This window comes from Nicotiana tomentosiformis, chromosome 5, assembly GCF_000390325.3.
Source record: "Nicotiana tomentosiformis chromosome 5, ASM39032v3, whole genome shotgun sequence".
NCBI lineage: Eukaryota > Viridiplantae > Streptophyta > Magnoliopsida > Solanales > Solanaceae > Nicotiana > Nicotiana tomentosiformis.
The window spans coordinates 134,175,597-134,247,685 of record NC_090816.1 but is presented as its reverse complement, the minus strand read 5'-3'; the positions used below and the strand labels follow the sequence as shown (position 1 = coordinate 134,247,685).

Below are 72,089 nucleotides of genomic sequence, written 5' to 3'. Positions count from 1 at the left end.
TTGTACTGTCCAGGGATTTTTGCATCTGCGGCAACTTGGCCGCTTCTGCGCCAACCGCTTGTGCGGAAAAAGTCCCGCATATGCGCCTTTGCCCGCATTTGCGCGCCTGTTTGTGCTCCTGCGAGCGTCCCTCCGCATCTGCACTCACGCAGGTGCGGAATTTCCCTCACACCTGCGACCACTGCCCCATAGTCCATTTGCGCATCTGCGCTTGCCAAGATCGCTTATGCTAGCTCGCACCTGCGATTGAATTTCTGCAGGTGCGATTGCAGCAGAGGACAGAAATCTTCAGCTATTTCTTCTAAGTCCGAATTTGATCCTTTAACCATCCGAAACTCACCCGAGGTCCCCGGGACCTCAACCAAATTTACCAACAAGTCCTAAAATATCATACGAACTTAGGCGAGCCTTCAAATCACATCCAACAACACTAAAGCACGAATTACACCCCAATTCAAGCCTAATGAACTTTGAAATTTTTAATTTCTACAAACGACTCTGGAACCTATCAAATCACGTCTGATTGACCTCAAATTATGTACACAAGTCATAAATGACATAACGGACCTATTCCAATTTCTGGAATCGGATTCCGACCCAGATATAAAAAAGTCAATCACCCGGTCAAACTTTCCAAAAAATCATCTTTCGCCATTTCAAGTCTAATTCTACTACGGATCTCCAAATAATTTTTCGGACACGCTCCTAAATCCAAAATAACCGTACGGAGCTATTGGAATCATCAGAATTCAATTCCAAGGTCATTTACACATAAGTGAATATACGGTCAAATTTTCCAACTTAAGTTTCCAATTATGAGACTAAGTGTCTCATTTCACTCCGAAATCCTTCCGGACCCAAATCAACTAGCCCGATAAGTCGTAAATCAACTGTAAGGAATAAATTGAGTGGTAAATGGGGGAATAGGGTTATGATACTCAAACCGACCGGTCGGGTTGTTATATTTATGTTGCCCTTATTGTTATTTGTTTCCTATTGTTTTGTATATCATATTGCATAGGTTATTAGACTAGTGAGTGTCTTGACTGTACCTTGTCTCTACTTCACTGAGATTAGTTTTGATACTTACTGGGTACCGGCAGTGGTGTACTCATACTACATTTCTGCACATTGTTTTGCAGAGCCAGGTATTAGAGGTTGCGGCATGCAACCCGATCCATATACATACATCCCTCAGGCTCGTTGAGGCGTGCATCCCGATCCATATACATATAACCCTCAGGCTCGTTGCGGCGTGCAAACTGGTGCATATAAAATATAATCAATATAATATGTTGCGGTGTGCAGCCCGATCCTAAAATGTCACTCTCACTCGGGCCCTCGGCCTCACTCAGTCATCAATCTCTCCAGTCTCACTCACAGGCTCACAATGTCATACAACTAGCCCGACAACAATGATATGATGTATCAATAAATAATAACTGAGACTAAGATATGGTATGAATGCATGGATATGACTGAGTATCAAATATCAATGAAATCAGTGAGATGACAGTAAGAAACGACCACTATGGCTCCAAACAGTATCGACATAATGCCTAAACATGATATTTTGCATGATTGACAGATTAACTACTTTATTTCATGGTGAAACCACGGATATCACAAAGTAGGACAACAATACAGTGCCATGGGAACAACATAGTCTCAATTGATATGGTGCACGCCCACACGCCCGTCACCTAACATGTGTGTCACCTCAACACTAATCACATAATACGTATTACGAGGTTTCATAACCTCAGCTCCAAGATTAGAAGAGTTACTTACCTCGAACAAACCAATTCCAATACCGAGCAAGCCAAGCGATGCTCCAAAATGCCATCCCGCGCGTCCAACCTCAGAACGGCTCGAAACTAACCAAAAACAACTCAAATACATCAAACAATCCCGATAGAAAAAGATCAATTCTTGAATCAAAATCCCAAAATCGGCCAAACGTCCAACCCGGGCCCGCACCTCAGAACCCGACAAAATTTACAAAATTCAACAACCCACTCAACTACGAGTCTAATCATACTATTTTCACTCAAATCCGACCCCAATTCGATGTCCAACACTCAAAAATTCATATTATGAAACTTTAGGCCAAAACCCCCAATTTCCTCTTTAAAGTTCATCAACAAAAAGCTGAAATTGAAGATAGATTCATGGAATATAACCAAAACCGAGTAGAGAACACTTACCCCAATTCATATGGTGAAACTTGCCTCAAGAATCGCCTCAATCCGAGCTCCATAGCTCCCAAAATGAAGAAAGAACCAAAACCCTTGATAATATAGCTTCTGCCCAGCGATTCCGCATTTAGGGAAAATTTGTCGCATTTGCGACCACCGCTTTTGCGGTAAAACTTCGCTTCTGCGAAAATAGCCTTGCCCAGTAAACCCCGCACCTGCGGATATCTATTTCCGCTTCTACGAAGATTTTCGCACCTGCGCTTCCAATCTCGCATTTGCGTGCACGCAGGTGCGCTACAAAAATCCGCTTATGCGGTCTTCCTCACCCAACCTCTTCTCGCTTCTGCGACTCCACTAACACTTCTGCGACCATTGCACCTGTGTAATACCAGTCGCAGGTGCGGAACACCAAAACCAACAGCTTAGCAAAAATCCAAAATGCAATAAAATGACCTGAACCTCGTCCGAAACTCACCCGAGCCATTCGAGACCCCGTCCGAATATATCAACAAGTCCAATAACATAACATGGACCTACCCGAGGCCTCAAATCACACATAAAACACCAAAACGACGAATCACACCTCAACTCGAAATTAATGAACTTTGAAACTTCAAACTTCCACAACCGATGTTGAAACCTATCAAATCACGTCCGATTGACCTCAAATTTTGCACACAAGTCACATTCGACATTACGGACCTGCTACTTCAAGAATCGGAATCTGACCCTGATAACAAAAAGTCACTCCTGGTCAAACTTTCCAAAAATCCAACTTTCGCCATTTCGAGCCAAATTCCACTACGGACCTCCAAATCACAATCTGGACGCGTTCCGAAGTCCAAAATAACCCAACGAACTTACCAGAACCATCAAAATTCCAATCCGAGGTCAAATACTAAAAAGTCAAACTTGGTCAACTCTTTCAAATTTAAAGCTCCCTAGTTGAGAATCATTCTTCCAAATCAGTCCTGAATAACCTGAAAGCCAACATTTATGATTCACACAAGTCAAAATACATCATACGGAGCTACTCACGCTCGTAAACTACCAAGAAGAAGTGCAAATGCTCAAAACGACCGGTCGGGTCATTACAAGTATAAGTAGCTGGAGTTTTTATTTTTGTTTGCTTCCTGTGTACTATGCTGAAAATGCTACTTATGAAGCGATATATGCCAGTATATTATAATGGAGCAATATAAAATAATGAAGAAGTTGTATCCATAACAATTTGCTCGAATTAAATACGTCTTGTATATTATACTGGAAATCTATCATGTGAAAGCATATTATCCCGTATTTTATCCTGGCTGTCGACAATCCAGTTTTTCTTTATGGAATTCAAGCGATTTATTGATTGAAATAAAGATTAATGGATTGGAGTTTATATTTTTCATGGTGTGTTTTTATGTATAATAAGTTAGATTTCATAATTTTTGTTGATGCTATTCTAGTATATAAAGATTAATGGGTCATGTATATTATGATGGAAATACTACTTATGAAGCGATATAAGCTAGTATATTATAAAAAAATGGAGCAGTTTAAAACAATGGAGAAGTTGTATCCATAACAATTTGCTGGAATTAAAGACTTCAAAATTTTTGCTTCCTTTATATTTTGCTGGAGATATATCATGTGAAAGCATATTATCCAGTATTTTATACTGAACAATTATTTGATGCACAATTATTTTTACAAGTTGTATAATCTGCTGCATTTCATGATTTTTTATCGTTCTATCCTGGAGTTGTTATTTTCATATAATTTTCAAAACTAGAGAAAAATGCTACATAAAATATTGCAAAACAACAACAAAACACCAGTATAATATTCTGGAGATTTCTGAATTGATATGTAAAACTCATAAACTTCCATGCATAATATACTCGATCTGTATAATATACTGGATTAGTATAATATACTATATGAGTATAATATACTAGATCAATATATTATATTGATCTAATATATTTTGTATAATATGCTGCTATGTTCTATGTAATGAGTTCGAATATATTTAACTGAGTATTAGATAGAAAATTCTATAGATATATGGATTTCGGATGTGTAACTTTTTGCACATTCCAAGAAAAGTAGGTGGTAAAAGACAAGCAGGTGATAAATGCAAAATAGAAATATAACTTCAGATTAATAAGTCAACAATTTTTATATAGTAAAAAAATAACTTCACTCTAAAAAGAGTATGGTGTATCTCTTTTCCAAATGACGCGACATTCCCTAAAGAGTACGTTTATACCACGTGTGCCCCACATATTTACGTCCAATTTCAAAATACACAACCTTTAGGGTTTAATCGGATATTCTCGAACTTTAATATTTTAACTGTCAAGTTTAATTTCTAGTAAAAAGTGTTGAAGTTTTATGGGTAGAAAGCACTCTCTCAAGCGTGGAAAATCTATTCATTCAATCTCAACATCATCACAATTTTTTGATTTTGTTATGGATGTTGAAAATCATTCTCTTACAATGGAAAAGTCTTATATAAAATATGCTCCAAGTGCGCGTGCAATTGAAAAATCATCTTCAGCAAGTGGAACAAAAGTTGTTAGTTTGGGACGAACGCGTTTACAGAGGGCTAAGGCACGAAATACCTCTGGATCAGCTTTGAATGCCTCTGGATTAGTGATTATATCCAAATCCACTACTAAAAAGTAAATGGACACGATCGCATGCAATATAATTTACCCAACTATGAGTCGGGGTCGAATCCCACAGAGAACAATATATAGGCGATTAGGAATGTAAGAGAATTATCACTTATTATACAATGCCAAACACTTAGAATGATTGTTGAGAAAATATTATAGCTAAATGCGAAAATGTAAACTAACCTAGAAAGCAAGTAAAATAATCAATGGCTACAAGTATAGATGGATCGGGAATTACACTCAAGTAACGATCCAATGTATTTTATGATTTTACAAATATGAGCGAGCTTATGTTAATTAGCCTCGGGTAATAATTATATATTAGCTTCTTCAAAAGACTAACAAGACTTCCTAATTGAATTATCCCTAAAATAATTAAGAGATTAAGCACACCCGAATATGGCTACAAGTAGTCTAATCCTATCCCTAGGTAGAATCTATAAAGTGAGGGTTAAAGCCTCAAGTTCTTGTTAATTAATCTTTTCCAACCCCAAATTATCATTCCCAAAATTAATTCAAAGTTAATAGGCGATTCCTAGGGTTAGCTAAACCCTTTGAAAACATTAAAGAACAAGAATAATTAAAGGAACAATAACTCACTTCAATATAACTAAAAATCGTTTAATACATAAGCACAACAAGATATTTAATCCCCACTTTAAACATGAATATTTCCATAAACAAGATTCAACTATTGGAAAAAATACTACACACTTAGATATACAATACAAAGCAAGAAAATGAAGAAATGAGCATAAATGAGTAAGAAATTCTCAACCAAAAGCTTCAGCTCTTCAAGCCCCAAGTGTGTGTGCAAGAACCCTAGCTCAAAAACTTATCTTCTCTAGTCTAAAAGACTGAAAAATAAGCCAAAGATGTTTCACAAATGAGCTAGGTCGTGTATTAAAGCGTTTGGGGTCAAAATCGTAAAATTCCAGAACTTCCCAGATTTGTGAATCACGATCGCGAAAAGAGGCTTGCGATTGCAAAGAGTAATGTTGTAAAGCATTGCGATCGTAGGTTACATCGCGCGTTCGCGTAGAGCATTTCAAAGCAGTTGACTAGCTTCTTCATCGCGTTCGTAGAACTAGCCCTACGTTCGCGATGTATTGTTTCCTCTAGCATCGCGTTTGCGATTATACTTTCGCTTTTGCGAAGGTTGCATTCCTCCTTCTTTGCGTACAGCACTTCGCATTCGCGAAGGTTTGTTGTCCTGATGCTCAGTGTTCGCGTCTAACCCTTCCCGTTCGCGAAGGGTAATTCACTAGGTAGTATTTTGTTTGCATTTTAGCTTCTTTTTGACTCGTTTTCACATGGTTCCTTCACCACCACTCCTAAATCTCTTGATACCTGAAATATGCCAATAAGCCTCAATAAATGCCTTAATTTCTCAACAAAATGATACAAAATCCTATGTATCAAGAGGAGATAAGTGGGTAAAATACCAATTTATCAATTAGCTAGCCTTAGAATAGCGCATTCTCAAAGTGGTAAGGAGTGCAAAATTAGTGGTTCTCAAAGTGCAAAGGAACCAGAAGTTGATGTTTCTCAAAATAATATAAAGCCTACAAAAAAAAAGAAGGTTTCTGAATCAACTATTCATCATAGAAGACATTTCAAATCCTATTCAAAGGTAAATGTATCGACCCGGCCGGTCGTTTTGAGTATTATAATCCCGTTTCCCTATTTACTACTCAAGTTATGCTTTACAATTTTTTTATGACTTACCGTCTTAGTTGGTTTGTGTCCAGAAGGATTTCAGAGTGAAATGAGACCCTTAGTCTCATAATTGAAAACTTAAGTTGGAAAGGTTGACCAGATATTGACTTATGTGTAAACGACCTCGGAATTTAATTTTGATGATTCCAATAGCTCCGTGTGGTGATTTTAGACTAAGGAGCGTGTCTAACAAATTATTTGGAGGTCCGTAGTGGAATTATGCTTGAATTGGCGTATGATTCATGGTTTTAGCTTGTTTGAGGTAATTTGAAGGTTCGACTAAGTTCGTATGGTATTTTAGGACTTGATGGTATATTTAGTTGAGGTCTCGGGGGCCTCGGGTGAGTTTCGGAGGGTTAACAGATCGAATTTGGACTTAGAAGAAAATCTGAAGGTTTCTGCCATCTGTTGTAATCGCACCTGCGGAATTTCCATCGCATGTGCGAGCTCGCAGAAGCGAGCCTTCCATCGCAGATGCGTCAAGGCATGGCTGAGGCTTTGATCGCAGAAGCGTCCCCATACATGTGGGCGTTTGATCGCAGAAGCGCAAGGGCGCTTGGTGAGGCAGCTTCGCAAAAGCGGACAGATCCTCGCAGAAGCGTGTCCGCAGATGCGCACAAAATCCCGCAGAAGTGGAAACCCCTGGGCAGTACAAAAATAGAGGGGTTTCAAGCTCGGGCTGGGCAATTTTGAGCGAGGTTTTCACGGGAAATCTTGAGGTAAGTCACAGGTGATCATTTCTACGTCATAATATTGAATTATCATCGAATAATCCGACTAGATTACAAGTTTTTGTGGTGTAAATCGGGGATTTAAACTTAGGAATTTGAAAATAAGATTTGAAGATTTGGTGGTCGAGTTGAGGTCGAATTTTGGTAAAATTTGTATGGTTAGACTCGTGGTTGATTGGACTTCCGAATTTTGTAACTTTGGTCGGGTTCCGAGACATGGGCACCACATGCGATTTTTGAGCTAAATTTCGGATTTTGATGGAAAATTAATATTTCCTTATGGAATTAATTCCAATAAATTTTATTGACTGAATCGAATTATTTGTGGCTAGATTCGAGACGTTTGGAGGCCAATTCACGAGGCAAAGACCTAGCGGAGTAAAGAATTTCACGGTTTGAGGTAAATAAAATATTATAAACTACAAGCATTTATTTTATTTAACTATGCAATTATTATAGATAATTATAAACTATAAGCATAATCTTTATAAATAATTATATTAACTATTTAATTTTAATAAATTATAATAGCATCTATCTAAGTAAATTTTCTAAGTTATAATTAAGTATGTGAGTAATTTCTCACACACACACATACACTATATTGTAATTGATTCTAATAACTTCTTTTTTCATTCGTTCATCACTAATAATACATGACATAGATTAATCGATATATAGGTCGAGACATTTTGATGAATCATCGATTAATATTTATCTATGCATCTAAGTAAGTTATAAGTCGATGAATCAGTTTACAAATAGATATATTTGATGATAAAGTATATATACTAATTAGTATCTTCCCAAGTCTATCCCTAAAAGAACCCGACCATGTGGTCCTAGCGCTTTGTGTTCTTATATATATACGGCTATACCTACACACACACACACACACACACACACACACACACACACACACACACACACACACACACACACAAAAAAACACACTTCACTGTAATACTTTAACTATATATATAGCTTGTTATAGTAAATGTTAGTGTGTATATATATAGCTTGTTAAAGTTTGACCATGTTTGACCTATTAATTTAACTCGTTTACTTAATACTAATAGCTTCTTTCGTTTATTTAATTTGTGATCCATATATATATATATATATATATATATATATATATATATATATATATATATATATATATATATATATATATATATGTTAAAGATATTTAGTATTAATTCTTTTATTTTTCATTCATTCATCACTAATAATGCATGGCATAGCTAGATTAATCGATATAGGTCGAGACGTTTTGTTTTTACTATTAGTCGATATAGGTCAAACGTTTTGTTTTTAATATTCATCGATGCATCTAAGTAAGTTATAAGTCGATGAATCAATTTACAAATAGCATGTTATATATAGTATATGTTAGTGTATTCATTATTTCTATTACAAAAGTGTTAACGAATTACATTTATATTATTTAGATAGTAAATATAAAAGTAATTCGAAAGTTTGACCAATGTTGACGTAATAACCGACCAATTTTGGTCGATTATTTTGCAGAAAATAACAATTACCGACGAAAGTTGGTCGGTAAATGCTTTCCATATATTAACCGACCAACGTTGGTCGGTAATTTTAAATATAAATTCTTAAACTATATTAGGCAAAAAAAACAACCATATACTACTGCATCGTGTCTCTATAAAATTCATACTCATCAAGTACGACTACTTCAGTTGTATGTGATGTCAGTTAAATTTTTGTTAACTATGCCAGTACCTTGTCTCTTCTTTCATCATAGTCATCAGATGTTGACTGATCAATTAGCATCCTCACCAGCATCGAGGATTTGGTCAGTAGAAGCTTGATAAGCTTGAGTATGTGCGTGAGTTCACTATCTTAATGCTACAAATTCCGTCGTTGTTCGAGAAAGATTTCGTCTTTTATTTCATGGATGGATTGCAAAATTGGGTAAAGCAGGAGTTAAGAATACATCAAGTAGCCAACATGGACGAGGTCATAACGGTAGCCAAGTCGTTCATTGACTTCAAGATGGATCCTGCCAAGTGCAAAGAAGGCAACGCCAAGAGAGGTGGGGGGGATCATGACAAAGACAACTAGAAATGCATAGCTGGGGTATTCAAGGGCAGTGGTAAGGGGCCACCCCATGACGGATAGAGGTCCAAGAAAAATGGAAAGGGGCTGGAAAACAGTACCGAGTAAGTGCCTAAGGGAGGGTGCTACTTTTGTAAAGGATTACATCGGGCAAGTGAATGCCCAGAGTTGGGGAAGCTTGCAACAATGATCGGGAGCTTTGCTCAGGCACACAAGGGTGACAGAGAAGGGACCGCCTGCATTGGGGTATGCGCTTGAAATCTAAGCTGAAAGTAGGGGATTTGATAAGTGGGGCTTTTGACGGCTTATTAGCGCCTTTTAGCTTTTGTTTTAGTCTAAAAGCATTAAATTGTGTTCCCGAAACTAATAAAATTGTGCAAAATTACAGGAATGCTGGAAGTTAGTCTCTCGAGATGAAATCTTATTCAAAAAGGAGTAATCCGAAGCACAAAGTAATAAAAGGCGTAGAAGCACAAATATACGGACCGCAGAAGAGTTGCCTTGCGGCCGCAGTCCAGAAATGTGCGGTCACAGGTCATGGTCAAACAGACCTAGGCTTTTTATCGATTTGTAAAAATCTTAAAAACAACTATCTCTAGTCCTCTTTCTTTATTTTGCAATCATTAGAGTAACATTAGAAATAGAAAATAAATCGTTGTTGTGGAAGTGCAATCTAGATAATCCATTTGCTCAAATTGAAATATACACCCCTAACTCCTATCTTAGCTCTCAATGGATTCGACGTCGACTCTTAGTTGGATTTCTATTATTGCATACGACCGTTTCATATCTCTTTAGAGGTATGCTTTGGATGTGATAAGGATTCCAAAGCATATCTTTGCACTATGCAAATAGAGCATGGTGGCAGCAAGAAAGGTTGTGCGGACATAGTTGAAGAGGATGGCGAGTTATAAAGTGATGGCACGCTATCAGACTTAGACGATGCACCAAGCAGAGGGGTCAAGTTTGCTAGCAAGGCTGGGACCATGGAGGGTAGCCAAATAGGGAGTGGAATCATGGACCCGATGCTTGAGAAGATGTTAGACTTGATTGAGTCATGGGGAGATTCAAACCAAGAGCAAGGAGAGGCATCTGATGGGCGGCAGATCCAGGCCATCATTGCTAACCGTCCAAAGTACAAATGGGGAAAGAATAAAGGTGACCAGTACCTTGTGACATGGGAAGGTGAACCGTCCCATAAAACATCATGGCTAATAGACAAAGATCTCCAACGACGCCAAGGTGAGGTGCGCGTGTACGTGTCGATGCTTTGTGTCGAGGGCACCACAAAATTGGGTGGGGGAGAGTGCCACGGCCCGCCACATCATTATTCCACGTAAGTTCCACTTGGCATATATTGTTGCCATATGGAAGGGTTACATAAGTTAAGGACTAGCTCTTGGTGAAAAATTCTAAAACTATGGAGAGTTTCTTTGGGAAATTTCTAGATATTTATGGATTTGATAGGAAGACTCTTTTGGAAAACCTTGGAATGTTCTAGTAATCTAAAAAATTTTAGAAGGTGTACTTATTTGTAAATATGAAAGGACTTATAAAACAATTATTATTTACACACTAGCCCCTAGGTGACTAGTATAAATATGGGTCATTCATTTGTAACTCATAAAGTAAAACAATCAAATTCTCTCTAAGGCTAACTTGACATAGTAAGAACATGAGCAAGTTGTGCAAGATCGCGAGCGAGTTGTCAAGTGCTGCACGTGTACTTAGTTTAAGTCTAAGGACATGACAATTGGCACTTTATTTCTAAAAACTGTGAGCCTTTTTCAGCAAATTGGAGAAGATCAATTACACCTCTTAAGTTTTGTTTAAAAAATCAAACTCCCCCTCCAAGTTTAATATCATTTCTGTGTAATACTTTTTTATATTATCTAATAATATTTTTCTTATTCTAGTTATATTAGCTATGTTAGTATTATTAATCTTGTTAATGCAAAACCAAAGATTTCTTTGTGGTCCCTTTTTTCTTTACTTCTTTGTCTTTTGTGAAAGACAAAGTATCCCTCATTGGTGATGGAAAGTCTTTCCTTCTCTTTATATTGAATTGCTCTTTGTTGGGCTTGTAAAGAGCTAGTAAAAGGGAGTGTTCTCGCGCACATGAGAATTTGGTTCTGAAGGCAAAACAGGTTGATTTTCCCCCCTCCCCCCTGCACGCGAGATATACGAGAGGCCTATTCCAAATCTGGTTTTGCTAAAATTATTTCTTCATTTTTTAGCTTAACAGAATATGTCCAAATTCATTCTCTCTTGAATTGAATTTTGTAACGTTCCATTTATTTCTTTGTAACTCTCATGCTTTAGTTTCTGCAACAGTTGTGTTAATTCTTGTAACATCTGTGGTTAATTTTGGCAGTCTTCTTTGTGAATTATTAAACAAAAAAAACACCTTCAACTCTCTTCTTCTTCAACCTATATCTAGGCAATTGTCACGTGTTTGGAGGTATTGTGGAACCTTGGGGAGCGATCGATCTTAATGATTTGTACCCAGTCGGACCAAAATCGCTTTCAAGGCAGTGGCTTGCCACGACACAGTTTGTTTATAAGTTGTTCTTGTTTACTTCTTGTTCTTAGTCAATATTATCTACTCATTTTTCTTACAATTTAAAAGCGAATTTCGCCATATAATATTGACTAATGGCTACCACTATGAACAAAACACTTCCTGATCTGTCAAAACTTGAACCTTTAGATGGAAATAATTATAAGCATTGGTCCCAGAAACTTTTAATTTTCTTTGAACAGTTAGAAGTTGATTATATTTTGTTTAATGAACCACCTGATGATGTGCTTGCTGATAGTTCTAATGTTGCTACTACTGTTGTTGCTGGTGATGTTGCTAAGAAGAAAGTTGAAAAGGATAACAAAACTGTTCGAGGGCATTTGCTTAACCATATGACTAACCATCTCTTTGATTTGCTTATAACTTATAAATCTGTTAAAGTCATATGTGACAGCTTGGAGAAGAAATATGGTGCAGATGACGCGAGGAAAAAGAAGTATGTGGTTGGAAAGTGGATCAAGTTTCAGATAGTTGATGATAAGACAATCATGGGGCAGGTTCACGAGTATGAGAACTTGACTGCTGATGTTTTGAACGAAGGAATGGAGATGTGTGAGATTCTTCAAGCTAATGTTCTGCTTGAAAATTTTCCACCTTCCTGGACTGATCACAGGAATCAACTGAAACACAAGAAAAAAAAACTTTAACTCTTCAATAAATAATCAGTCACATGAGGACTGAGAAAACAAACCATCTCAAAGATGTGGAGTATGAACGGTTAAGGATAAGATGAAATCTCTCTCTCTTAATTCTTCTAAAGCTAACCTTGTGGAATCTTCTAATACTTTTGTGAAAGGCAGGTTTAAAGGAAAACAGGAGAAAGGACATGTGAAGAAGCAGAATTACTTCAATAAGCCGGAGGGCCAAGGACAAAGCTCAAAGAAGGGAGGAAAAGCTCCAGTCCAAGCTAACCTTACTGAGGGTGATGATGTCATTGCTTATGTGGTCGTTGAGGCGAACATGGTGGCTAAAAAGACTGACTGGATAATGGACATAGGCGTTTTAAGGCATCTTTGCGCCAACAAGGAGTTGTTCATAACTTTGAGGAATCTGCTGATGGGGAGTGTGTCTACATGGGTAACTCCACTACAATTGGAGGTATGGGTAAAGGAAAAATTCTCCTTAAGTTAACTTCTGAAAAAACCTTAGCTTTGAACAATGTTCTGTATGTACCCTCCCTTCGTAGAAACTTAGTTTCTGGTGCGCTTCTCAACAAAGCAGGTCTTAAACTTATTTTTGAATATGATAAAGTTGTTATTTCTCGTGGGAGACTTTGTTGGGAAGGGTTACCTTAGTGGGGGTTTATTTGTACTGAACATTGCTCAAGAGATCACTAATAATGCTAGTACTTTCAATTCTGCTTATATTGCTGAGTCTATTGATTTGTGACATGGTAGACTAGGTCACATTAATATTGCTTCTATTAAAAGACTTAGAAAAATGAAATTAATTCCTATAGTCAATGTTGATAATTTTTCTAAGTGTCATGCTTGTGTAAAAATAAAACATACCAAAAAGCCTTTTAAGAATGTAACTAGTAGAAAGACAGAATTGCTTGAAGTAGTGCATTCAGACTTAGCAGATTTCAAGAACACTGTTAGTAAGGATCGAAGGAAATATTACATCACATTTGTAGATGGCTTTTCTAGATACACTAAGGTATATCTTCTTAAGTCAAAAGATGAGGCTGAAAGCATATTTTTGAAATACAAGGCAGAAGTAGAGAATCAATTAGTTTACAGCAAAATCAAGAGACTTAGGTCTGACATGGGTAGTGAATATAGTACTAATACTCTAGAAGTATTTTGTGAGGAAAATGGTATTATACATGAGGTTAGTGCTCCATATACTCCCCAAAACAATGGTGTAGCCGAACGGAAAAATAGAACCCTTAAGGAAATGATGAATTCTATGCTTTTGAGTTCGGGTTTATCTGATAATATGTGAGGGGGGCTATTTAATCTGCATGCTATATTCTTAATAAAGTCCCTAATAAGAAGTTAGATAAAACTTCGTATGAGTTATGGAAAGGGTTTGTCCCTAACTAGAAAATTCTGAAAGTGTGGGGGTGTTTGGCTAAAGTTGTCTACCTGATGTTAAACAAGTAACTGTCGGACCCAAGACTTTTGATGCTATTTTCATTGGTTATGCTCAAAATAGTATTGCATATAGATTTATGTCTTTGAATGATAGTTCTATTTGTGAATCTAGAGATGCAAAATTATTTGAGCTTGACTAATAATGCTTCTACATCTATAACTATTAATTCTCATTTTGTGCCTTCTTCTAGTGTTACTGCTAATGAGCATGAAAATGAACATAGAAGGAGTAAGAGGTGTAGAATTGAAGCTAGCTTTGATCTTGACTGAAAATATTGATCTTGATGTTTTGAATGATGAATTAGTGTCTATCTATTTAATATAAGAAGACCCTAAGACTTATAATGAAGCAATGAGGTCAATAGATGCTAGTTTTTGGAAAGAGGCCATTAAAAGTGAATTAGACTTTATAGTTTCTAGTCACACTTGTGTTACACCTTATGTTTCTGTACGTGAAGTTTCGTCGTAAGTTAATCGACGTAAGTTCGGGAATGAGATTATTTTGAGATTATAAGCATTATGTTGTTTCAAACAAGTGATAAGTAAATTCGTGAAGGTGAGAGGGTAAGCGAATCGAAGAAAATGAGTTTCGTCGAAATTTGAGAATTTGGGATAAAATATGGTCCGAGCTATAATACCCGATATTTATAGACTAGTACCATACAAGGTACCACATGACCATGATAGTAAGGTGTATAAAATGTGTTAAAAGTGAGTAGTATTTTAAGTAATTTGAGATAATTCTTAATTATGTAGATAATTGAATAATTATAAATTTTTCAGTGGGAGATTAATTTGTAAATTGGATTTTTCGGATAATTATTTGGGTGAAGATATTGGATAATTCTAAGTGGACAACCTTCACGTGGGTTTATGAAGACTTGGCAGCAAGTTAAAGTCAATTTAATGACTCTTAAATTTATGTGAAAGGTGATATTTTAAGAGATTTTTAAGTGACAAAAGTAAGCCTTATAAGTGGGGCCCATACCACTATAAAAAGGGACCTTTCTAATTCATTTCATTCATTATAAGAAAGAATATCATACGGATTTACTTTGGCAAAGTAAACTGCTTCAAACAAAATTCAAGCAAAGATTTCTTAGCATCTTAGCAACGTGGGATTTTGCAATTTTAAGAAAGTACGGTGCAATCTTTATCAAGAACATCAAACAGATTTTTCCCTACTTCGATCTGTCGTTACGTGTTTTATCACAAAAAGACATGTGTTAGAGGGATTGTCAAGAGAATCGGCTCAGGTATGTTAAGGCTATCCCTTCTTTCTTTTGGCATGATCAATACGATGCAAACGAAATGAGCAAATGCACAACTTTCATAAATGACTCTATTCATAGAAATACTAGGGGTGTCTAAGAGAGTAAAGAAGATTTTGAGACGATGTAATGTCTCGCTTGATTTTTCAGAATAACATAAGGAAATCTATGGTGAAAGCAAGTTAAAGGAAGGTTGCGAGTAGTATAACTAATATGTGTAGGTCGCAAGCTAAAGTATGGTAGAGCGATAAAGTTTTAGGAAGATATGAGTAGGGATGAGAAAAGGTGAGTGAGAAGGTGACCATAATGGATAAATCCTCGGGATTAAGCTAATGAAAATAAGAGAGTTGATGGTTTCTCTAAGTTATAAAAATCTTAGTATAGCCTGAATGAACTCAAAGGAGTCTTAAGACTAATAGCATTGAGAAAAGATAAAATGATACCCTGGTAGTAGAATGAGGTGTAACTGTGATAGATAAAGGATGACATTTGGACCTTCGATTGAGTAATGATTTGAAGAAGAAAAAAAAAGAGAAAAGAAAGGGATTTCATGAATTGTACAGGATTAAAATACCCATATAAGGTGAATCACATTGGGATGCTATGAAATACGGTTATGAAACCATGGTATCGCCCCAGGTGGATCAGTCTAATCATTTCAGATATCTCCCGATGAGACGTGAGCGGCGGTATTACATAGAAGGTCAAGTTATCAGTGGTAGAATATAGATCAATATTGAGGTGAACCAACAATGGATGGATAAAAGTTATAAAGTATGAGATGAGATTAGGTCGTCATTCTTAAGATGAACAGTAATTAAGAAGTATTAAAGGACTTAGATTTATGCATATAGGATAAGCAACGAGAGTAACCTGGAGTTTGGTAGAAAACCTCAGTAACGAGATCAAAGTAAGAGTTATGGCAATAAGGTCATACAGATGGATAAACAGATCTATGAAATAAGATATAGCAATATTCGTAAGTTTGACAAAGTACCGAGCGAAGAACTTCGGTGTACCTATAGATGCCCATAGGGGCATCTTATCAAACTCTGTATATGTTTACAAAGTAAGGCCTAAAGATTGGCTAAAAACTGGAGGAAAAAGGAGAGAGGAATAACATGCTGCATGGTAGAAGATAGCAACAATTACGAGATTAGAAGGATTCCGACCACAAGTCATGGTGTGAGAAAGAGGCCTAAAGGGGGGAATGCCCTGACCTTCGGAATTATTCACAGTACAATTGCCTAGATGTCAAGGAGAGTACTAAAGTATTTGCAAGAGCTATAGGTAATGATAATAATAAGTGCATTGGTCAATATTCGAGGACGAATGTTCCAAAGGGGGGGGGAATGATGTTACACCCCATGTTTCTGTACGTGATATTTCGTCTTAAGTTAATCGACGTAAGTTTAGGAATGAGTTTATTTTGAGATTATAAGCATTATGTTGTTTCAAATAAGTGATAAGTAAATTCGTGAAGGTGAGAGGGTAAGCGAATCAAAGAAAATGAGTTCCGTCAAAATTTGATAATTTGGGATAAAATATGGTCCGAGTTATAATGCCCGATATTTATAGACTATTACCATATAAAGTACCACATAACCACAATAGTAAGGTGTATAAAATGTGTTAAAAGTGAGTAGTATTTTAAGTAATTTGAGATAATTCTTAATTATGTGGATAATTGGGTAATTATGAATTTTCAAGTGGGAGATTTATTTGTAAATTGGATTTTTCGGATAATTATTTAGGTGAAGATTTTGGATAATTCTAAGGGGACAACCTTCACGTGAGTTTATGAAGACTTGGCAGCAAGTTAAAGCCAATTTAATGACTCTTAAATTTATGTGAAAGATGGCATTTTAAGAGAATTTTAAGTGGCAAAAGTAAGCCTTATAAGTGGGCCCCATACCACTATAAAAAGGGACCTTTCTAATTCATTTCATTCAGTTTAAGAAAGAATGTCATACGGATTTACTTTGGCAAAGTAAACTGCTCCAAACAAAATTCAAGCAAAGATTTCTTAGCATCTTAGCAAAGTGGGATTTTGCAATTTGAAGGAAATACAGTGCAATCTTTCTCAAGAACATCAAATGGATTTTTTCCTACTTCAATCCGTCGTTACGTATTTTATCATAAAAGACGTGTGTTAGAGGGATTGCCAAGAGAATCGGCCCAGGTATGTTAAGGCTATCCCTTCTTACTTTTGGCATGATCAATACGATGAAAACGAAACGAGCAAATGCACAACTTCCATAAATGACTCTATTCATAGAAATACTAGGGGTGTCTATATTCTTGATTCCCCATGTGTCTTATTATTCTATCATCTATTCATGGGTCTCAGAAAATACGTAAATTGATAAAGTTTATTTCATGACATTAATCAAAGGCATAATGGTCTTATGATGTTCCGAGAGATTTTATTGACGTATTTCATATGCATTTAATTAATTTATACATGTACATTGACCCATGACTAGATGGAGTTTATACGCATATATTATATGTATATGGGATATGGAAAAAGGTTACGGCGTTATATACGCACCACCACCTGATCAACTGGTATACGTTGATGATTTGCCCACAGTGGCCGAGATGATATTATGGGATGCCCTCATAGGCTTGATGATGTTATGAATGCATATACCTAAGCATGGTATGACATTTATATGCATATGCATGACATTGTAAATGCTAATGATTCACAGAGCTATTCAGACTTACATGTTAAGTCTTTTACTCTATGTTTCTATATGTCTTTTATTTACTGATTTTTATTCCTTACATACTCGATACATTATTTGTACCGACGTCTCTTTTGCCTGGAGACACTGTGTTTCATGCCCGTAGGTCCCGATAGACAGGTCGAGGGTCCTCCAAGTAAGCTATCAGCTCAGCGAAAGATGTTGGTGCGTTTCATTTGCTCCGGAGTTGCTTATTTGGTCAATATGATTAAGACATATATTGATTGGTATGGAGGGGATTTGTCCTGACCTTTATGACAATTATGTATTCTTAGAGGCTTGTAGATAGATGTCATATACGTAAAAGATTGTATGGCTTTGTCGGCCTATGTTCAGTGTACGAGTGGTTATTTTGGTCTTATAGGCCCGTATGTCTTATGTATAAGTTGGTATTACATATTTTATTCTACATATCTCATGGCAGTCTCTCTGGCTCAGTTATCTATGATAGTATGGTACGAAAGATACATTATATCGGTACTCGGTTGAGTAAGGTATCGGGTGCCCGTTGCGGCCCATCGGTTTGGGTCGTGACAACTTGGGACTTGTCTGATTTGCCTAAAGGTTGTAAACCCATAAGTAGCAAGTGGATATTTAAGAAAACATTGAGACCTAATGGTACAATTGAGAAATATAAGGCTATACTTGTTATTAGGGGTTTTAACCAAAATAAAGGCATTGATTACTTTGACACTTATTCTCATGTGACTAAGATAGCGACTATTAGAACTCTTGTTGCTTTAGCCGCTATTCATAATTTAGTGATACATCAAATGGATGGTAAAATGGCTTTCCTAAATGGTGATGTAGAGTAAGAGATCTATATGTCTCAAACTGAGGGATTTGTGATACAAGGAAAGAAGAATAAAGTATGCAAATTGAGAAAGTCTCTGTATGGTCTAAAGCAGGCACATAAGCAATGGTATGAAAAGTTTAATAGCACATTAGTGGGTAATCTGATACTTGTATTTATTCCAAGATGATGGGATCAGATTGTATTATTATATGTTTGTATGTTGTATGGCATGTTAATCTTTGGCCCTAATGTGAATGTTGTTAATGAGACTAAGAATTTTGTCTTCTAAATTTGAAATAAAAGATCTTGGAGAAGTGGATGTGATTTTAGGGATTAAAATCAAAAGAACTTCTAATGATTTTTCATTATCTCAATCTCATTATATTGAGAAAAGGTTGAAAAGGTTTAATTGTTTTGATGTAGCACCTGTGAGAACTCGTTATGATCCTAGCATACACTTGAGAAAGAATAAGGAATCTAGTCTAGTGTTTCTCAAATTGAATATGCTAAGATAATTGGTAGTGTAATGCTTCTCATGAATTATACACGATCTGATATTGCTTATGTTGTTAGTAGATTGAGTAGATATACTCACAACCTAAGTAGTGAACATCTGAATGCTCTTCATCGTTTGCTAAGGTATTTGAGAGGTACTATGGATTGGTGTTTGCATTTTAATAAATTTTCTGCTGTTTTAGAAGGATTTTGTGATGCAAACTGGGTTACTGACAATGATGAAGTTAGCTCCACTAATGGCTATGTGTTTACTTTGGGTGCAGGTGCTATTTCATGGAAGTCTTCAAAACAGACTTGTATAGCACGATCTACTATGGAGTCTAAATTTGTTGCTCTTGAGTTGGCAGGGCAAGAATCCGAGTGGTTGAGAAACTTATTGGCATACGTGTCTTTATGGGGAGACAAGCTTCACCAGTTTCTCTACATGGTGACTCACAGGCGGCAATTGGAATTGCCAAAAATAGTGTGTACAATGGAAAAAGAAGGCATATCTACATTAGACATAGTGCGGTAAAACAATTGTTGAAACATGGTGTTATTTCCTTGGAATATGTAAGATCCGAAAGAAATTTGGCATATCCTTTAACCAAGGGTTTGGCAAGGAGAGTTATCCTTGAAACGTCGAGGGGGATGGGGCTAAAGCCCATGGATTGAGGAAGTATGGTAGATACCCGTTTGTGGTAAAATGAAGCCATATGAGACCTCAATATGCACTATATTTCCTATCACTATGGCGTGTGGTAGTTCTTTATAAGGTTGAGCTTATTTTGCTCTGTAACGACCCGAAATTTCCCACCGACGAGACCATGATAGCGCCTAACATTTCACTTGCCAGGCAAGCCAACGTTAGAGAATCATTAAACCAATTCCTTTTTTCCATTCATTAAGTAATAATAATTAACTAAAATGAAATATAATAAGTGTGGAATATCGTAAAACTGTATTAATTACTACCACCCGGATCTGGAGTCACAATTCACGAGCATTCTAGAATTTACTATAAGTAATAGTCTGAAAGAAATACAACTGTCTGAATGAAAGAAAACGGTAGGACATAAAAGATAGACGGGGACTTCAAGGTCTGTGAACGCCGACAGATCTACCTTGAGTCTCTGGACAACGGACCAGTAGCTAATCTCGATCAACCTGAGCCGGTATCAAAATTTGCACAGAAAGTGCAGAGTGCAGTATCAGTACAACCGACCCCATATACTGGTAAGTGTCGAGCCTAACCTCGATGAAGTAGTGACGGGGCTAAGGCAAGGCACCTACAAATCAACCTGTACATTTTTAACAGTGTATATACAAATAACATAAATGAAGAACTAAACAGGAAATGTCGGGAGGGGAATATACTGAGGGGAATACAAGATAAAGAACTACAATAGAATGATCACTGGAGCAGTCAATATACAATGAATCAACAGAAATAGTGAATACAGTAAGGAAAAATGCACGGCATCACCCTTCATGCTTTTACTCTCAATCTCACCATAAGATTAATAGAAACAGCACGGCATCACCCTTCGTGCTTTTACTCTCATATCATGGCACGACATCACCCTTTGTGCATTAACACTCACAATATGGCACGACATCACCCTTTGTGCATTAACACTCACAATATGGCACGACATCACCCTTCGTGCATTAACACTCATATCATGGCACGACATCACCCTTTGTGCATTAACACTCACAATATGACACGACATTACCCTTCGTGCATTAACACTCATAATATGGCACGGCATCACCCTTCGTGCATTAACACTCTCCCTTACCATAATGCAATGCATAAATAACAACAGGGAGATAGAATAACAAGTACAAACCTTACTTCAACATTTGGTTCCATAATATCAATCTCAACTTTGAAATAAAAACTCAATTATTACCAAAAAATTCGTAAAAGCATGATAAGAACGATAATGTCACGACCCAAAACTAACCCTGTCGTGATGGCGCCTATCATGGAACTAGGCAAGCCGACTCATTTCCAAAACAACCCGATATATTCATTTCAAAGATAATTTCAAGGTAAAAACCTCCATTTAAAGAGTTCAAATCAAAGAAAAACAGAAGTGCGGAAAAGAAAAGTCTGACATCGGGGTGTCACTAGTCATGAGCATCTACTACAATCTGTTTAACAATGTCAAGGCTAACTCATGTTTAACATGAGCATCTACTACTAATGCAGGCGGGCAGCCCAGATCCACACTCATCCTCACAAATCAGGCCCTCAGCCACACTCAGTCACAAGTATGCTGCAGGCGGGTAGCCCCGATCCACACTCATCCTCACAAATCAGGCCCTCGGCCTCACTCAGTCACAAGTATGCTGCAGGCGGGCAGCCCCGATCCACACTCATCCTCACAAATTAGGCCCTCGGCCACACTCAGTCATAAATATTTCAAGCCACTCAGGCATTTCAGTAAAACAGGGCATTCGGCCCAAAATATTTATATGCATCAAAATAGAGTCATAAAAATTGAGTTATGCGGTAAACAAGCATAAACATGACTGAGCATAGATTTTCAATCGAAAACAATGAGAGGATGGTAAGAAATAGCCCCTAAGGGTCCATACAGCATTGGCGCAAGGCCCAAACATGGCATTCAGCCCAATTTACAGAAATTCTTTCTAAAACATATAAGTATCAAATGGTTTCAACAAAGTATGCAACTTTACAGTTGCCACGGGACGGACCAAGTCACAAATCCCCAACAGTGCACGCCCACACGCCCGTCACCTAGCATGTGCGTCACTTCAAAATAATAGAATGATACAAAATCTGGGTTTTCATACCCTCAGGACTAGATTTACAATCGTTACTTACCTCAACAAGATGAACCCAACATCGAGCAAGCTAATCAATACTCAGGAAATTTCCACTCCGTGCGTATCCACCTCTGAATGCTTTCTTGTCTCCTCAATTCAATGCCAATGATCCGAAACTGAAATTCACCCCTTAATGATAATACAACGATCTACTTTACTAAGCAACTTCAATCTACAATATCAACATCCATTGGGACCAACATTAGTAACCCATTCCATAGTTTCATTGTATTCATAAATTTCATCGCCAAGATTACCATTCACCTTCTCTCTTATTTTCTCAAAAGTACTATTCATGCCATGAACTAGAGTTTTATAATCCAATCTTTCAACCATTAAAACTTGTAACAAATACTTCAAATATTTCTAACTACTCATAATAAACGAGTTTGAAGCATTGGAATTACCTCTAGTAGATCAATCTTGAAAACTCACAACTTTGGTGATTTTTGTGTTCTTGAGGATTTGATGACGAAATCTTGTATTTAGATGTAAGAATGATGTAAGAAATCATGTATATTGAGTAATAATCAACCCAAAACATCATTAATAGCTTACCTTGGTTGATTGGACTTGATTTGAGCTCAAAATCATCCCTTCACCTCAAGAACCCTAACCCCCAAATACTCAAAATATCCCCCTTCCCCGACCTTGTATTTATAGGCCCAGATTTCTGGGTTTCGGATGCGGCCCTGGATGCTTCGCATCCCCACTTCACTCCTCTTTGAAGGTCGGATGCGGACCTGGACGCTATGGCAACACTTCACTGCCAGCCTCTCTTTCGGACGCGACCTCGGATGCTTCGCATCCGCAGGCTCCTCCGCCAGCCTTTGGTAATTTGGTCATAACTTCTTATAGGAATGTCCAAATGACGAACGGTTTGAAGCGTTAGAAACTAGACTCAAAGATCTTTCATTTGATAGGTAATAAACCATATAACACTTCGTATAATGAGAGTTATGCTCAATGGAATTTAGGTCTTATGCGAACTCACTTGAAACTTTAATCTTATGATATTTCCAACTTCCAAACTTCTCATTAACCATCCGCAATCATCCCGAGCCCCTCAGGACCTTAACCAAATATACCAAAAAGTCCTAAAATATCATACGAACTTAGTCGCATTCTCAAATCACCTCAAACAATGCTAAAACCATGAATTACACCCCAATTCAAGCCTAATTCCTCTACGGACTCCCAAATAATATTCCGGACACGCTCCTAAGCCCAAAATCACCATACGGAGCTATTGAAATCATAAAAATTCAAATCCGAGGTGATTTACATATAGGTCCATATCCGGTCCACTTTTCTAACCTAAAATTTTTAATTATGAGACTAAGTGTCTCATTTCACTCCGAGTTCCTTCCGGACTCGAACCAACTAACCCGATATAACCTAATATTGTTGAATAACACCAAAAGAAGTAGGAATGGGGAAAACAGGGTTACAACTCTCGAAACAACCGGCTGGGTCGTTACATCCTCTCCCTCTTAAACATCCGTTCGTCCTCGAACAGGTCTAGAAACATACCTGGAGTCTCGAATAGGCGTGGATATCTGCTCCGCATCTCCCGCTCGGTCTCCCAAGTGGACTCCTCCACAGGCTGACCTCTCCATTGCACCTTCACTGAAGCTATATCCTTTGACCTCAACCTTCGAACCTGCCGATCCAAAATAGCCACCGGCTCCACCTCATAAGTCATATCACCCTCTAACTGAACCGTGCTGAAATCCAAAACATGGGACGGATCTCCAATATACTTTCGGAGCATGGAAACATGAAACACTGGATGCACACTCGACAAGCTGGGTGGCAAGGCAAGCTTATAAGCCACCTCTCCTATCCTCTGAAGCACCTCAAAAGGCCCAATGAACCGGGGGCTCAACTTGCCTCTCTTCCCAAACCTCATAACACCCTTCATGGGTGATACCTTCAGCAAAACCTTCTCCCCAACCATAAAAGACACATCACGGACCTTCCTATCCGTGTAGCTCTTCTGCCTAGACTGCGCCGTGCGAAGCCGCTCCTGAATTAATTTCACCTTATCTAATGCGTCCTGGACCAAGTCTGTACCTAGGATCCTAGCCTCACCCGGCTCAAACCATCCAACCGGAGATCTACACCTCCTCCCATATAAATCCTCGTACAGAGCCATCTGAATACTCGACTGATAACTGTTGTTATATGCAAACTCCGCGAGTGGCAAAAACCGGTCCCATGAACCCCCAGAATCAATGACACAAGCACGCAACATGTCCTCCAATATCTGAATAGTGCGTTCGGACTGCCCGTCCGTCTGAGGGTGAAAAGCTGTGCTTAACACAACCTGAGTACCCAGCTCTCGCTGCACAGCCCTCCAAAACCGCGATGTAAACTGAGTACCCCTATCTGAAATGACGGAAACCGGGACACCATGTAGGCGAACGATCTCTCAGATGTAAATTTCAGCTAACCGCTCTGAAGAGTAAGCAGTACCAATTGGAATAAAGTGCGCGGACTTGGTCAGCCGATCCACAATAACCCAAATAGCGTCGAACTTCCTCGAAGTCCGTGGGAGCCCAACTACAAAGTCCATAGTGATCCGCTCCCACTTCCACTCTAGGATCTCTAACCTCTGAAGCAAGCCACCTGGTCTCTGATGCTCATACTTAACCTACTGACAGTTTAGACACCGAGCCACAAACCCAACTATATCCTTCTTTATCCGCCTCCACCAATAGTGCTGCCTCAAATCATGGTACATCTTCGCGGCACCCGGATGGATGGAATACCGCGAGCTGTGGGCCTCTTCAAGAATCAGCTCTCGAAGCCCATCTACATTAGGCACACATATCCGGCCCTGCATTCTCAGCACCCCGTCATCACCAATAGTCACATCCCTGGAATCACCTCTCCTAACCCTGTCCTGAAGAACGAGCAAGTGAGGGTCATCATACTGACGCTCCCTGATACGGTCATAAAGAGAAGACCTAGAGACCACACAAGCTAATACCCGACTAGGCTCCGAAATATCCAATCTGACAAGCTGGCCTGCCAAGGTCTGAACATCTAATGCCAAAGGTCTCTCTGCTGCTGGAAGATAGGCTAAACTCCCCAAACTCTCTGCCCGACGACTCAAAGCATCGGCCACCATATTGGCCTTCCCCGGATGGTACAAGATAGTGATATCATAGTCCTTAAGAAGCTCCAACCATCTCCGCTGACGCAAATTAAGATCCTTCTGCTTTAATAGATACTGGAGACTCCGGTGATCAGTATAGATCTCACAATGAATCCCATACAAATAATGACGCCAAATCTTCAAGGCGTGAACAATGGTTGCTAACTCAAGATCATGGATAGGATAGTTCTTCTCATGGGTCTTCAACTGGCGCGAGGCATAGGCAATCACCCTACCCTCCTGCATTAAAACACAACCAATGCCTATCCTTGAGGCATCACAATACACGGTGTAAGAACCTGAAGCTGATGGCAAAACTAACACTGGAGCTGTGGTCAAAGCAGTCTTGAGCTTCTGAAAGCTCTCCTCACATTCATCCGACCACCTGAATGGAGCACCCTTTTGGGTCAATTTGGTCAAGGGCGATGCAATAGATGAAAATCCCTCCACAAAGCGACGGTAGTAACCCGCCAAACCAAGAAAGCTCCTAATTTTCGTGGCTGAGGACGGTCTGGGCCAACTCTGCACCGCCTCTATCTTCTTCGGATCCACCTGAATACCCTCACTGGACACCACGTGCCCCAAGAATGCTACTGAACTGAGCCAAAACTCACATTTAGAGAACTTTTCATAAAGCTTCTCCTCCTTCAATCTCTACAATACAGCCCTCAAATGCTAAGAGTGCTCTTCCTGGCTACGAGAGTACGCCAGGATGTCGTCAATGAATACAATGACGAATGAGTCCAAATAGGGATGGAATACACTGTTCATCAGACGTATGAATGCTGTTGGGGCATTAGTAAGCCCAAACGACATCACCAAGAACTCATAATGGCCATATTGGGTCCTGAAAGCTGTTTTAAGAATATCTGAATCCCAAATCTTCAGCTGGTGATAACCGGACCTCAAATCAATCTTGGAGAACACCCTCGCTCCCTGAAGCTGGTCGAATAAATCATCAATACGAGGCAAAGGATACTTGTTCTTGACTGTGACTTTATTCAACTGCCTGTAATCAATACACATCCTTCTTCTTCACAAATAGAACCGGTGCACCCCAAGGTGATACACTAGGCCGAATAAACCCCTTTATCAAGGAGTTCCTGAAGTTGTTCTTTCAATTCCTTAAACTCCGCCGGTGCCATACGATACGGTGGAATAGAAATGGGCTCAGTGCCCAGCACCAAATCAATACCAAAGTCAATATCCCTGTCAGGCGGCATACCCGGTAGGTCTGCAGGAAACACATCCGAAAAATCACGTACCACTGGAACAGAATAAATGACAGGAGTTTCTACACTAATATCCCTCACAAAAGCCAAATAAGATAGGCAACCCTTCTCAACCATGCGCTGATCCTTCAAATATGAAATCACCCTACTTGGTACATAATCTATAGAACCGTTCCACTCGACCCTCGGAATTCCCTGCATAGCCAACGTCACCATCTTAGCGTGACAATCTAGAACAGTATGACATGGAGATAACCAATCCATACCCAATATCACATCAAAGTCAACCATACTGAGCAACAATAGATCTACTCGGGTCTCTAGATCCCCAATAGTCACCACACATGATCGATATACGCGGTCCACAATAATAGTATCGCCCACAGGAGTAGATACATATACAGATGAAACTAAGGACTCACGGGGCATATCTAGAAAATGGGCAAAATACGAGAAAACATATGAATACGTGGAACCAGGGTCAAATAAAACTGAGGCATCTCTGTGGCAAACTGAGACAATACCTGTAATCACAGCATCTGAAACAATAGCATCTGGTCTGGCAGGGAGGGTATAGAGACGGGCCTGACCACCCCCTGATCTGCCTCCCTCTCTAGGGCGACCCCTAGCTGACTGACCTCCACCCCGAGCTGATTGGGCGGATGGTGAGGTAGCTGGGGCTGTAGTCGAAGGCTGACTCCTCTGCTGAGATAGACCTCCATGATGACGAGGACACTGCCTCCACATATGCCCAAGCTTCCCACACTCAAAATAACTCCCTGGTACTAGCGGAGGAAACTGAAGGGAACCCCTAGCACCGGGATGACTGGTAGAAGAACCTGGCATAGAAGAGCCCTGAACAGGTGGAGCACGGGACGAACTCTGAACTGGAAGGGCACTAAGTGATGAGTGGCCCTGATGAGAACTGTGAGAACCATAGCCAGATGATGCACCCCGAAGAAATGGCCGAGCTGACTGAGCCCGTTTGAAATGACGACCTCTACCGTGCTGGAACTGACCCCCAAAAGGAGCACCGCTGAATCCACCCCTGACCACGAGGCCTCTTGGCCTCCCTCTCAATACCCTCCTGACCGCGAACCATCTCAATCTGCCGAGCAATGTCAACAACCTCATCAAAGGTAGCACCCGAAACTCGCTCCCTGGTCATGAGCAACTGTAGCTGATAAGTGAGGCCATCAATAAACCTCATGATCCTCTCTCTATCCGTGGGGACCAACCAGATAGCATGACGGGCCAACTCAGAGAACTGCATCTCATACTGCGTCACAAACATATCACCCTGGTGTAGCCGCTCAAACTGTCTACGCAGCTCCTCTCTGCGGGATCGAGGCACGAACTTCTCCAAAAAGACCACGGAGAACTGCTGCCAAGTAAGGGGTGCTGTGCCAACAGGCCTACGCCTCTCGTAAGTCTCCCACCATCTGAGTGCAGCCCCAGAAAACTGAAAGGTAGTGAATGAGACCCCACAAGTCTCCAAAATACTAGCAGTACGAAGTATCCTCTGACACCTATCCAAAAAGTCCTGAGCGTCCTCTCTCTCTGTGCCACTGAAAGGTGGTGGCTGAAGTCTCCCAAACCTCTCCAACCTACGCTGATCATCCTCAGGCATAGCAGGAAACACATAATCCTGAGCAACAGCAACCGGATGGGCTGGTGGTGCCTCTGGTGTCTGAAGTCCCTGAATAACCTGCTCGGGTGTGCGAGCGATGGGAGTCTGAGTGCCTCCCCTGGCCTGAGAAGTGGTTGCGGCCGTCGAAATAGAGACCGCCTGAGCAAGGCCAGTACACGCTGTCAGAATCTGAGCTAAGGCCTCCTGAAGGCCTGGAATCACAATAGGCACATGTGGTGACTGAGCTGGTGCATCAACAACTGGAACTTGTTCCTGATCTGGGACAACCGGTGGATCTGTAGGTACTGCCCCAACTGTTGTACGGGCTGCACCTCTGCCCCTACCACGGCCTCTACCCTGGCCTCGGCCTCTCGCGGCCCTGGCTGGTGGTACTGGTAGCTGGCCCTCCTGACCGGTAGCACGAGTCCTCACCATCTGTGAGAGAATGAAACAACAGATGTTTAGTTACTAGAATCAACAGATTCGCACGACAAGAATTCAAGAATATGGAGTTTCCTAAAGGTTCTGCAGCCTCCTGAAGATAAGTACAGACGTCTCCGTACCAATCCACAAGACTCTACTAAACCCGCTCATGACTCGTGAGACCTATATAACCTAGGCTCTGATACCAATCTGTCACGACCCAAAACTAACTCTATCGTGATGGCGCCTATCATGGAACTAGGCAAGCCGACTCATTTCCAAAACAAACCGATATATTCATTTCAAAGATAATTTCAAGGTAAAAACCTCCATTTAAAGAGTTCAAATCAAAGAAAAATAGAAGTGCGGAAAAGAAAAGCCCGACATCGGGGTGTCACTAGTCATGAGCATCTACTACGATCTGTTTAACAATGTCAAGGCTAACTCAGCCTGGAAAATAGCTAAATATAACTAGAGGAAGATAAGAGGGAGAAGAGCAGGGGCTGCGATCGCCAAACAGCTACCTTACTATCTCCGAGAAAAACCTGCAACCAGAACACTCAATAACCGCTACCGTGTCCAGCTACACCTGAATCTGCACACAAGGTGCTGGGAGTAACGTGAGTATGCCAACTCAGTAAGTGACAACAATAAATAAAGACTGAGCAGTAGTGATGAGCAATAAAGCATATAACGTTCATATCAGGAAATCTCAGTAAAATACCACATGCTTTTAAAAAATCAGGATTTAAATCAAACATCTCGTTTAAACCCAGTTCCAATAAAAATCATTTTAAAGACATTTTTCCAATAATTTTTCAAACAAAGGCTCAATGCAAAGGTGAGCAAAAATGATGAAATCATAAACAACCTCTCGGGCAAACCTCACAGTCACTCTTGCCACTCGGGCATACCTCACAATCACTCTTGCCACTCGGGCATACCTCACAATCACTTAGCTGTCGGCACTCGGCACTCGCACTCAGTAGGTACCTGCGCTCACTGGGGGTGTGTATAGACTCCGGAGGGGATCCTTCATCCCAAGCGCTATAATCTGTATGGACAACTCACGTGCGATAATAATAAAGTATGTTGCAGGCGGGCAGCCCAGATCCACACTCATCCTCACAAATCAGGCCCTCAGCCATACTCAGTCACAAGTATGCTGCAGGCGGGCAGCCCCGATCCACACTCATCCTCACAAATCAGGCCCTCGGCCTCACTCAGTCACAAGTATGCTGCAGGCGGGCAGCCCCGATCCACACTCATCCTCACAAATTAGGCCCTCGGCCACACTCAGTCATAAATATTTCAAGCCACTCGGGCATTTCAGTAAAACAGGGCATTCGGCCCAAAACATTTATATGCATCAAAATAGAGTCATAAAAATTGAGTTATGCGGTAAACAAGCATAAACATGACTGAGCATAGATTTTCAATCGAAAATAATGAGAGGATGGTAAGAAATAGCCCCTAAGGGTCCATACAGCATTGGCGCAAGGCCCAAACATGGCATTCAGCCCAATTTACAGAAATTCTTTCTAAAACATATAAGTATCAAATGGTTTCAACAAAGTATGCAACTTTATAGTTGCCACGGGATGGACCAAGTCACAAATCCCCAACAGTGCACGCCCACACGCCCGTCACCTAGCATGTGCGTCACTTCAAAATAATAGAATGATACAAAATCTGGGTTTTCATACCCTCAGGACTAGATTTACAATCGTTACTTACCTCAACAAGATGAACCCAACATCGATCAAGCTAATCAATACTCAGGAAATTTCCACTCTGTGCGTATCCACCTCTGAATGCTTTCTTGTCTCCTCAATTCAATGCCAACGATCCGAAACTGAAATTCACCCCTTAATGATAATACAACGATCTACTTTACTAAGCAACTTCAATCTACAATATCAACATCCATTGGGACCAACATTAGTAACCTATTCCATAGTTTCATTGTATTCATAAATTTCATCGCCAAGATTACCATTCACCTTCTCTCTTATTTTCTCAAAAGTACTATTGATGCCATGAACTAGAGTTTTATAATCCAATCTTTCAACCATTAAAACTTGTAACAAATGCTTCAAATATTTCTAACTACTCATAATAAACGAGTTTGAAGCATTGGAATTACCTCTAGTAGATCAATCTTGAAAACTCACAACTTTGGTGATTTTTGTGTTCTTGAGGATTTGATGATGAAATCTTGTATTTGGATGTAAGAATGATGTAAGAAATCATGTATATTGAGTAATAATCAACCTAAAACATCATTAACAGCTTACCTTGGTTGATTGGACTTGATTTGAGCTCAAAATCGTCCCTTCACCTCAAGAACCCTAACCCCCAAATACTCAAAATATCCCCCTTCCCCGACCATGTATTTATAGGCCCAGATTTCTGGGTTTCGGATGCAGCCCTGGATGCTTCGCATCCCCACTTCACTCCTCTTTGAAGGTCAGATGCGGACCTGGACGCTATGGCAACACTTCACTGCCAGCCTCTCTTTCTTCGGACGCGACCTCGGATGCTTCGCATCCGCAGGCTCCTCCGCCAGCCTTTGGTAATTTGGTCATAACTTCTTATAGGAATGTCCAAATGACGAACGGTTTGAAGCGTTAGAAAGTAGACTCAAAGATCTTTCATTTGATAGGTAACAAACCATATAACACTTCGTATAATGAGAGTTATGCTCAATGAAATTTAGGTCTTATGCGAACTCACTTGAAACTTTAATCTTATGATATTTCCAACTTCCAAACTTCTCATTAACCATCCGAAATCATCCCGAGCCCCTCGGGACCTTAACCAAATATACCAAAAAGTCCTAAAATATCATACGAACTTAGTCGCATCCTCAAATCACCTCAAACAACACTAAAACCATGAATTACACCTCAATTCAAGCCTAATTCCTCTACGGACTCCCAAATAATATTCTGGATACGCTCCTAAGCCCAAAATCACCATACGGAGCTATTGGAATCATAAAAATTCAAATCCGAGGTGATTTACATATAGGTCCATATCCGGTCCACTTTTCTAACCTAAAATTTTCAATTATGAGACTAAGTGTCTCATTTCACTCCGAGTTCCTTCAGGACTCGAACCAACTAACCCGATATAACCTAATATTGTTGAATAACACCAAAAGAAGTAGGAATGGGGAAAATAGGGTTACAACTCTCGAAACGACCGGCCAGGTCGTTACAAATAAATTGAACAACACTAGTATAACACGTAAGAATTTGGCATAAGAATGCGACAATATAAGAAAAATAGAGAAACATGGAAAACAGGTAAATTGGCGGCGCATAAGTACTCGTCACCTCACATATACGCCGCTCACATGAATTTTATTTAGCAAGTAATCTTAGGTTCCTACCTCGCTCTCAAGGCCACTTAATTCTCAATCACAGTTTTTCCTTTGGAATTCACCTCCAAACCACTCGTATCTATTCAAAAATTATTCAATAATATCAAATATTGCTAAAGGAATTAATTACATTGCATAAATTTAGATTTCCTAAATTTTCCTCCAAAAAATCAAAAATTGACCCCGGGCCCGCTTGGTCAAAACCCGAGGTTCGGACCAAAATCCATTCACACATACACCCCCGAGCCCGAATATATAATTGGTTGTGGAATCCGACCTCAAATTGAGGTCTAAATCCCCAAATTCCCGAAATCCCTAATTTCTACCCTAACCCCTAATTCTACCATAAAAACTCTAGATTTTAGGTTGAAAATTCGAGAAATGTAATAGGTAATTGAAATAAAATGGTTTAGAATCACTTACCAACAATTTGGGGAAGAAAATGACTCTTGGAAACACCTCTACCCATTTTGTTCTTGAATACTATTGAAGAAATGGCTCAAACCCGTGTTTGAAGTCTGTTTTAAGTCACTCGACAGGTCTTCATCTCGTTCACGAGAGGCCTGCCGCGATCGCGATGCACAGCGACCTAAGGCCTTCGTGTTCGCGAGTCTTTCTACGTGTTCGCGTAAGACAACTCCCCCCAAGCCTTCGCGTTCGCGACCCAGTGGACGCGTTCGTGTAGAAGAACATAACCCCCTCCCCCAGGTCCCTTGAACTATCGCGTTCGCGAAGGGTACCACCCCCAACGCTTCGCGTTCGCGAAGAAGAAATTTCCCCTGCCCCTATTTTACCTTTCGCGTTCGTGACACTACCTACGCGAACGCGAAGATGGGCACACTAGAACAGTTGCTGCAGCAAAAATCTCTGATTTTCTAAGTGCAAATCACACCGTAGCCTATCCGAAACTCACCCGAGCCCTCGGGGCTCCAAACCAAACATGCACACAAGTCTAAAAATATCATGCGAACTTGCTCGAGCGATCAAATCACCAAAATAACACCTAGAACTCCGAATTTAGCACCAAATCGAATGAAATTCTCAAGAACACTTTAAATTTTCTATTTTCTCAACTGGATGTCCAAATAACGTGAAATCAAATCCATTTCTCACCAAATTTCACAGACAAGTCTTAAATATCATAATGAAACTGTACCGGGATCCAGAACCAAAATACAGACCCGATACTAACAATGCCAAACATCAATCAATTCTTAAAAATAATTAATTTTCAAACTTTTAATTTTCATCAAAAATTCATAACTTGAGCTAGGGACCTCCGAATTCGATTACGGGCATACGTCTAGGTCCCATAAGTTGATGCAGACCTACCGGGACCGTCAAAATATGGATCCGGGCTCGTTTACCAAAAATATTTACCGAAGTCAACTAAAATCAATTTTTAAGACAAACATTCTTATTTTCATTAGTTTTCAACATAAAAGCTTTCCGGAAACCTGTCCGGAATGCGCACATAAATCGAAGAGGGTAAAAATGAGATTGTTTTAGGCTTAAGAACGCAAATTCGAGTTCTAAAATATAAGATGATCTTTTGGATCATCACATGCTCTTAATGATTTCATAGCCTTAAGGTGGTCTATGTGTAGATAGACTTGATGGAATCACCTACGTGAGTGTAAAGGTGCGGTCGCCTTTTATGAAAGACTTGGAATGTCTTTCTAGAGCATTCATGAGACCCAAGGTATGTGCATGACCATAAAAGCACTTTGTTAGTATCGCGGAGTTAGCATAAAATTAAGGATATAGTATGTGTTGTATGGGTCTCAACTAATGTTCATTCAGTTCAAGAGTACTTCACTTTGTGGATGTTAGTTGTTGCCTCATTTCACTACGTGCCAATTCAAATCGAAAGATATTGACACTTAAGTGCGTGTTTCTTCTTTTGCCCAGAATTGTTCTTATTGTATTTTTTTATTTGCATTAGTGGGGGATTGTTGATTTTATTAATCTTGTTAATGCAAAGCCAAAGATTTCTTTGTGGTTCCTTTTCTTTCTTTACTTCTTTGTATTTTGTGAAAGACAAAGTGTCGCTCATTGGTGGTGGAAAGTCTTTTCCTTCTCTTTATATTAAATTGCTCTTTATTGGGCTTGTAAAGAGCAAGTAAAATGGAGTGGTCTCACGCACATAAGAAATTGGTTTTGAAGGCAAAACGGATCGATTTACCTCCCCCCCCTCCCCCCCATGCGCGAGATATACGTGAGGTCTATTCCAAATCTGGTTTTGCTAAAATCATTTCTTCATTTTTTTAGCTTACCAGAATATGTCCAAAGCATTCTCTTTTAAATTGAATTTTGTAACGTTCTATTTATTTTTTTGTAACTGCCATGCTTTAATTTCTGTAACAACTGTGTTTAATTCTTGTAAAAGTTGTGGTTAATTTTGTAATAGCTCCATTTTAATTTCTATAACAGCTACAAATTAATTCCTTCATTTGTAACTGTCCAACAACTTTGCCAATAAAAGGCATTCTTCTTTGTAAATTATTAAACAAAAAAAAAACTTCAACTCTCTTCTTCTTCAACCGATATCTGGGCAATTGTCATGTGTTTGGAGGTGTTGTGGAACCTTGGGGAGCGACCGGTCTTAACGATTTGTACTCAGTCGGGTCAAAATCGCTTTCAAGGCAGTGGCTTACCACGACACATTTTTTTATATAAGTTGTTCTTGTTTCCTTCTTGTTCTTAGTCAATATTATCTACTCATTTTTCTTACAAGCTATAATTTGAACAATGTCATATCTTATTATAAAGTTAATTTTGAGTTCCTTAACGTTATAAATAGAATAATCATGTTACGAATTTGTTAGAAAATATACCACTACTTTTTATGCTCATGATTTCAATATATTATGTGCATCAAGTGTGTACATATGTCTCTGCGGGAGTGTGTGGTTTCTTTGAGTTCTACATTCCCCCCTATTCTTTATTGTGGTTTTTTGAGTTTTGATTATCACTAATGAAATATTTGTGATGTATTATTTATGTGAAATGTAAATAGATAACTTTTAGTGGTGGAGTTTTATAAACACAAATAATTTAATTGTGAAATTATAAATAACTCAGTATGCAAATGTTTTTTACTCTATTAGCATATAAACTTTAAACTCGTAACAATCAAGGGCGTATGTAGGTTAATGTATGGGTTCACGTGAATCCATGCTCATTTCTCAAAATCATGTATAACAATGTTATCTTTCTTCAAAACTACTAAAATATATGTGTGTGCACCCATGCTCAAAGACACTTATGGTGCAATAATTACTTGATGCACCTCTATAAGTGAAATTGGCGGTTCAAATCTCACTCTAGACGGTCTTATGTTCTACACGGAGTATGGGATATATAAGTGAAAATCACAAAAATTTCAAAAATAAAATAATTTTACGCCTATAATTTCAAATGTGTAATGGGTCATGGTAAGACATTATACGTGAAATAGGATACGAATTTTCTTTTTAAAATCGTTTCACGTAGACGTGGTTAGTGCAAGTCTTATCAAAAGATGTTGTAATCTCTTTTCCCAATTTCTGGCACAAATAATGCTTCACTTATTTAATTGAGAATATATAAGCATATGGTTTCATAAAAATTAAAAAAAAATAAAAAAAGAAAGAATACTTTTTCTCAAATGTCGTTGTGAGAGGCGGATTCAGGATTTGTTAGCTATGGGTGCCACTATTTTAAAGCAAGTCGATCACTAGCGAAGGAGATAACGTTAGGGTGTACATTTAATCGATTTGATCCGTTTTCCATTAATTCGGTTTGGTTCGATCCATTTTAAATTAATTAAATTTAATTTGAAAGATTTTTTTATGCATAAATGGATACGTAATACGCCTTTTCGATCTGCATATAGTTGATTAACACCATGTCTTTGATGCATCACTCTAAAGAAATTCAAAAATTAATAAAATAACATTAGATGGTCAAATGTGGTTGTGAGAGGCGGATTCAGGATTTGTTAGCTATGGGTGCCACTATTTTAAAGCAAGTCGATCACTAGCGAAGGAGATAACGTTAGGGTGTACATTTAATCGATTTGATCCGTTTTCCATTAATTCGGTTTGGTTCGATCCATTTTAAATTAATTTAATTTAATTTGAAAGATTTTTTTATGCATAAATGGATACATAATATGCCTCTTCGATCTGCATATAGTTTATTAACACCATGTCTTTGATGCATCACTCTAAAGAAATTCAAACATTAATAAAATAACATTAGATGGGCAAAATAGAAAATTATAAAAAATTTATCCAAATAAAATTTGAAGATAAAAAAATAAAGGAAGAAACATACAATTTAAATAAATAATAAAAATGAGATTGCACAAAAAAGTGAATAACAAAGATGAAGAAAATGAGCATAAAGAAAAGAAAATAAAGGTAACAAAGGGAACAGCTAATAACCAAACAACCCAGCGAGACTCAACCGGTCGTTTTGACTTTTAGAACCCCGTTTCCCTAAATAAAACTTCTCGTATGTGCTTTAAATGATTTATAACTTGTGGGATGGTTGGTTCGGGATTTAAAAGTGTTTGGGTTGAAATCGGAACAATTGTTTCCTTAAGTTGGCTTTAAAAGGCCAAGTTTGACTTTGGTCAACTTTTTGAGCAAACAAACTCAGATCAGTATTTTGATAGTTTTGGTAGGTCCGTATCATGATTTGGGACTTGGACGTATGCCCGGAATCAAATTCCGAGGTCCCTAACCCGAGATATGAAATTTTGATTAAAAATAAAATTTAACTTCAAATAGTGACCGAATGTCGAAAGATGTTAAAATGACCCCGGAATAGAATTTTGATGATTCCAACAGCTCTGTATGGTGATTTTGGACTTAGGAGCGTGATCGAAATTTTATTTGGAAGTCCGTAGTGAAATTAAGCTTGAAATGGTTAAAACAAGAATTTAAGTTTGGAAGTTTGACCGGGGAGTTGACTTTTTGATACCGGAGTCGGAATACAGTTCCGAAAATTTTCATAGCTCCGTTATGTCATTTATGACTTGTGTGCAAATTTTGAGGACAATCGGAGTTGATTTGATAAGTTTCGACATCGAATGTAGAAGTTGAAAATTCTTAGTTTCCTTAAGCTTGAATTGGGGTATGATTCGTGGTTTTAGCGTTGTTTGATGTGATTTAGAGGTTCGACTAAGTTCGTATGATATTTTAGGACTTGTTGGTATATTCGGTTGAGGTCCCGAGGGCCTCAGGTGAGTTTCGGATGGTTAACGGATCACAAATTGGACTTAAACAGCTGCTGCAATTTTTTTTTCTCTTCTGCTGAAAATTCTGGGCTATGATCGAGCCCAAGATCAAGACCCACAATCGAGCTCCCAAGATCGAACTAGGCAGATATGTAAGTTATAAAAACAGAGGCATTCGACCTATTTGCCATTTTTGACAAACTTGAGCTTGAGCAGAAGCAACGTTTGGCAGATGTTTCAAGGAAAGACATTTGAGCAGAGTGACATGTGTCTCTATATCAAGCCGGATGTGTTCATTTCAGCATAAAAGCTCCCTATGTTGGAGTATTCGGACGTGGGATGTCATTTTATCGTCGGTTATTTCATGTAATACTATATTGTGCCGTGTGAGTTATGAAATGGCTTGATAAATTTCTTATGTGATGAGGTTCCGCATAGCGATGGTGTTATGTGAGTAGGATGGCTCTCGAGATTCAGATCATATATTGTACCTTAGTTGTGCTTGAGTTTTGTAGCGTATGGCGATGTCGGTCCTTCCAGGGATGATATTATGCACTGAGCGTGCTTGTGTCCGATATTCGGATATTTTGTAGTAATGAGCATTTTAGCTCGGTAAGTATTTTCTTATAGTTTCTTTTTGTGCGAATCAGGTGGCACGCCGCCACAGGGATGTTGTTTGGATCGGGTTGCACGCAGTAACGGTATCATGTGTGGATCGGGTTGCACGTCGCAATAATGTGATGTTGAGTACAGTCTCCTATATTCTATTTTGTGTGTTTGTGTCCCTTTTTCTAAGGAAGGTTCATGACACCTTTTCAGTTGTCTAATTAGTCACGTGGGTTGAGAAATCCTTTACAGAGTTCGTTTTTCTTATGTATCGTAATCGAGTCTGTAGCTTATTAGCTCATTATGGCGACATATGAGGCTTTTTGATCGCGTCTGAGGTGGTTTATTGCCTGAGCAGCTTATACTTAGTGAGACGAGATTATTGGATTCAGGATCAGTGCGATCGGATTATATGAAGTGTAATAAATAGCAAATACCATTATTTGGTTATAATGAGGCAATAGTTCTTGTCAGAAGGAGAAACTCAATAATTGTTGACTCGGCAGTTGATTATGAATTTCTATACATTTCTTCCATCGTGGAAGCATTTCAATAGTTGGAACATGACTTATATGTATCATGAGGTGTGTTGTGAACATCAGATTCATGGAATTTTGGCTATTGTTATCGGAGGATGTTATTATAGTCATGTGAATGATGCGGTGCATGGTCTAAATTCAACAAAGGTATGCAATCCTGTATTAGTGCATCGTGTAGTGATTGTTACGACATTTATAGGTTGGAGACATGCATGGTGGAGAATTCTGGATGTTAGAATTGGGCTCTAAGGCTTATTTGCCTAAATAAATAAGAGAATTTTAAGATTGGCTCGAGTTAATGTACTCAACTGGGTGTGGTAGCACGGGTAGGTGCACGAGGTGTTCAACAGTAATTTTGGATAACTCCGGAACACTCCTTAGCACGTTCGAGGACGAACATATATTTAAGTGGGAGAGAATGTAACGACCCAACCGGTCATTTTGACTTTTAGAACCCTGTTCCCCTAAATAAAACTTTCTGTATGTGCTTTAAATGATTTATGACTTGTGAGATGGTTGGTTCGGGATTTGAAAGTGTTTGGGTTGAAATCGGAACAATTGTTTCCTTAAGTTGGCTTTAAAAGGCCAAGTTTGACTTTGGTCAACTTTTTGAGCAAATAGACTCAGATCAGTGTTTTGATAGTTTTGGTAGGTCCGTATCGTGATTTGGGACTTGGGCGTATGCCCGGAATCAAATTCCGAGATCCCTAGCCCGAGATATGGAATTTTGATTAAAAATAAAATTTAACTTCAAATAGTGACCGGATATCGAATTATGTATGAAAACGACCCCGGAATAGAATTTTGATGATTCTAACAGCTTCGTATGGTGATTTTGGACTTAGGATCGTGATCGGAATTTTATTAGGAAGTCCGTAATGAAATTAGGCTAGAAATGGCTAAAACAAGAATTTAAGTTTGGAAGTTTGACCGGGGAGTTGACTTTTTGATATCGGAGTCCGAATACAGTTTCAAAAATTTTCATAGCTCCGTTATATCATTTATGACTTGTGTGCAAAATTTGAGGACAATCGGAGTTGATTTGATAGGTTTCGACATCGAATCTAGAAGTTGAAAATTCTTAGTTTCCTTAAGCTTGAATTGGGGTATGATTCGTGGTTTTAGCGTTGTTTGATGTGATTTAGAGGTTCGACTAAGTTCGTATGATGTTTTAGGACTTGTTGGTATATTTGAGGTCCCGAGGGCCTCGGGTGAGTTTCGGATGGTTAACGGATCACAAATTGGACTTAAATAATTGCTGCAATTTTTTTTTCTCTTCTGCTGGAAATTCTGGGCTATGATCGAGCCCAAGGTCGAGGCCCAAAATTGAGGCCCAAAAATCGAGCTCCCGAGATCGAGCTCCCGAGATCGAACTGGGCAGATCTGTAAGTTATAAAAACAGAGGCATTCGACCCATTTGCCATTTTTGACAAACTTGAGCTTGAGCAGAAGCGACGTTTGGCAGATGTTTCAAGCAAAGACATTTGAGGTAAGTGATTCCAACTCGGATTTGGTCTATATACACAAATATATCATTTTTTTCATCATTTAATTAGTGTTTTGAGATTGAAATTTGAAAATTTTTAGAAATCTCATAGAAACGAATTTTTGAGATTTCGGTATCGATTCTGAGTCGGATTTGAGTGAAACTGGTATGCTTGGACTCATAATTGAATGAGTTATCGTATTTCATAACTTTCGCCGGATTCCGAGATGTGGGCCCCACGGATGAATTTTTATTAATTTCGGAATTTTTATTAAAAATATAGTATTTTCTTATAGAATTAATTCCTATAATTTTTAGTGATTGTATCAAATTATTTTGGCTAGATTCGAGCCAGGCAGAGTTGGATTATCGTGGAAAAGGCCTTATAGTGGATTAAATTGGAGTAAGACGAGGTAAGTCTCTTGTCTAATCTTGTGAGAGGGAAATTACCTCCTAGGTGATTAAAAATTAAATAATTGTTGCTAATTGTGGGGGCTACGTACGCACGAGGTGACGAGAGTCCGTGCGTAGCTACTATTAAATGCTAAAGTTCGGGTAATTTAGGACTCAAAGCATGCCTTACTTGTGTAGATTGTATTCTTTGATTTATTTATATTAATTGATATCTATATGAATATATTGTGAATTGTTAGATAAAGATATTAAAGGATGGAAATCTCATATGCTTAATTTTTGTTTAAATCAATTAATTGTTAAAAAGAAATTGTTCTCCTCCCAAATTTATCTTATAATAAACATATTGTCCTTCCGGAGGCACATAAGAAAATGTCCTCCTTTCTTGTGGAGCGGGCCGAACGCCTCGGCAGGATAGATGCATCTATGGATCGCGCCGCACGTCCCTCGGCAGTGTACACGACACTCTGGAGCGGGTCGTACGTCCTCGACAGAAATCGTGCTTAATAATAATTATTATTATTATACGATACTTGGACAGTTCATTACAGCTTGTAAAGTTATTTGATAAATTGAAAATTTATTGAAATTAAATTGTAGCTTGTAAAGCTATTTGATAAACTGGAATTTTTATTGAAATTGAAAGATTTACTTAATAGATTAGAAATTATTTGAATTGAAGGAATTTAATTATTATACTGAGAATTATTGGAATTGAAGGAATTTAATTACTTCTACTGGTTCAATAAATTATTGTTAATTATGTGAATCATCGTTGATATAAATATTTCTATTTTCATGATTATTTAATATTATTGACCCATAGTGAGTGTCATAGTCGGCCCTCTCATCTCTAGCTCTTCGAGATTAGGCTTGATACTTACTGGGTATACGTTATTTTCGTACTCATATTGCACTTGCTGCACATTTTATTATGCAGGTACATATATGTATAGAGGCCTTGTGGGCGCAGAGGTGTTATAAAAATTGTGGGGACATATGTGAGCTGCATTCTATATTACGATCCGCAGTTAACAGAATCTCCTTCAGAGTTATTATATTTTCCTGTCTAATTTGTATTCTGGACAGATGCTGTATTTTATTTTAATTCCCTAGTAAACTCATGCACTTGTGACACCGGATTTTGGGAATGGTTGTGAATTGTTTAGAAATTTAGCTGCAAAAATATTTATCATTTACTCTATCAGTTTTTATCTCTACAATTTTATTAAAGAAATTTTTATTTCAAAAATACTAAAAATGGGTAATTAAGTTAATTGATTATGGTTGGCTTGCCTGACAGTGGTGTCCGGCGCCATCACGACCTTTTGAATTTTGGGTCGTGACATTATATATGTAGAATATTTTGAGAAAAATATTAGTATATATATAAAATTTATCCAGAGTGACTAGGTAGCATCCCACCCCCACTCCAATAAATAGATCAGCCCCTGGTTGTGCCTGTGCATGTCTTGCATTAATAAATTCACATGTTATTTCAAATTTTCACCTTTCCCTATTATTCCACCGTTTTTTAATTCTTCTGCAATCTATCTTAAATGCCTATCCAATTTCATGGCTAACAAGAATAATTTAAAAATTCACAACCTGCTACCCACCACTTGACACCACAACAAATCGATTAACGTTTGACTGCTTTCAAATTTTGTTTCTATTTCGCCGGACATGCTGTGATTCACGAAATTAAGTTTGAGCACTTTTGAAATTGTTTGATTTTGAGTTGAATAGTCCTTTTTGATTTTTGAGTAGGCGGAATTATGAGGTTTCCCTACTGGGTTACTCTCTTTGTTATTTAATATTGTGATAGTTTTGCCTCTGATTTATGGGATAAAGTAGGCGACTTTGAAGATTCTCAGATTCTTGCATTTTGAGCTTTGGTGAGGAAGAAGATTGTGGGTTTTTTAATGGGATATTATCGCTTTTAGCTCGCGCCAGAAACTATTTACATCTGCTAGCCGAAAAAATATATAAAACTTGTATAATTTTTATATATAACATACAAAATGTATGTATATATATATATATATATATATTCTTGGATATTAGTTTTACAACGGCTATACAATGTCATTTTTTCTTTTTTAATCGAATCTCACATAGTTGTAATTAATCTTTGGGAAAAGATGGTGAATAGTGGCGGTCATGAATGAAGAGTGGTGGTGATCGGGTGGTTGCACGATGGATATGGGTGGTTGTTTCTTCCTTTTCTTCTCCAACGTGGATGGTTGTTATGTAGGGGTGGGAAGTAATGTTTTGAAAAAAAAGGAAAAGAAATGATCATTTCACGCGCCTAACATAGGTGCAGTTCACACAAATATGTCATGTCATCATTTGTGTTTTGGAGGGGAAAAAATTATTTGTGTTTAGGGTTGACAAAATGATTAAAAGAAAACAGTTAACCACTCATATTATCCACTAAAAATGGGTTGGATAATGAACTATTTAAAAACGGGTCAAATATGGATAAAAACCATATTATCCATTTAGAAATTGGATAACCAATAGATACCTAATGAGTTTAACTTTTATTTGTAAAGCCTCAAATTAGATGTTTCTCAAGTTTGGGAGACTAGAAATTCTCCCAAAGTGATCATATTCATGAAGTCATGGATAATATGGTTACCCATATTGTCCGACGGTTAACCCATTTTTTATCTGTATTAAATATGGGTCGGGTCGTATAATTTATCCGTTTTTCACTCGTTTTGACACGTCCCATATCCGAACCAACCCACCCGTTTGCCAGCCCTATTTGTGTTTAATAGGAACACCTTTATTTGAGATAGAGTGTTCAATAGGTATTAGGTTGAGTTTAAGTGGTAAAATAAAAATTAGAGCCAAGTTTAAGCAGCGGTCTAGGTATTTGGCCAAAATTATTAATAACGAATCATAACAAAATAAAAGCATGTATTTTGGGTATGTCAACTGTTAAGCACACCCTTTTCAGCATATCAAAGGGCTAACCAGCTATTTTAAAGCAGAAAAAAAATCGCGTGATCAAGAGGTTATTGATTAAACCCGTGAAATAATATTGTCATATAGTGACCAATAATATCAAGAGATCAGGGATTGACCGTGAAAAGAATATTGTCGACCAACAATATATGCACCCAAATGAAGCAACGGAGAATAGTTTTGGTTCCAATCACAGCAAAATTATATTTTACTATGATAAGGAGGTAAAAGAAGAACTTGGTAAGAGCCAAATCTTAGTTTTGGCTCAGCTTTTATTTGGGATTAGGATCATATTTTATCCAAACTTGGTTTTTAAATCTAAGTTTAAATTGATTATAATTCTAACTTACCCAGAATTTATTATTGATGGTTGTTTGGAAAATAATAGATATAAATTGAGATATTACTCAATCATACTTCATTAATCTAAATATGTGCTACCACCAAAGGATGTGGTGCAGCGAATAAGGCTGTTCTTCCCTTAACCAGAAAAAAAATCCTTGATATGGAACGCTTCCCCCCAGATAAGGATCTACGCGGCGCGAATTCGGATATAGTCGGACTCCAATGCGAATACCAGACACCGGGTGAAAAATCATTCATGAGTAGGTAATAGTAAATGTGTGAATCCTTAATCATGTAATGACAATATTATTACAGAACAAACTAATTGAAACATCCATCCAACAATGCCTCTGAAATAGATACAGCAAGGGAAAACACTGTTATACTGCTACATCAACACTTGTTTCTCTCTATTCAATATTAATTTCTAAGCTAAGGATCCTGATATATAAAATCTACATAGACTACTTCTGGAAATCATATAAAATCACTTGTGCCAACGCTTGAAATCAATCCCGAAAAATTTTTCGGGTTTTTCTGCTGGTGCCAACACCGGTGTTCAGCTTGTCGATGCGTTGGCAGTCACCGTCGGAACAGCTTGGTTTTCGCTTTCAATCGTCATTTTTTCTGTAAAAGAATGACGCAAACAAACGTTTAATAAACGTTTTCAAACTGGAGTAAAAATCACGTAGATTTTAATTTTCAACAAAACGCCACGAAGGCTTTACTCTCCAAAACGGGAGTACACAAAACCACAAAGGTTTTAGTTTACAGAATAATAAGAATAACACAAATACAGAAATAAATATTAAATTCCTTAAGATTGTTAGTCCCGTCAATATTGCTGTATTTGTAAATAATAATTCTGGGAAATATAAGTTATCGTAATGAAACAGTAATTAATTCGAGCCCACTGAATTCATAGTGTTTCCTTAAGGAATTTAATCCCCTGCTAGTACCCAAGGTTATGCATTATTTCCTCCCAGGATAGAACGAATCACACACTGGTGTAGCGGTACTTCAAACCCCAGTGTTTCAGCGAACACAAAGTTCGGTAGCAAATCACACTTACAGTTGCTTTGTTTGAAGTTAAAACAATGCAGAACAAAGGAGTAGAAACTCAGAAAATCGTATGGAAATGCTGAGAGGAAGGAGTGCAATGTATAGCCAAAGTTGAGCGTTTTCAGTTTGGTGTGGTGTGTCTCTTCAACAGCTGCTGTACATATTTATAGCAGTCAGCTTTGAAGATGAACGACCCTCCACCCTTCATGGTGGAGCATGCACTAGCTTGTTTGTGGAGCAAGCACTTGGCCATGGTAGGAAGAGCATTAGGCGGCTGCTATTGCAGCTGGTGATCAATACACGGATTGAAAAATATCCGTTACAAATGCGGATAATCTTACGTTAATATTTACTATTAACAAATAAATTTGGTCCAAAAAATTAATCAATCAAACCGAAGCCGAAGCCGAAGCCGAGCCGAGCGACGACGACGGTGCGAGGCTTGCTTTCTTCTTAACTCTTTAAGAGCTACAAGAAGAGCAATTATATATATACCCACCAAAAATCTTTTCCTCTTCCAATATGGGACAATGTCTTATTGTCAAGAGGGGGAAACTTAAAATTTTACTCAAAAATTTCATTTTTCCTCAATTTCCCATTCACCCTCATTTTAAGACTATTTCATCTTAAATAACAAAAACCTCAACCGGACATTCCTTAAGCAGATAGAACTTATATCGCCTCTGAAATCAAACGATCTCAGCATTGGGGCATTAATTTCAATAATGCTTAAAATGTCTGAGATATTCAGAACCAACTGCCCAAGCACTGGACAATGAGATATTAAAGTCTCCAGCAATACAGAAGAAATTTTGACATTACATAGCTCCAAGCTGGTTAACATATCAAATCCTTGAAAAGCTGATGGGGGATGCATTAAGCAGTTACGAAGAGTTAGATGCCTCAGCTGCGAACAAGTGAAAAGTGAAGAAGGCAATTTGTATAGCATTTTCCACGAAAGGTGAAGAACAAGATGTTGAATGTCTTTCCTAGAGAGGAAAGATACGAAGTTGCCAATCTCAGGACAACTTTCTAGAAAACCAATGTTCAGGGTAAACTTAGTAATGGGTCCTTCATGAAGGGGCAAAAGCTGGTAGATAATCTTTGTAAATTTGACTGTAGGGCTTAGTAAATCTTTTTTTGTTACCCACAGAGATGAATCAAGCGTCAACTTTGTAAGTCTACACCAGTGATACCTCCATTTCTTCGATAAGATGCTTGTCCTCACAGCATCTTTACAAGGCAAACACATCAGAATGACATCGATTACATTATCAGGAAGGTCGCTAAGGACGTCAGGAGGTAAACTTCGACAATACTTTATTCTCTTAGGAGGCATCATATAACAACAATCACCAAGAACCTGCAGAAAATAAGCAATAATACGAAGTAAGGAATCTCCAACTATTTGGACGCTATACACATGGTCAAAGCAACATAAGAAATAAAGGTGCATTCTAGTTGAAATCAGTCAATTATGTCCTCTTATTATCTATATTATTATACCGATATTCTGATTTGCCTTGAGATACCCATATGGTACCAAGACGGCATGTATATGTACCATAAACAAATCCATGTAACATAGCTTAATATCCATTAATTGTATTCCTACAACAGGAACAAGAAGGGGAACCTTGGCGTAACCCGTGGCGGATCTAGAGTGCAGTTGTTGGGTTTCCGGGAACCAAGTAACTTTTGCTTAGACCCTGTATTTCTATTAAAAAATTCAGTAAATATTAATAAATATCTAACTATGAACACAATTATTATTGTATATTAATTTGAAATTAATCCAGGAACCCATATACTATAAATCCTAGATCCGCATCTGGACGTAACTAGTAAAGTTGTTGTCATGTCACCAGGATATCACGGGTTCGAACCGTGAAAATAGCCTATTGCAGAAATGCAGCATAAGGCTACGTACAATATACTAGTCCGGCCCTCCCGGGACGCCAGGATAGCGGGAGCTTTGTACACCGGGCCGACTTTTTCTTTCTTCTTCCAATTCATAGAATACATTTTGACGGTTCAAAAGGAAAAATCAAATGTATAGAAACCCATAATCACATTATCTGTTTGCTTCAATCTTCTAAGCTTTTATCAACCATAATTACTAACAATAACGAGAAAAAATTAATACACAAACTTGGTCTCAGTTTTTAACTCATAAATAAACATAAGAAGCTGTTTTTGCTAGATCAGAACATCAAATTAGTAGCTTTACTATATAACTTCAGCTAGCATACAACAATTGCAACTACTATTGAAAGTTGTGAGCGTACATACCTGAGAAAACAACATTCTAAAATGAGACAAAAAGGAAAAACAAAAAACAGAAGATAATATCATCAAAAAGGGAAAGTGATGATTCTAAATAGTAATAAAAAAAGGAGAGAGATAACCTTATGAATGGCTTCAGCAGTTGAGTATTATTTGGACAAGTCTTGAATCTCAATCTATGGCTTTAGTCTTTAGAGAGAGATTTATATAGAGATATATATAGAGAGAGGGGGGAATCGGGGAAAACAGCAATAGACTGAAGTTAAAGGGAATGTTTGGTGACCACTTCTATTCAGTATTATTTTATGCATGAACCATCGTGTTATTCGTTTCAAATGATTGAATCTATTTCTTTAACAATTTAACTTTATACATTAATTTATATTTACACAATATATATATATATATATATACTTCATTTTACACTACGAGTTCAAAAGTTTTCTATTCTTTTTTTAAAATTTTATGTCCAATTAAATAATTTACATAAATTAAAACGGTGAAAGTATTATTTTATGCTACATTAAATGTAGTATAATAATATCATAATTAGTTATAATTAAACAACTACATTAAATCAAATAAATTCATATTTATTGCGATAAACTTAAAATTATAAGCTTTAATTTTTTTAAATGAAAGAATGATAAGATATAAAATATTATTACTAAGACATTAATGAGGGAGATTAGGGATAATAATAAAGAATTTCCATTTGTTTATATTTAATTCGGTCATATCTTTTTGAGAGAAGCATAAGTCTTTGTTTGTGGGTTCGAGTTAACAAAACAGTAATAGCTCCAGAATTTTAAAAAAATAAAAGCAAAAAGAAAAAATCGAAACTTGAAAAATAAAAACTGTGCCCATAGTAAAAAGCAGATTAGCACCAAAAATGTGCCACGCAATGGACACGTGGCTCACGAATTAAACCCACCGAAGAGCTGAAGCAGCACATAGTAAAAAGCATATTATTGGTAACGTGGCTTAAAAATTAAACCTACTCATGTACTACTACGGTCAACCTCCTATATAACAACCTCATTTATTTTTATATTTTTTAACTTTTGTTATATATCTATAACAATATTTAATATTTAAATATTTTTTAGCTGTTAATAAATATAAATTATTCAAAAAATAATTAAATTTCTTTTTAAATATTATATATAAATAATAATAAAATTATTCAAAATTTAAAATCTCAAAAATATATGCATATTTCACTAGTTAAATATTGAAGAAAGCTAATACATTATTAATAAATTCATAACTAAACGTATAAAGATTTAAACTCCAAGGCAGAAATTTTAAAGTTACCTAAAAAAATAAATTCTTTCAAGATTGATGGAATAACTTTGTAATTGTAGCTTGTTTCGTCGATTACATTCTCTTACTAGCGATATAGCGCTTGAATTTGTGAAGATTCGTGTCCAATTTTTCAGCAAAAAAGTATCAATATCTTTCTCTTGAAGACAATCTAAGAGTTTAACAGTTAATTTTTTTTATCTAAATATTTTTTGCAATTTGTCTAATGGAATCATGTATAAATCTTCAAATCTTATATCTTATGCAATATAGAAACTTTGTTTAATGAAAAAAGATTGTGGGCATATTTTTAGAATTTGTTGGTAATAACTTTGAATATTATCATTTATAACAAAATCATTACACCTAAAGAGCACTTAAATCCAAAATCACCTTCTAGGAAGGGTGCTATGGAAATTAAGCCTCTAGACAAATACTACTTACAATCTTCTGCAGAAATTCTCTACATGTATGAGCCTTTTTTCGAACTATCTATTGTATCTATTCTCTCTATAACATCCTGCTTAGTTTGTTTTACTACTTCCTCTACATTGACACCTTTGAACATTCTCTAGCTTATAGCACTCCACGTATGGTAGAACATTGATCCAAAGATTGTAGCTATTCTTGATCTGCTTCCCGTTTTTCCTCTTTATACACTCCAAGGTCTTCCTAATGTCTCCCTCTTGTATTTGAATACCAACCCAAGTTGTAATTGCTCGTCTAAGTGTTGTGATCCAGCTACATGCAACAAACAAATAAGTGTTGTCTTCTTCTGTTCCTGCATCACATAAACAACAAGTTCCATCCTCAACTTGGATATGCAGTTTAGAATTATTATTAGTAATTTTAAAGATTCTATATAGTTGTTATATTGGAATAATTTTACAAATAGCGTTCTCTTATAAATATGGTTGTTGTTGTTATAAATAAAAAATAATTATTATAAAATGATAAAATATAGCTTAAAAAATTGGTTCTAAAGCAAAGTTGACTGAATGATTGTTATATAAAAATGATATTATAAGAAGGTGTACCATATTTCTCTTTCTTCCGAGCAAAAATATAGTATAAAGTAGATTAACACCAAAAAGTTGCCACGCATTGGACATGTGGCTTACAAATTAAACTCACTTGTTAACTGTTATTTTAATTTATATGACACACTTTTTTATTAATATGTTTAAAAAATGACATATTTTTACAATTGAAAATAATTTAATTTTAAACTCTTCATTTTACTCTTAATGAGAATGTTTTATAACCACACAAACTCATGACTCCACAAAAACCTTTATCCCTTAATATTTTAATATCATAAGTTTCAAAAAAAAAATTAACTCCATATCGAATCAAATTAACTCCATATCGAATCAAATTAACTCATCTAAATTGAAACGGAGGAATTACTACCGTCCCAACAAAAATATACTACTCCTTCAACTTAAATTTCAATTGAAATGATGGTAAAATAAAAAATTTAACGTTAAATATATATATATATATATATATATATATATATATATATATATATATATATATATATATATTAGAACATACTAATAAAAAAATATGTAATATTATAATTAAAATAGAGAAAAGTAAAAACCAGATTAGCACCAAAATTTTGCCACGCATTTGGACACGTGGCTTACAAATCAAAACCATTTCTTCCAAGCAAAAGTCATATTCTACCATCCTTTACCCTCCCCAAGAGCTGAAGCAGCACACAAGTAGGATTCGAAGAGAAAAGGGCAGATCCTATCATCAGCAAAATCTTCTTACTTGGTAAGCTTAAAATCTTCTTCCCATTATTTTGTTTATTTATTTTGTGCTTTTTATTATCAGAAAAATTAAGTCTTTTATCTTCTGTCTCATACTTTGTTTTAGTTGTTGTTTCTCTTGGATGTGTATATGTGTATTTGTTCTTTCTTTTAAGTCAATAAAAGTGACTTTGAAAAAAAAATTCATTTTGGAAGCAAATAATTAGAGAGAAGTACTATATGAAAATTAATGCCTAGATTAAACAACAACAACATACCCATTATTACCCCACACTGTGGGGTGAGAGTATAGCTTGCACGCATACCTTACGGCTAACTTGTGAGGATAGATTTTCAATAGACCCTCAGCTCAGAAAAATATTAAAATTATCATATTTCTTCCCATCTATTTAGCACCTAAATATAGGTGAAATAGTCTAAAATGTGAGTAAGCTAATTCAAACACCATGTTTAGTAACGAGATACAAAGAGTTCTTTTCCCCCTTAAAACGGTGATGCCCCGGCTATGATCCCACAAGTAGGGTTTGGGAGGGCGGGGTATGCAGAACTTATTCCTACCTCACAGAAAGCATGTTGTTGATAGACTATCGCTCGGCTTAAGAAAAACATAAAGAACTTTATCCATTACAGTAATATTTAAGCGGATAGAACGAAATCACCTAAATCTTGATTTGAACCCTATCTCCTATGGTTTTAGGTCTGCCTTCATTAACCGATAGGCCACACCTTGCCTAAGGAACGCATAAGGCAACACAAGTAGTTGTTCCTTCACCAAAAATCTTACGTCTTGGTAAGCTGATTTATTATTATTGTTTTATAAAGTGCTTTTAGGTGAGCCAAAAATTACATTAATCCATCATTGGTAATTAAATAGAATTTAACTTGATACTTAATAAATACTAATGTAAGTATTAGGTTATTGGAAATCTAATAGTAGCTGATTTGATGTCGAATCCAGCAAAAGTGTTAACAGCTGCTGAGCTGCTTTTAAGAGTGACAATTACCCGACACTGGTCAATTTTTTGAAGCTTATTAGCGGCAAAATACAATGTGATTCTTGTATGTGTTGTTTTGAATTTTCCTTTCCAATAACAAATCTGTATAATCCACTGTATTCTTGAAGTATTTATGGGAAGGTATTGTTGCTCTAAAGAAATGCAATTTATCGATATTAGGAGGAGATGGATGAGTGTCATTTGTGTACTATATGCAGATAATGTGGATATTACTTACCTTTGTGTTCTTGTTTATTTTCTGTAGATTCCTCTTGGCATTTATGATGCCACCTAGGACTACCGATCTACCTGATAATGTAGTCAATGCCATTCTGATGCGTTTGCCTTTGCGAGATGCTGTGAGGACAAGCATCTTATCAAAGAAATGGAGGTATAACTGGTGCAGACTTCCACAATTGACACTTGATGATAAACTTTAGCAATCTCACCAACACTGGGGACTTGGCAAACAAAAGCTTAGTCGAGCCTGTTACCGAATTGTTAAACGCAAAACAACAGAAGAAATACCATATCAATATAATGCTTTGTTAAGCTTTTTCACAACCTACAGCCTTTTAGTTCAAAAATTGAGCATGAAAATTTCAGGCAAATGACATCATATACTACTGCATCCTCCTGACTCAATTCCATTTCCTTTCTAGCTGACATACAATTTCAGCTTTACGCGATGCCCGCTGAAATGTCGATAACTCTGCAAGTATCTCCGCTCCTTTTTCTTTGTTTACCCAATATAGGTCTGGCTCAATTAGCATTCTCACAAGCATTGGGGATTTTGCCAATAGAAGCTTGATAAGCTGCATATCAAGCTTTGTGCCTGTTATTCCTTCAACTTTAACCGTCCTAACGTGATTCAATGTCACATCTGAGAAGCTTGTAGAAACTTCATCAACTTCATCATCCGATTCATCAATAGATACCTAAGAAAGATTAAGAAGATTGAAGATCTAATGAGTATTAAAATAAGGAAGCCGTCATTACATACAAAAGAAATAAAAGGACAGTCCGGTGCACTAAGTTCCACTATATGCGGGGTCCGAGGAAAGATTGGACCACAAGAGTCTACTGTATGCAGTCTTACCCTATATTTCTGCAAGAGACTGCTTTCACAGCTTCGAGTCGTGACCTCCTTATCACATAACAACAATTTTACTAGTTACAAAGGATAAAAGGAAATATAAACATCATTAATCACCTTCACTTCAAGATCTTGTAAATATGGGGAGCTTCGTAGCAAGCAAAGAGCACAGGAAAGATCATCTAGTCCATCCAGAGATACGTAAAGACATTTAAGATAGTTAAGAGCTGAGGAAAGCCTTCTTGGTACTTCAGCAACCAAGAACTACAAATAAAATGAAAAATCAAGATAACTCAAAGCCCAAAAAAGATGGTACATTCCATCAAAATGCATTGCAATGAAGTTCTAAAGCAACACTTACCTGGACACTCCCGTATTCCATGTGGAGATGCTCAATAGCAGGATGTGACTGAAAAAATTTGTCAAGATCACATTTTTCTGATTCCTCAAATGATTCTCCATACAAAAGAGAGAGCTTAGCAAGATGAGGAACATTGTTTAAGGAAATAAGTTTTAGACAGCCTGAGAAGTCGAAGGATCTCAACTTGGGAGCTTTAATTTGAATGTGGTTTACAGTATCTGAGATTTTCAATACTAAATTCTCAAGAAACGGGCTAGAAGAGATTAAACTTTCTAGTGACTTGGAAGAAATTAAGACATGACACAGTTCCAGGCTAATTAACATATCAAATCCTTTGAAGACTGGTGGGGGACATACTAGACAATTTTGCAGGGTTAAATACCTCAACTGTGAACACGAGAAAAATGATGAAGGCAATTTGTATCGGTTCCACTCCGAAAATTGAAGAACAAGATGTTCAATGCCGTTCCTAGAGAGGAAATATATCAAGCTGCCAATCTGAGGATACTTTTTCAGTTCAGACATGGAAAGGGTAAACTTAGTAACTTGTCCAGAATGAAGGGTCAAAATGTTGTACATAATGTTTGCAAACTTAATAGAAGGGGATGGAAAGTTATCTGTCGTCTTCCTAATCCATACATGGCCTCTAGATGATGAACCTATTGACACAAGATTAAAAATACTCGCTGAGCTATCAAAATGTTGGGAGCCTTGGCGTAACTGAGATTACGGTTCAAGTCGTGTAATAGACCCTTGTGGTCCGGCTCTTTTTCGGACCCTGCGTATAGCGGGAGCTTAGTGTACCGGCCTATCCTTCGCTAAGCAAGACAACCCAAAACATAGTGTTACTACTACATCGATATTGTTTCTCTCTATTCAATTTTAACTTCCATGACATTTCAACCAAACTTCATGATTTGATTAAATCTTTGATCTTAAAATTTTAAGTAGACTACTTCTGCTTTAGATGGTACATGCAAAATTTTTGATAGCCCGGTGAATATTTTGGTCTAACACTTCATCTTCATTGATGAGCAAGCTTTTCATGGCCAAGAACTTGAGGGCTTGTTTGGTACGACAGATAAGGGATAATTAATTTCGGGATTAAATTTAAAATGGGTTTATTCTACATTTGGTTGGAATAAAATCGCGGTATAACTAATCCTAAGATTAGTTTTTTCAGAATGATAGTGCAATTATATCACTATGAGAGGGTGGGATCAGGGACGGATTTATAGGCAAATATATGGGGCATGTGAACTCATATCTCTCCGTCAAACTAGATATTTTATGTACATATTTTTTAGAATTAATCTAATGTTATATGCTGGCACCCATCTCTAAATAGGGTAAATGGTGCACTCATTTGAATGCTGAATTATTTACCTTAAGGATTACATATCAAATCCACTTAGTACTTTTTTTTATCTTTTCTTTAATTTGTTCACCCTTGTTTTTATAAACTAGCTTTATGGTACGCGCTTTGCGCGTGTATTTATATTAATTGAATATATAATTTAAAATTTAGAACAATATTTTTGAATAATGTATTTGAGTTATAAAATAAAATTATATTATAAAATATAAATTTCAGAAAATGATAGAATATTGATCCCAATTAGCTAGATTGTCTCATGTGAATTTTATTTGTGATGGGTAAAATATCGATCAATACTTCGCGAAGAGCGCCCTTTTAGAGTACGCGCTTTGCGTATCTACCCATATCTCACATTCAATTCTTATGTGTCATTTTGAAAGTATTTGTTGGATTTGATGTTGAGCTAAATAGTATCATAATTATGAATATTTTGAGTTAGTTTACATCTAATTATAGCATTAATGTGTACTTACATTTTAGTACATAAATTATTCCTACTGAGAGTTGCACCTGGACCTAAATTATTCCTAATGTAATTATTTTTTAATAAAGCTTACAGAACTAAATTATGTGTCTATGGGAACTTTTATACCTTTCTAACCACTCAAATTGATTCTAAGGATTCACATCCCCCTTGTTCACGTTGGACCGAGTGGAACTTGCAATAGGATTGGAAGTTGGAACTCTTCCTCGCATGTTAAATGCAATTTGGTGAATACTGAATACTTACTTGAAAATTTAATTGATTTATATAAGGTAACAATATTTATTATTTTGGAATCCTAAATATTAGGACTTCATACATTCAAATAAGGAATAATTTAATGAGCAAAATTTTAGTTGATTTTAATTTCTTAAATATTAGAAAATTAGTTAAATTGACTATTTTGTCCAATATAAACTCTATTATTAAGGGATAAAAAAGACGAACGACATTTCGCTAAGAACTTTCGTGCTTTTAATATAGTACTAGCTTTAAAGTACGCGCGTTGCGCGTGTTCTTCGTATAGTATCAATGAATATAAAATTTGAAAAAATTACACAAAAATTATTAAACTATGTGATGAGTTATAAAATAAATTTTTTAAAGTAAAAGCTTAATAAGAACTATTGATCATATTAGCCAACTTAATAAAGAAAAAAATTATATCATGCAAAAGTACTCTAATACCTTTATATAACTTCGACATATGAGTGCGCATTTGCTTTAATAGCTCAAATAATGTAGAATAATATACTGACTTGTCAAATATTATGTAACTATACTATGTTCTCATAGCCTTAAGAAAATAATTTCTATTTGCTCAAAGTACCTAATCAATTTTATATTATTCCTATTGAACTCAAGTTGAAGAATACGAATGATAATAAGATACTCCATATATTGTTAGATATAATTATCGTAGAAAGAATTTTATTAGATTAGAAATATTTAAATCCAACAATATTTATTTCTAGAAAGAAATAAAATGAGTTAAAATTTGCTTAAACATTATTTTTATTGTTATTGTACTCAAAATAAGTTAAATTATTTACATTGTTAGAGTATTATTTAGCTGTTAAATCATAATGTAGGATCTGGTATTGGAGCGCAAACACATAATCTGACATTCATAGATAACTCTTAAATAAAAATTTATAATTTGAGATTTTAACTAATATTAAAAATATGTTTGTACACTTTTTGTTTCGGTTATACACTAAATTTATAAAATGTGTGCTTTTGCACGTATAGATAGATACTAAATCCGCGCTTCTGATTGGGATAACAATTCCGGGATAATTATCCTTCCAATCTATTATTCTCTTAGTTTTTCATTGTTCTTAATTTTCTTGCTTTTGTTAAGGAAATTTCCTTTTCTAGTTTATAACAAAACTGTATTTTAACTAAAAAACCGTTTTTTAGCCTGTGAGTACGGTGGACTTGACCGCGTAGGATTCTTTCATTTCGCTTCTCTACACACAAAAACCGATCACAGAATTCACATTTTCTTCATAAATCCTATAACCCTTTTTTACTCCTCCAGTGAAGTGAAAATGGCGGCGTTCTTCAGGAAGCTAGCAAAGGCGGCAGCGGCTGCACCCATCGCTGCATTCAGGAGAGAAGGCCATTATTCCAAGTCTAATTTTGCTAACCCTAGCTTCCCCTTTGGAGCTATTGCTGCCGTTGCTGGTTGTGTTTCCTACTATTACTCCTCTTCTTCTCCTCATTTGGTACTTTTCCCCATCTCTCTATTTCAATATATGGTTTCATTTCCAATTTTTTTACAATGTCCATGTATGTTCTGTTTTTATGTCAGATCTTGTCCTATTTTAGCTGGCTTTTATCTTCAGCATTTTGATACTTCCCCTCAGGTGTATATGATTAGTGGTGGTAAAAATGCAGCGCGTGAGTGTAGGTTAGGCAGAAGCGGATGTAGCATAAGAGTATCGGGTTCATCCAGTACTATCAATGCGGATCATAACTTTACGTGTAAAAATTTACTAGGATTCTAACAATAGTAAATATGAACTCATAATCTTAAAAATATAATGTGTTCAATACTAAGAACCTCAAAGTTTGAAACCATAGAATTTAAATCCTGGTTCTGCCTTTGAAGTTAGGCGCGTCTCACGAATTTGAACCCATAGATATAAGTTTGGTGTTAAGTGGAGAAGAGTACCATGTTTCGAATTGTGCACCAGGTGATTGAGATTTCTAGTTATCAAAGAAATAAAAGATATATTACTATGATATGTACAAGTAGAAGAGAATAAGCTTCGCTTGTGAAATCAGAATTGCATTGTTATTGGGTGAACCACTTGACCCTTTTCATGATGGAATGGTTCAGTAAACGATGATACATATTTATTCTAGATACTACTGTTCCTTATCAAAAATAAGCTTCTCTTGTGAAAGTGGAAAGATGTGACTCGTTAAGGATTATTTTATAAGATATGTAAATGTGTATATTGGAATGCTAATGTCATTGCACAGTACTGATCAGAATCTATTATAATTTGTTATGTTTAGGATGGAAGTAACAGGAAGTTACTATAATCGTTTGTCTCCTCTCCTTTGCTTTGAAATCGTTCCGTCCAAATATAATTGCTAATGGTGGAACAAATGAAAGAAAAAAAAGCGACTTGAAGTTGCTTGCACGCCACATAGATGTCATTACTTGGACTCTAGAGGAACAATCTGACAGGTCTCCCCTTCGGGATTTAACCATTTACTGGCCTAACGGCTTAGAATGTTAAACCTGTAAGGTGCTACATATTATTTAAGGCATATGACCATGCATCTAGAATATGCTAAGTTTTGTTAAGTTTGCGTAAGGAGATGCTTGGTGAGGATAAACTTTTCCTTATCATCCTATAATTGCTGAAGTACGTCTATGTAATATGCTTTGTACTGTATATGTTTATGTATGCATTTGTACATCTATATGTATTATAATTTATTTGCATTAGTATAGCGTAGGCAAATGGCAGCACATTACTTTCATTTTCTTTATCTAATATTTGTCTATTGCAGACCAACAGAATTTTTCTTGCTATATTTTTAAGAACTATAGCGGAAACAATGTTTGTATGAATGGTGAATTTTTGTTAAAAATAATATAATCGCTATTGAGTCCTCACCAGGTAAGAGGTAATTGGGTATGATGTTATGTTTACTAATTCTGAATTACTCAACAGTGCCCCTGAAATAAATATATACCTCATTGCAGTAAAACTGGTGAGAACTTTTTGCTTGTCTTTCCTTCACCTTAATTGGTTTGAAATGAAAATTAAATTATTAGATCCTTCTTGTTTTACAACCTAGATTATTCGTTTTCCTTTTCTTTTCAGGAGTTGATGTTGACTAGCTAACAGAAAACATATTTTCTCTCTTCATGATTTTTATTTCTGTGATTTTCAGAGTGCCTACATTAATTGATTAATTCGAGAAATTTTGTCATCTTAAGGTTAGCTGTTTTACTATATCTTAAATAGAAAGCTGAAATTTTTCCATATACAGGTGTATTTGGAGCAAATCAATGAAGATTCTGGTCAAAAAGTTGGTTAGTTCCTCTATTTACGCCTTCTGTAAGCTTATGCTTTAGTCAAGATATTCATATTTGGCTGGAACACCAACTCAATCAAAACACTATTTCCTGTTTAGCCATTAGTGCTGATTTCATTTTAGTCTCTGTGATATAAGTCTACTGTGGATGCAGTTAAGTGGGAAGTTGAAAATGCGGGCATTCATATTCATAGACTTCGATGTAATGAATTATAAGTTCTATCATTTAAATTAGTTAAGGAAGAAGGGGAACCAGAGATAAAATATAAGGAACTTTTTGGGTGTAACAGGTTAAAGGAATGACTTCAGATAACTTGTAGTATATACTTTTGTCTAAAAATTTGCACGGTTTTCTGCTGATAAGATAATTTTTTTGCTAGATCCGAGCTTTGTTGTTTCATTAATCTGTCTATATGTACCCTCTCTCTCTTACACTTCTGTTTTGGTTCATGTTTTTTGATGACCTTCCAGTTTAACTGCTTCAGTAACATCAGCTTATGGAAGATTTGTTTCTTTTGATAGTTGTTAAGATCAAGAAATTAAATTGATTTTACTGTTGTCTTCGTTTTCAGCTCTAAATCCTGATAAATGGATTGAATTTAAGCTGCAAGATCGAGCACCAGTTAGCCACAATAGTCATCTGTTCAGGTTATTTTTATCGTAATAAGATTGTGGCTTTAATGCTTTAATAGTGATGTTACTCATTCAATGATGACCTCCCTGTGATATTCCATTTTGTATAGATGATTGGGTGTTGTTCGTAGAAGACCATTTCATTTTGTAGGTTTCTTACTTTTGTATACAGGCGTTTTCTTTGCCCAAACATTAATAAAATTATTCTGTTATCAAAAAGAAAATGATGACTCTCCCTGTGATCTAAATCTGGCTTGTTTGGTCAAAAAACTGTGTAGGCAAATTGAGTTCATAAGACCACCAATTAAAATATGAAAAACCAAGCTTTCTAGCCTATCTGTATCTAAAGAAGGTGGTTGAATATGTGAACTTTAGCTTTTGGGAAGCACTATTTCCTTTTTATCCTGCATCATAACATCACCTGAATCTTGTTTTTGCATACTATTTTAGAAGATTCTAATAAAAGGCTGGGAATGCAGATTAAAGGAAAGAGTCAACTAATAAGTTTGCTTCTTCAACTATCTGTTCCTTCTCAATTTTTTTTTCCTTTACCACTCTTTCGTTAGATTTATGGGAGGGGGATTATTTAGAAAATTCTAGCTGGCTGGGTGGAAAAAAAACCTTTGCTTTTGTTGCCATCGGTTGTTTCTGCTAGTACTAAGTAGATAATTGTGGACTTCTGTGTAATTTTGCTTTCGTTGCCACACACTATGTTTACTACTAAATATATCGTGTTGGACTTTCATGTTATAACTGGGTAGACTTTACATTGTAATTATATCCAAAATTTTCTTGCTATGTGATTTATGTGATACATGGTAGATAGACTAGCCTCCCGAGCTGGGTTCGTATATTTGGTTTTATGACTGTTGAAATCCCCTTCAAGTTTTGCATTCAGATATATGAAGAGTAGTTAATGGCCGAGTTTGGTTATACTATTGATCTGCTCTTTCTTTCCTCCAATATTGTAGGTTTTCATTCGATCCTTCTTCAAAGTTAGGTCTTGATATTGCATCTTGCATTCTTACGAGGTAAGTTCCATTACATTTGAATCTCATTTGCATAGTGTCTTTGTTTCATGAGAAAGTTCAGAAGTTTTGTACTTGTGTTACAAGAATTATGGAGAATATGGTTTCTGGATCATTACTTCTGACATACTAATACATTGTTTCCTTCATTCAGGGCACCGATGGGAGAAAATGCCGAAGGAAAACCAAAATATGTCATTCGACCGTAAGTTTCATTTTTATAAATTTTCTTTCTTAGCGTTTCCTTTTCCATGTATAGCTCTACTACTTGATCCATTTGAATGCTTATTGGTTGCTCTTCAGCTGTATGAACTGAAAAATTAATCATGCTCCTTTTACATTTTTATGCTGATAACAATGCTAATTACGAAAATTATGCCTTTCACCAACACAAGTACCGGTAACTTTTTCCATTAAGGGTAAGACGAATGGAAAAAAATTACCTAGCTTTTATTTACCTCTGCTGGGATCTAAACCTTTGTCTTCCATGGTCTATTCCATTTTCATTGCCTACTAGACTACACCCTTGGGTGCTATGTCTTTCAAGTTAATTAAAACCAAAAAGAAACATCTATATGCTTTTCTTCTATTCCATCTATTCCTTTTTTTTTTCTTTTTTTTTATGACCGAGAAAGCCGTCTGGGGCCGATCCTTTGGACCAACCGCAGCCTTCGAAACTCGGTGGATAATGGGCCCTAATTTCATATCAATGTGAAACGAATTCATCTCTTCTCTTGAATGACTAAAATCTTCAGCTAATCACTTACACTCTGTGTCACAATAAGATTGTCATAAGTTAAGTGTAACTTATACCAACACTCTATTGCCTTATCTAAATGGCCAAATTTCCAACTAGTCAAATTCCCTTTAAAAGCCTCTGCCCAGACTAGGTGCCACACTTTACATTACTTCTCATTTTTTTCCTATATCTCTATGCTTTATTTTCATAGACATGTACAGTTAACACACACTAAGTTTATTGTCCCTTCAAAATTGATATTGTGAGTTTAGGCTGGTGCTTATTGTTAGATACCTCATTGGACGCTCTAAATTGAACAGCAAGTAATCTTCTTAAGTATGTTTTTGTTTTCAGTTATACTCCTATATCTGATCCAGATTCCAAGGGATACTTTGATTTGTTAATTAAGGTATATGCTTGTGGTATTCCTGCATTATATATAATCGAACTTACTGTTGACCTAACTTGCAGAACATTTTGTTTAACCTGCTTTTCTTTACATTGTTTCTCGGAACTGTAAAAAATGCAGGTTTATCCTGAAGGGAAAATGAGCCAGCATTTTGCAAGCTTAAAACCAGGCGATGTACTTGAAGTGAAAGGGTCAGTTACAAAACTTAGTAAATTCTAGCAGAGATTCTTTCTTTCGTAATCTTATTATTCTTGTAGTTTACAAGTCAACAATTGCGTTCTATATCTGCAGGCCCATTGAGAAACTGCGTTATAGTCCAAACATGAAGAAACATATAGGCATGGTAAGAGCTTGCATCTAAGTGCTCTCTGTGACACTACAATTTTAGAAAGAGTACAATATGACTAGGTTGAAACTCTAATTCATGGTCTTGATTAGGAAGTTATGTACAAATAACTCACTTTCTGGGATGAGTTTTAAAGGTAGGCAGAGTACTCAGCAGAATTAGTTTATTATGCTTATTAACAAAAATAAAAACAGCAGCAGAGAAAGTACTATCCCTACTGAAAGTTGAAATTGGTGTAAGGCATGTTCATATTCTGTCCAGCTTTGAATACATGGTGTCCTTTACGTGATATTCTTTATGCAATGATGTCACTGAAGCATGGAACTCATGGTGATTACAGGAGGAGTCAGATGTGAAACTTGTGAAGAAGAAGAACTATTTGCTAAGTCTAGTTATATGCAGCTTGTTGATATCAAAACTCAACTTTACCTGTGAATCATAGTGTATCAAGGACTTGATAGTTTAAACTGTTAAATACTCTGGGATCTCTCTGGTAGATAAAGCTTCTATTGTGAATATGAACATTAAGGTTCTTTTGATTGAAAATGTGGGTTGCTTTATCATGTTCCAGTGATGGTTTGAATCAAATCTCCTCTCCCCATTGGGCACACTTTAATTTATAATTCTCACTGTTTGTACAATTCTCAATAGATGTTTCTATCAGATGCTGATTATGGTTGAATTATATTATGCTTCTATTCATGTGTGTCTGAAATATAATAGAATTCAAACTCATTCTTCCAATGCCAGATTGCAGGGGGCAGTGGCATCACTCCAATGCTCCAGGTGATAGAGGCCATTCTTAAAAACCCTGACGATAATACTCAGGTATGTTTATTGATCCAATCTTTTAGTGCGTCGTCCACAAGTCAGTATGCAAGGGGTGTTTATCACTTTGTACTTACCAAGTAAATCGACCGAGTTTTCCATTTTAAATATTTTGATTTTCTGGTTCTAAGGCAAAAACACCGAAATCTTCACAAAAGTTTCCTATTTACTTATTCTAAAAACAGTTTGTCCAAAAATTATTGTAAGATAATTTTGATTGGAGAGGGCGCGGCAATTAATTTCTACAAATCTAAGGCCAAAAAAAATTTGTATTATGAAGCAATTGATCAAAAAGGCCCAAACTGAAACCAAACTGATCCTATATTGGTTCAGTAATCGGTTTACCTGTCTATTGAGTGAACTTACTAAATTGAACTCAACAATTCAAATTCAACTGAACTGACGAATTCAATACCCATGTAGTAAAGATGTACTTTGCTGGCAGCATTTGCCCCTGTTGTTTTCTGAGTTGGTCTTTTATCAATAAATATACAAGAACACTCATGGGCCTTTTTTTCTTTTAGGTCTCGTTGATTTATGCTAATGTGTCACCTGATGACATACTGCTAAAGAAGAAGCTTGATGTACTTGCGGCAACTCACCCGAATCTCAAGGTACTGGCAGAGTTAATATGAAATGTTGTTCTTCTGCCCTCTCCTTTTCCTCGTTAAACCAACATGTTCTCTATATGGCAATATCCAGGTATTTTACACTGTAGATAGTCCAACCAATGATTGGAGAGGCGGCATCGGTTACGTATCGAAGGACATGATTGTGAAAGGACTACCTCCGCCCAGTGATGATACACTTATCCTTGTAAGTTTTCTGAAAGAGGTTTAATTGTCAGTGCCTCAAAGGCCAACAATTCAATCTTTTGTATGACGTGAAAGTGGATTTTCATGCTTGGACGTTTGTCTCTGCTTTCTGGTCAAGGACTATATAGTAATTGAGAACACAATACCTGAGAATTAGCAAGAAGGAAGATAGCGTCCTAATTGTATGTTCCCTTTCTATTGGCTTCAGTCTGACTGGTAGCTGGTGCAAACCAATAGTTGCGCTATGAAAAGGTGCAAGTTCATGAACTAATAGTGCTATGCGTAAGTATGTGAAAGATGGTGCAGATGGGACATGTAATCAATATAGTAAAATGTGCAACTTTACTTAAAGCAGAAGGGGTGAAACTCTTTACCTGGGGTTTCCATTTGTTAAAGATTTGCAAAATGGAATGTACACTTTGGAGATGTTATAGGTTTGCATGGAAAAGTGGGGATTTCACTTATATGGAAGAAGTTTCCTATAGAGAACTTGTTCTTTCACTTTTCCTTTTCCCTTCAACTTATGTTTACTATGCGTTAGAGGGGCCTTCACGCAGAGGTGCTACAAAGGCAGCTCTCCCGTATGCGGTAACTTTTAAGGATGTAGCTGTTAGTTGGTTTCATGTAGAATATTTTGCTCTTCATGATAATTGAGGGGTGGGGGTGCGGACTGCTATAGAAAAGTTGTTACTCGGTGTAGAGTTGACTGGATTAGGGTAAGTGATCTGTGCCATACTCGGTGCAAGAACAATCACTGATATTCTGAATTTGTTCTGCAGTGACATTAGATTTATGTGGAATCATCCGAAACTTTCTGTTTGTGTCCAGGTATGTGGCCCTCCTGGGATGATGAAACATTTATCTGGCGAAAAGCCAAAACCTCGTGAGCAAGGCGAGGTACTTGTTCCATCTACCAAAAGAATTTAATTACCTGTTTCTTAGTATTGCTTTGCCTCTAATGATGTTTATGTTTGCTTTGTAACAGCTAACTGGACTACTCAAGGATGTTGGCTTTACAGAAAACATGGTTTACAAATTTTAATTAGTTTGTTAACTTTACATCCCCTTATCTTTTTATTGAATAAAAGAATTTTGAAGAAACACAATATCCTACATTAACATAATCCGAGGGTTTGGACGAGCATTCAGGATGTTTTTTCCCAGAACATCTAGAAAATACTTATTTTAGGGGGAAAATAAAAAAAGCTTGATATCTGTCCACTCTTGGTTACCCACTGTAACTGAATTTGTGGAGGTAAATTTCTCTTTTATTTCTTTATATTATACGTCTTTTTATAATTTCACATATGGGATTGTGTACATAGTAATTGTTGAGCATATGTTTGGTTCGACGATTCATTTTATCCCTCCCCTAAACCTAGCTTTGTTTTAACCAAAGAGTAGTCAAATTCTAATATATCATCACCCATGAACCACATGTAGGCTCAGGGTCGGGTGAATCTAGAATGTAATATGTGGATTTACGTGAAGCTAGTAAATTTTGACGTAGATCTTATATTATTAAAGAATTTATTAAATATCCATAAATATTAACTCGAGATTACTATAGTAACTCTAAATTTAAATTCTGTATTTGTTTACTTGCACCTTTTTATTCACGGTTTCAAGAGTCGGTCAATTTGAGGTGGGCATCATTATCTTTCTCCACAAGAACAAAAAAGAGGTAAGAAAACTACAAGAAAGTGAAACTCGGGTGCCAAGCAAATAAAGCAAATTAATGGACTATGCGGTCAAACTTTTTGTTCCCACCATTAATTCCAGCTATAAATTAATTCAACTTCTTCACATATTCAAGAATCACTTGCACTTGCCATATTCAAACCCTTCTACTAGTTTCATTTTGTGAATTAACTGAATCAACAGCAAGCTGCATCTTCAAGAATTCCAGTTTTGGGTTGTGTTATGGGTGCCTTTTCCAACTCAGCGACATATAAAAGGGGGTTGAGATTATCAACTATTTAAAAATAAAAAAAAAAGCAGCCCGGCGCAATAAGCTCTCACAGTGCGCGGGATCCGGGGAAGGGTCGGACCACAAGGGTCTATTATACGCAACCTTATCCTGCATTTCTGCAAGAGATTGTTTCCACGTTTCGAACCCGCAACCTCTTGGTCATATGACAACAACTTTTTGTGCCAAGGCTCTCCTTCATTTCGTGTAAAGCATTATCAACCATTTAATGTAAAGCATATGCATATTAGTTGACGTGCACGCAAGCTGGTTCGGACACTATAGTTATTAAAAACAAATTAAGTGTAAAATCATAAAGTATAATTGTATAAACAATTTCTCTGTACTTTTTCTGTATTCTTCCACAGACCCCACTTATGAGATTAAACTGTAATTTTTTGTTGTTCTCGTGGATTGTGAATTAACTACTGAGGAAAGTCATAACTGCTGCAAGACTTATGTCTATCATATGGTTTTGAAGAAGAATTTTGTTAAACGTGCTTATGAATTGATCATTGTACTTCTCACTATCCTTTCTTGACTTCTTTTCTAGTTATTTAAATTTATTATGATTACATTGATGACTAGTGAAACAAATATATAATATCCTCAAGAACCTTGATTTTTCCTTCCTCTTAATACGGCAAGGCAAAACAAAATATTCTTACTATATCGACATTCGTTTCTATCTATCCAATTTTAACTTCCAAAATATTTCAGCCAAAGTTTATGTTTTGATTGAATCTACATGATCTTAAACGCAACAAAATTGGATCAAGTTTGCACCTAGTGTAAATCTGAAATTCTCAAAGAAGCATTTACTCTCTCTGTTTAAAAAAGATTACTATTTGAAGAGTCAAAAAACAAGATTTTATTTGATTTTGCAAATTGTTATAAATAGTTTAAATTGTTTACTAGTGGACAAACTATAAAGATCGTACCAATACCAAATATCAATAGCCCACTTCGAACTTATTTGGGACTAAGACATAGGCCAGGCCGACTTTAACTTGTTTGGAACTAAGGCATAGTTATAGTATGATATCTCCGTGGCTCTAACCTATAAGCATAGCCGAAAAGAAGTGCTTCAAGCTTGCCATATACAAGGAATTACAGGTAGAGAATTGACACACTGAGCCACAACAACAACAACAACAACAACAATAACAAAAAGTTCAATAAAATTCTATACGTGGGGTTCGGGAGGATAATGTGTACGCAGATCTTATCCCTACCTTGTGAAGCAAGAAATGTTATTTCCGATAGACTATCGGCTCAAGAAAAGTGAAAAGGACACAATGAACAAATAATTACAATGGCAAGAAAATAAGACAACGGAAACAAATGGCACAACGTGTAATAACAAAAATCTAGGAATACGAAGCTAGAAGATAAGTGTGAAAACTACCGGTAATAATGACACATCGTGTAACAACAAGGAACTAGCAATAGGAGAATACAAGAATAGTACTAATACTACTAGTACGACTAGAAGAGACACTCGACCACCTGTCAACCCACAAACCTAATTCTCAACCTCGACACCTTCCTATCGAGCCACAACATAATATTGAAATAAAATCACCACAGTATCAATTCAAGTGTATGTCACATTCCATAAATCATTCATGAGCAGGCACTAAATGTAAGAATCCTTAAACATGTACCAACAATGTAATTACAGAACAAACTAATCAAAACATCCATCTAGAAATGCTCATGTTCCCAAACAAATATACACTCGTCTCTTTATCTTATATTACGGCACAACAAAACACAATGTTATACTGCCATGTATCAATTAGCATTCTCAGCAACAGTGGGGACTTGGCAAATAAAAGCTTGATAAGTTGCATCTCAGGCGTTGTTCCCCTAAAGCATTTTATCTTAACTTCCCTGAGATGATTAAATGTCACATCTGAGAAACGTTCCATTTCGAGACATTCTAGAGCAGTAATATCATATTCATTGCCAACCTAAGAAAGAAAACAAGAAGTCAACTCTCAGATTAATGAGGATCTAATTAGTATGAAAAAAGCCATTAAATAAAAAAGAAAGAAAGAAAGAAAAGAGTGAAAGCACTAAGAACCTCAATTTCGAGATATTCTAAATGTAGGAAGCTTCTTATCAAGCAGAGAGCACGCGCGAACTTATGTGATCTCTCCAGAATGATATGAGGCAGGTAAAATCGTTTGACAGAGTTAACCTCAAAGGGAAGCCTTGTTGCTACTTCATCTGGTTCGTCAAGAGCCATCTAGGGCAAAAGAAATACCAAAATTCAAGATGAGTCAACCCAAAGAAGTTCCATCTGTGAAAGTTCATAACAATGAAGTCATGAAGCAACATCTACCTCGTTATAACTGTAGTTGAAGATGAGGTGCTCGAGAGCAGAGCAAGACTCAAAAAACTTAGCAAAACCAAAATTCTCTACCTCCATTGAAGACTCGTCACCTATCAGAGATACTTTTTCCAGAAGAGGGACATTCTTTAGACAGATAGAACTTACACTGCCCGTGAAACCAAAGGATCTCAGCTTCGAGGCATTAATTTCTATTCTGTTTACAACTTCTGGGATTTCCAGCACAAATTGCTCAAGCAACAGGCAATGAGATATTAAACTTTCGAGCAATTCAGAAGAAATTGTGACTCTACATAGTTCCAGGCTAATTAACTTATCGAATCCTTTAAAGGCGGATGGAGGATAATAGGGCAAAATAACCAGTAATCTCTGCAAAAATACTCTTAAAAATTTCCCACAAACCCCAATTGATTTTCTATCTCTTTCAAGTTCTAGTTGGAGGTAAAGCCTAGAGTTTGAAAAACCAAAATAGGAGTTGAGTTATCCAACAAATAAGGTAAGTTTACTGCTCTCTTCCATCCATTTTTTTCTATTGTAGATGTATAGTAAGTTGTTCTATATTTGTAAGAACTCATGGGACGGTGATCGAAAGCCGTGAGTTCGAGTTATTCACTTGTAGTAGACTGTTTTGTGGACTGTTTGGTGTTGCTGTTGGGCTGCGTGATTTACTATTTTTTTGTGGAGTTTTGGAGGAGGAAGGGTGTGGAGAAATACCACATAAATGCAGGATGTTGGGCTGGTCGTCGTCGTAACATTTTCGGGTTGTTGACACTACTCCGATGGTCGTTTTGTGTATGAAGCTATTGGGGTGTGTTTGGCTGTTTTGTAGTATTTTGTGGTTTACATAAGGTTGGAAAATAATGTATATATGTTTTTATTGTTGTTTTTGGTGTTGTTGTTGTTATCTTGAATTTGGAGGAAGTAAGGATTATAAGGGAGATGCTGTCCGTTTTAATACAAAATAAGCATGCCGTTCATTGTGCGATAGTTGTACCTTTCGTAACTTAATGATAGTATTATTATCGTTGTTGTACATTAAGGTGAGAATAGGCGAGTTCAACTTGGTGATTGGAAAGATTATGATAAAGTATGTTAAGGCTAAGCCCTTCCTTCATTTTGGCATGATCTCGTAGCTACATGTGTTGATAATGAGACATAAAGAGAAGTTCGTATTCATGAATTTATTCACATTATTCTAGTCTCATAAGTTACAATATTATTCCTTATCAAGACTCTATATTCAATTTAGTATTGTCTTATTCCAGTCAAGAGAGCAGAGGGTATATATATATATACAATATTACAGTATTTTCACCACCATCGAGCTATAATCGGTGGGCAGGCCCCTATTGGGCAACCTCTGATCAGATGGTAAGTTATATATACCGAGCCTACTGTGGTCGAGCGCCTATGAGAGAGCCCAGGATGGCCGAGATACAGAGCCTAGTATGGCCGAACGCCTATGAGTGAGCCTGCTACAACCGAGCAGTTACATGTACTGAGCCCTATAGGGTCGGACATTTATTTTACTTACTATATTGAAGGAGTTGAGTCAGTATAAGCAGGTAAGTATATCTCCAGATCATCTTTTCCTCCCAGTTACTTTCAATTATCAGTTCAGTTTCAACTTTCAGTTATGTTATTGCCTTATATACTCTGTACATTATTTTGTACTGACATCCCTTTTCTGGAGACGCTGCATTTCATGCATGCAGGTTCAGATAGACAGACGGGTAGACCTCCTCAGTAGGTATTTCCAGAGTTCAGCCTGATCGGTAAGCTCCACGTCCTTCGGAGTTATCGGGTCTATGTTTTCATGTACATCTTCTGTATATATGTATATATGTTATGGGTAGGTCGGGGCCTTGTTCCGATCACAATACATCCATTAGTAGATGCTTGTAGACATATCCTGCCAGTTAGTGCAGTATGTTGGGCTTGTAGGACTGGTATGTATATTTTGGTGGTTTGTCAGCTATAGTAGTTATGACGGCATTGTCGGCCCAACTTTATATTGATGTTTAGTTAGCGCTAGTTTCCATTTAGTTTTATATTTTGCTTCGCAAATTGTCTTGCAAGGTGGCCCCATGGCCAAATTATGACATTATATGTTCAGTGTCCCTTAGTCGCAATTTGGTACGCTAGATTAGGTGAGGCACCAGGTGCCGATCTCGCTCCTAGTTTCATGGCGTGACAAACTTAGTATCAGAGCAGTTCTGTCCTAGGGAGTCTACAAGCTATGTCTAGTAGAGTCTTGTTTATAGATGTATTGTGTACCACATTATATAAGCAGGGAACTACATGAAATTTAGGAGTTGGTTACCCTTCTTTTAAATCTAAATCGTGCTGTAGAACTGAGTTATAGGAAATTTGAGTTAAACTTATGTGTTGGTGTTTGCATACACAGATGACGGTGACTAGGAAGACTACGGCTATCTAGAGGGGAGATACAGTGTCATGACCCAAAATTCTAACCCGTCGTGATGTCGCCTATCTCAATACTAGGCAAGCCGAAATCTCAATGAACCACAACTTCTATTTAAGGTTGAAAATATAATATTTAAATACAATACAAACACTCCCCAAAACCCGGTGTCACTGAGTACATGAGCATTTAATTATGAATACAAGTCTGAAAAATACGGTCCGTAACAGTCTAAGACCAAGTATAGTAAATAAGGAGATAGGAAAGGAGAGGCAAGGTCTGCGAAATACGGCAGCTACCTCAGAATCTCCGGAAAATCAACTGTGTGAAATAATCAATACCTGTTATGTCAGGGAATACCTGGATCTGCACACGAAGTGCAGGGTGTAGTATGAGTACAACCAACTCAGCAAGGAACAATAATAAATAAGGAGCTGGAGATAGTAATGAGCTACACAATTATGGCTCATTTCCAGTAATTCCAGCAAAGAATAGACATGCTATCAAATCTGGCAATTTAATGTCAAATCAATTTTTTTAATACAGTTCTTGTTCATGTAATCCGTATATCAAAATCTTTCAGAGATTTCACAACAATGACAGATAGCAACTAAGTGCAAAAATAAATAGAAATCAAGTACAACCTCTTAGGACAACAATCATTCACTGGGCTCCTATCCCTCATCACTCCCTGGGCTCCCAGCCCTCATCACTCACTCTCAATGGGTACCCGCGCTCACTGGGAGTGTACAGACTCCGGAGGGGCTCCTACAGCCCAAGCGCTATAATCTGCACGGACAACTCACGTGCCATATTACAAATATTTGGATCTGCACGGCCAACTCACGTGCTGTAGTATAAATATCTGGATTCGCACGGCCAACTCACGCGCTGCACAGCCAACTCACGTGTTGCACGGCCAACTCACGTGCTGCACGGCCAACTCACGTGCTGCACGGCCAACTCACGTGCTATAGTATAATATAAGGATCTGCACGACCAACTCACGTGTTGCACGGATAACTCACGTTCTATGATATCAATATCTCACAATCAGGCCCTCGGCCTCTCTCCGTCATAAAACTTTCCAGTCTCTCGGGCTCTCATTAATCATGAAATCAACCCAAACAACAATGATATAATGTATCAATAATAATAATAGAGACTGAGATAAAATATGCAAGTAAAAACTGAGACTGAGTACATATAGCATTTAGCAGGCAATTCAACAAGTACACGACCTCTGCGGGTCCCAACAATACTATTACATAGCCTAAGCATGATTTCTAACATGATTTACAGTCAAATTTTATCAACACATAGAGAACATATAGCTAACAACAAATTATTGAACTTTACAGTTTCCCGGGACGGACCAAGTCACAATCCCTTTGGTGCACGCCCATATGCCCGTCACCTAGCATGTGCATCACCTCCAAAATAATCACATGATACCAAAATCCAGGGTTTCATACCCTTAGGACCAGATTTAAAACTGTTACTTACATCAAAACGTGAAACTCTTTACTCTGTTATGCCTTTGCCTCGCAAATCGGCCTCTGAATGCCTCGAATCTAGTCACAAATAATTCATTTCAGTCAATAAAATTCATTGGAATTAATTCCATAAGAAAATAATAATTTTCCATAAAAATCTGAAAATTAGCTCAAAAATCTCCCATGGGGACCACGTCTCGGAACTCGACAAAAGTTACAAAATCCGGAATCCCATTCAACCACGAGTCTAACCATACCAATTTTACCAAAATCCGACCCCAACTCGACCCTCAAATCTTCAATTTAAACCAAGAGGATTTTCAAACTTTCCCAACTCAATTCACCAATTAAATGATAAAAACAACGATGAATTCGATTAATTTAACCAATGTTAAGTTAAGAACACTTACCACGTTGTTTCCTCTGAAAGTCACCCAAAAATCGCCTCAATCCGAGCTCCAAATCGTCAAAAACTGCAGAACTTAAACTCACTGCCTAGGCTTTTCTTTTTCACGAACGCAGTCAGTGCCTCGCGTTTGCTAAGCACAAAATAGTTCCCATCCAAATTCCTCATTCGCGAACGCGACATCACCCTCTCGTTCGCGAAGCACAAAATGCCTCTACCTCAATGCCTTCTACGCGAATGCGATGCTTCGTTCCCCCTCACTACGCGAATGCGATACCCCCTACGCGAACGCGTAGCCCAATTGCCTGGGGTCCTCAGCTACTTCCTCTCGTCTTCACGAACGCGTAACACCTCTCGCGTTCGCGAAGCACACCCAGTCCACCCTTTGCGAACGTGTTCTTCTCGTCGCGAACACGAAGAGTAAATATTGCTAGCCTCTCAGTTCCTCTTCGCGAACGCGAGGCTCCACTCGCGAACGCGATGAAGGAAACCAAATGGTGCATCAAAAAAATTCCAACAGAGTTCCAAGTCCAAAATCCAACTCGTTAACCATCCGAAACTCACCCGATCCCCTCGGGACCTCAACCAAATATACCAATAAGTACTAAAACATCGTACTAACTTATT

At 37.1% G+C, this 72,089-nt stretch overlaps 5 protein-coding genes and 1 non-coding gene across 6 annotated transcripts; 4 read left to right on the top strand and 2 right to left on the bottom strand.

The window, feature by feature from the left end:
* The first annotated feature begins 12,063 nt into the window (after positions 1 to 12,063).
* On the top strand, positions 12,064 to 12,636 carry LOC138893188 (uncharacterized). The gene has a single exon (XM_070176964.1). It carries the CDS (start codon positions 12,064 to 12,066, stop codon positions 12,634 to 12,636), a length of 573 nt encoding a protein of 190 aa, XP_070033065.1.
* Positions 12,637 to 19,434: 6,798 nt separating this feature from the next.
* On the top strand, positions 19,435 to 19,938 carry LOC138893187 (secreted RxLR effector protein 161-like). The gene has a single exon (XM_070176963.1). It carries the CDS (start codon positions 19,435 to 19,437, stop codon positions 19,936 to 19,938), a length of 504 nt encoding a protein of 167 aa, XP_070033064.1.
* Positions 19,939 to 51,723: 31,785 nt separating this feature from the next.
* LOC104116836 (F-box/FBD/LRR-repeat protein At1g13570-like) lies at positions 51,724 to 53,210 on the bottom strand. The gene is made up of 3 exons (XM_009627778.4): positions 52,584 to 53,210; positions 52,340 to 52,486; positions 51,724 to 52,064 (listed from the first exon to the last, which is right to left on the bottom strand). The coding sequence occupies exons 1-3, from the start codon at positions 53,160 to 53,162 to the stop codon at positions 51,768 to 51,770; spliced, it is 1,023 nt and encodes a 340-aa protein (XP_009626073.2). The 5' UTR covers positions 53,163 to 53,210; the 3' UTR covers positions 51,724 to 51,767.
* A 2,667-nt stretch (positions 53,211 to 55,877) lies between these two features.
* On the top strand, positions 55,878 to 64,111 carry LOC104116835 (NADH-cytochrome b5 reductase-like protein). Its single transcript, XM_070175395.1, has 13 exons — positions 55,878 to 56,175; positions 57,965 to 58,007; positions 58,582 to 58,657; positions 59,614 to 59,673; positions 59,825 to 59,875; positions 60,764 to 60,818; positions 60,939 to 61,009; positions 61,110 to 61,161; positions 61,915 to 61,992; positions 62,517 to 62,606; positions 62,695 to 62,808; positions 63,636 to 63,704; positions 63,793 to 64,111. The coding sequence occupies exons 1-13, from the start codon at positions 55,999 to 56,001 to the stop codon at positions 63,847 to 63,849; spliced, it is 993 nt and encodes a 330-aa protein (XP_070031496.1). The 5' UTR covers positions 55,878 to 55,998; the 3' UTR covers positions 63,850 to 64,111.
* On the top strand, positions 56,707 to 56,809 carry LOC117281624 (small nucleolar RNA snoR74). Its single transcript, XR_004512252.1, has one exon. It is a non-coding gene; the product is annotated as a small nucleolar RNA snoR74 (small nucleolar RNA).
* Positions 64,112 to 66,368: 2,257 nt separating the features above from the next.
* Positions 66,369 to 69,130, bottom strand: LOC104116833 (uncharacterized). The gene is made up of 3 exons (XM_009627776.4): positions 67,127 to 69,130; positions 66,866 to 67,030; positions 66,369 to 66,752 (listed from the first exon to the last, which is right to left on the bottom strand). The coding sequence occupies exons 1-3, from the start codon at positions 67,211 to 67,213 to the stop codon at positions 66,531 to 66,533; spliced, it is 474 nt and encodes a 157-aa protein (XP_009626071.1). The 5' UTR covers positions 67,214 to 69,130; the 3' UTR covers positions 66,369 to 66,530.
* Positions 69,131 to 72,089: the final 2,959 nt, after the last annotated feature.

Coding starts and splice junctions, on each gene's coding strand:
- LOC104116833 (XM_009627776.4), bottom strand. CDS start 67,213: ATGGAGGTAGAGAATTTTGGTTTTGCTAAGTTTTTTGAGTCTTGCTCT. Junction 67,031..67,126: donor TCAACTACAGTTATAACGAG/GTAGATGTTGCT, acceptor CTTTTGCCCTAG/ATGGCTCTTGACGAACCAGA. Junction 66,753..66,865: donor TAGAATATCTCGAAATTGAG/GTTCTTAGTGCT, acceptor TTTCTTTCTTAG/GTTGGCAATGAATATGATAT.
- LOC138893187 (XM_070176963.1), top strand. CDS start 19,435: ATGCTTCTCATGAATTATACACGATCTGATATTGCTTATGTTGTTAGT.
- LOC104116835 (XM_070175395.1), top strand. CDS start 55,999: ATGGCGGCGTTCTTCAGGAAGCTAGCAAAGGCGGCAGCGGCTGCACCC. Junction 61,010..61,109: donor GATGTACTTGAAGTGAAAGG/GTCAGTTACAAA, acceptor CTATATCTGCAG/GCCCATTGAGAAACTGCGTT. Junction 61,993..62,516: donor ACCCTGACGATAATACTCAG/GTATGTTTATTG, acceptor TTTTTCTTTTAG/GTCTCGTTGATTTATGCTAA.
- LOC104116836 (XM_009627778.4), bottom strand. CDS start 53,162: ATGTACAACATTTTGACCCTTCATTCTGGACAAGTTACTAAGTTTACC. Junction 52,487..52,583: donor TGGAATACGGGAGTGTCCAG/GTAAGTGTTGCT, acceptor TTTTATTTGTAG/TTCTTGGTTGCTGAAGTACC. Junction 52,065..52,339: donor TACAAGATCTTGAAGTGAAG/GTGATTAATGAT, acceptor AATCTTTCTTAG/GTATCTATTGATGAATCGGA.
- LOC138893188 (XM_070176964.1), top strand. CDS start 12,064: ATGGCTACCACTATGAACAAAACACTTCCTGATCTGTCAAAACTTGAA.